A 72,089-nucleotide genomic window follows, 5' to 3' on the forward strand; every position below is an offset into this window, starting at 1 on the left:
ATGAAGTTTACAGTTCATAGGTTCATAGGTTCATAGGTTGGTACTAGGCTATCAGCCCTAGGGCCTATACAAGCCTAGCCATAACAATTCCCTGGCTATTTCTTCCCACACTATTTACTTCCCTGGACCCCTGTCTAGCAGGGTGACTGACGTGATCCCCGGGGTGAATTTCCTTTCTCCCATCCAATCGGCAAGGTTCCTTTTGAAGAGGACCAAAGAGGCACGCTGCTTGACATGTATGGGCAATCTATTCCAGAGTCTGGGGAGTCTCTGGGTCAGGAACCTATCCCTCCAGCATGTTTTGTTTGTTGTAATGACAAGGTTTAGATCCCTGGAGCGTGTGGCTCTGAGGGATTGGGATTTCTTTAAGTGTAGCATGTCCAACAGCTCTGGGTTTGACATGGCCTTGTATGTTAAGCAAAGATTGCCTCTGAGTAGACGATATGCAACAGAGTATAGCTGGAGTTTTTTAAGGTGGTCAGCGTAGGGCATCTGCTTTAGGCCTGTGATTCTTTTAGTGAGGTATTTCTGTGGCCTTTCCAGTTGTTGTAGATGTCTTGAGAGGTACATACCAAACGGGGCATTGTATTCTATAATGGGTCTAATGAGGGATGAGTACAGTGGGACAATGACTTCCTTTTTTTTGGATGAAAAGCCCTTAGTGATGAGGTGTGCCACATAGAAGGATTTCCTGACTGTTGTGGCGATGTGGTTATCGAAGGTGAGACCACTGTCCACCTGTGTCCCTAAGTCTCTTATCAAACTTTCGGTGTTTAGTGTACTGCCACCTAAATGGTAATTCATGGATACATGTTTTTTCCCAAAGGGGATAACTATACATTTCTTGGCATTGAGCTTTTGCCCATGGCTCTGGCACCAAGCATCTGTTTCTGTAAGGCCCTTTTGTAGAGTATCCACATCATTTGGGGATTCAGTAATGGCTCCCAGTTTGCAGTCATCTGCAAACTTTGTTATCCAGAGTCTCTTAGTGTTGGCCTGTACTTCAGAGAAGTAGATGCCAAACAAGAGCGGTCCCAGGACTGAACCCTGAGGTACTCCACTTGTCACTTGTCTGGAGCTGGATTTGGAGTCGGCTACTTTTACAGTGTGGGTTCTATCAGTTAGCCAGTTAGCAACCCATTGGGTGACGTAGGGATTAATGCCCAGCTTAGTAAGTTTATCTATGATTCCAGAGTGGGGGATGGTGTCAAAGGCCTTGGCAAGGTCTAGATAGGCTGTCTGGACTACCTTACCCTTGTCCATGGCTCTGGAGACTGATTCGAAGAAGTCAATCAAGTTCAGGAGACAAGATCGGCCCTTCACGAACCCAAACTGGGTGGGGTCCAGTGTTTGAAGGTTGCCAATGTCTTTGTTTATAAATTCCATGATAATACGCTCCATGGCCTTGCAGATAAGGCTTGTCAGACTGATGGGACGGTAGTTCTGGGATCCAAGGTGGATCCCCCCTTCTGGAGTGGGATAACTGTAGCTGTGAGCCACTCAGTGGGCACGAAACCTGAGGTGAGGCTATGATTAAACATGACACTTAGGTGAGGTGCCGTTCATATTGTAGTTCATGTAGTACACAGCCCGGGATGTCATCTGGTCCCATAGATGCTGTATTCTTAGCTTTGGAGAGTGTGTTTTTTACCTGTGTGGCTGTTATTACTGGAATTTGGCAATCTTCCGGTATTGAGATGGGCCATTTAGGGGGTGAGAGGGGGGTGAAGTTGGCACTGAATCGATCTGCCAGGATATTGGCAATATCCTTGGGATCAGTATATTTAATGGCATTCTGTTTTAGCTCAGAGCAGATCTGAGCATTGCCATTTAGATTCTTGACTTAGTTATAGAATGCCTTGTTGTTGTCTTTGGAATCTTTGGCAATTTTATTTTCGTAACTAGCTTTGGAGGATTTTATGAGGGATCTCAGTTTCTTACTGAGGCTGGTAAGGAAGTTTTTTGCATCCTGGGATTTTCCTCTTTTCTGCAGCAGTTTCTTCCTTTTGTTGTAAAGTTTGTTAATGGCAGGGGACTACCAGATTGGCTTTTTTTTTTTGGATGAGAGCATCTTGGTTCTATTTGGGATGGCACGATTTATGCATGAGTGGATGTGCTCACACAGTGCCTTAGTGTAGGATTCAGCAGTTGAACTTCCAGCTCCCGTCTGCATGGGTGTCATGAAGTTTGTCACTTCTGACTTGAGTAGCATGAAGTTGGCTTTGGAGAAGTTTTTTATGGAGGTTTCCTTACTGGGGGGTGGGGGTGGGATGTGGATGTTAAGGGTGATTAGCTTATGGTCAGATGTGACTAACAAGGGGGTGACCATAGGTGTGGAGCATCAATTTCCCATGTTGGTAATGACCAGGTCTAGGATATTGGAGCCCCTGGTGGGACTATGGATTAGTTGATCCAGGGCATTGGAATTTATGAATTCCAAGAACTGTTGGGCAAAGGTGTTGGTACATGAGTAGCTTTCCCAGTTAATGGCAGGGTAGTTAAAATCACCCAGTATTAGGGTGTTTGGTTCTATCTTAATATTTTCCAGTATGTTTAGAAAGGTGTAGTGAGAATATTGGGGTATGATGGGGGATCTGTAGCAAGCTACAATTTGGATTGCAGTCTTACCTAGTGTTAGTTGCACCTGGAGAATTTCAGACACATTGTGTTGGGCAACTAGCCTGGTGGTGTGAATATTCTTGGTGAATATTGACACTCCTCCACCTTTAGTGTTTCGGTCCTGCTTTGGTGACCGAAAAGTGTGGTAAGAGTTGTAGCCTGGTATTGCAGGGGTGCTCTCTGGAGCCTTGAACCAGGTCTCAGTTACTGCACAGATATTGATGTTTTCCATTTTTAGAAGTGCCTCGAGAAAGTGCATTTTGAAGTTCGTCAACAATTTCTTGAAGTGTAAAAATGTTTTACAAATTGTGAAAAGTACAACAAACAGGATTTGCACTTTAATTTCTGTAGAGTTGAAATAAGATACAAAATCCCATCTTAGATGATAACAGAAGCTCTCCACTTATACAATGGAGGGAAAGGATGACTTTCTGCTATCTGCCACCATGGCTTTCATAGAAGCATATTGCATACAGCTAAAGCACCAGATTGCTTAAGCCATCAGACTGTTTCCCTATGTTTCCAACATTAACATTAACTGTTCAAATGAAAAATTAGAAAATACAAGCTAAGGGGAAAATATTTGATTGATTACATTGTACATAGATTTGAAAGGCAAGGTGGGAAACCTTATTGACATACCATGATATCATAAATAAATTATTTGCTGTTCCTTGACTAATTTTGCATTCCTCCAAGCAATATGTTTGAAACTTTCCCCTTGTTCTGTCATGTGACTTATACCACCTCATGACTGGAATACCTCAACAGAGATTTTACAATACCAAGCCATGGTGGTGCAGCGGTAGCATTGTCGCCTCACAGCAAGAGGTTCTCCTGTTTGATTTTCAGCTGGAGCACCTTCTGTGTGGAATCTGCATGTCCTGTCTACAGTTGAGTGGTGTTCCAAAGACATGCATGAATGGGTGTGCCTTTGTTGAAGGTTGGGCATCGGGCTGGCACTTTGGCACCATAAAAATCTACTGCCAATCATTAGCAGAATGGAATCCCACTGGGAAAAGCCAAAACAAGAATATGTTATCATACAGATATGACAATGTTGTTATACTGAAAGGTTAGACTAATTGTATGGTGTTTTTTGCACAAGTTTGTAGTGTATTGCATCTCCATTTTCAAAATGTGTGTGCTATAATTTTTTTGTATTAATCAACTTCACTAGCATAAGCACTATGGCTTTAATTGTTTAAAAGGTATCTGGGCTTTGAGCAGAGCTCCTGGCTCCAGAGGGAGCATGCATTATATTGTGTGACTGAGCAGATGTTAACCAGCAATCTCATATTTACTGGAGGTAGTGTAGATTGTCCTACATGAGAGTGGCCACTGGTGGAGACCAAAAGGCAAACACCATGTGGTATGAGCATGTGTATATGTGTATATGTGTTTGTCACATATAAGGTGCTGAAATTCTTCTGTACTACAGTCCTCCCCTGAAAAGCAGTTTCAAAATTAATTTCTGTACTGGTCTTAAGCAATGCCAGTACAGAAATGAATACTAAAAGTGCACTACTGATTGGTTGGTATCTCTTTATAATGCACTCTAACACCTCGTGGAGAGGGAGAGCAGCTACCCCCTTCACCCATCCTATCTGAACTACATCTTACTGGTAATGGATTATATCAGCCTTGTGCTTGCCCCTTATTCCTAAAAACCTGGTAGAAGGTGTGGTCAATATAAGGATTATTCCCCCTTGGAAATTTGGAACCCCCCCTTGGAAAGGTGGGACAGAATGTGCTGATGTGTGACACTCTGCTGAGTGGCATTGTGGAATATCTGGGTCATGTAGACAAGCTAGTGGAGAAATAAATATTTTTGGTTTCAGACACTGATATAAAATATAAACAGTGGGGTTTGGAATACATGGAAGCAGAAGTAAAGATCACTCATTTCCTCTTTTTCCTGTCTCCACCTGACCAGCACCATCTTGAATGACTCTGCAGAGTCCCTGTGCATGATACACTCTAGTAGTTCTCTGCATAGGTCTAAAAACCCTTTTGAAAAAAAAAACTTTTGCAGATCTATGAAGTAATCAGTCCCCACAATCTATTGCTGGAGAGCCCCCTCCTCTTCTCTATTTCCTTACTGCTGATGATCCCCTTTACAGTGCCATGTCCTACCCTGTACACCCATCTCCTCATTCCCTTTGTCTTCTAACGAGAAGATCTCAAGTTCCAGAAGAATCTGATCATTTCCTTTCCTCCATCCCATTCCCCATTTTGCTGCGTTTTTTCTGAACTACTTGCACCGGACAACTGTAACATTTTTACTGAGCACTAGTGATAAGGAAAGGAAGAGTATATGTAGAAAATGGAACAGTGCTGCGCAACTGATGCATCAAAATCAGACACTCTGTCCTTGAAAGAACTATATAAAAAGGAACACCACTCAACAGACACATGCTCATGTAAAGTCCATCCATCAGTATGGGTTAAACTGGGACTGCTGTGTGAAAACTTTGAAATTTAGCAGCTTTGATTACACAGTTTACCTGGATCTTTGAAAGTGATGTTTTGATCATAAGGTTTAGAGCAATGCAAATTTAAAGGTCAAGTTGGTACACTTACAAATTATTTGTACACAGTTAGTAAGCACAGATTTTAGAACCTTATCACTCCACAGCAGCAGCAGCAGCAAGGCCTTACCTATTTCCACCATTTTTCCATGTTACCCATTCCTTGTCCTCTTTTTCTGCTACACTGTTATAATAATGTGTTTTGGAAATGAAATGGATAGCTATACAACATCACTGAAAATACAGTGCTGTGTAAGTGACTATTTGCAAAACTCGTCCATTTGGAAATTTATTTCATATTAAAATATTAGGCATTATACCTGAATGGTCTGAATACAGCTATGTATGTGGCATACATGCTGGTTTAAAATAAGACTATTTTTGTTAATGTTGAATAACATGTTTATTTATATCGCACATTTGTAGTTTTAAGATTTTATTATAATTGGATAACTGCACTCTAAGCTATTTAAAGAATTGCTTATGAGTGCCTCTTGACTTGACAAGATGAGATGTTTGCCAAGGTATCAGAAGTGTTATCACATACCAGCAGGTGTGTCACATAATAAAGGCTTCAAAGCTTAAGTGCATTCTTATGTTTTTTCTTAAGTGCTCCTAACAGAGTCTGATGATTGAACTGTTTTCCGCTGAACAATATGTGAGTTGCATTTGGTAGAAGTAAAACACTTTCAAGGAAAAGCTGGGTAATCTAAAGGCATCATTTGACTACACTACTATGTGCAGCCGTGCATTAAAATAGAGGCATCAATAGAAAGGATAAGAAAACCAGCCATACCAACTGCCTGATCTGTATATACTGAGTTAATACACAGACCAATTTCTATATTTTACAGTATAATGTATTCTTCCTGGTTTAGTTACATGTGTATACCAATATGTCAACTTACAAGTTATGCAATTTTCTGTTAATGAAATTTAAAAAGATCAGTTGTGATTACATGCTGCAGATGGAAGATATAACTTGCAATTGTTTTTTTTACTTCACTTACAGTTATGTGACCCGTTCCTTTGTGTTCGATCCATGTAGCTCATGTTGAACACAGAATGGAGCACTTTGATTGGAACTCTGCACCTGTCAGAGAAGAGCTGTGAGCAGACAGTATATGCATACACTTTATTACTCTTTGTGCTAAGGATTTTCCCATCACTGTAAAACTGAACTGATATCATATGGCAGTCTTTATATAATTACACAGGAGTACAGAATATCAGTGTGCAGTAAGCAAACATAAGCTAAAGCAATGCACTTGTCTGCTGAAATCAGTAGTTAAAATAGATCTTTGTTAACAGTTTAACAGATCAGGATAGAGATGAGGCTTAACAATGTTACACTGCATGTAATTGCCCCAATTCCTTGCCATTTAAAGCAAGTCACAACTCAAGGCGAAAGTGCTTTATTTTGCTTGCTTTGCATTCCACATTTTCCTTTAGTCCAGTGACTTAAAATTAATTTGCATCTTGTTGAAAGCTATCCAAGAATGAAAGAGTATTCTTCAATGAAGTTTAGTATGCATGGTTTTCTCACTTTAACCCAGGTCTAATATTATCCTTACATTTCTTATTGAGATACATTTTGTGAAGTCGAGTCTTTGTTTCTAAGCTCTTTTAATTGCCTTCTGAGCAGTGCAGATAGGTTTCCCATTCATTGTGACAGCTGTATCGACTGTTAACTTTTCCACTTGTGTCTGAGTTTAAAAAAATCCAATAAATTATGTCAGCTCTCACTCAGCTGTTTACAGTGAGCAAATATGAACTGCAGCTCAGTAAACTGGAACATAATACATGTGCTTGGATATACAAGAGGGGAGATAAAGAAGAAGAATTGTTGGTTATAAAGCAGAAGTTGTTTATGGTAGTTACTTACCTGAAAGACTAACATTTTGCATTTTCCTGGAGGACTATTATGAGCTGTATAATCAGGCTGGGTTCACAAAGAGATGAGACGAGCATTTCACATTTTGGCATGATATAGCAGAACATATTTGATTAGGATGATTATGCTGTGGTACCTTTGTAGAACAATGGTAATTTTGGTATGGGTTATTACAACATGAAAGGGTGTGTGGGGATAAATTTATTTGCTGGGAGGCAGCATATTTATTTGAGTTTGACTTACTGAAGATGAAGGCTTTAACCATGTGTGCCTTGAGTGGGAGACATTTAGCTTTAGAGAAGGTAGTGCAGTGATATTCAATGTCTGTAAAATCATGACAGCATATTATTGTTTATTTATTTATTTGTTGAATGTGTGATCATAAGAAGAAGTTCATTTTCTAGTTGTGGTAACAGAATTTTAGAATTCCTACTACTATGGCTATTTGCACTGCGTGGAATAAAGGGATAGGTAGTTAATGTTCTACCCTCTTGAAGAAGACTTTCTTAATATTATGTGTTGTTTGCTTAATTCAAAATGTGAAGGATATTGTAGGGACTAGTCATATGCCAAAGTATTTAAAGTAGAGATTTGCTTTTTTTCCCCCAGATGTGTCAGTGGTGGCCTAGCCAGCAGGAATTTGCTAAAGAAATGACTAAGACCCAAATATCAGTGAAATATCCAAAATAAGATGAAAAGGTGCAGAAGTAATAAGCAAAGATGAAGAAGAGGAAGAAAAAGCAAGTTTATACCAACAGATATTTTAAAACTTGTTAGTTTAAAATGTCAGTTTGAAAAAGCCTTGGTGAATTGGTCACATCAACTAATGCTGCCATAAATGGGCATGAGTATTTGATGGTGCTAAGTAGCTTGAGAATCCAGCTTACTGTGACCTACACCATGCTAATATTGGGAGATGTCAATGTAACCCTATTGGCCAGTGCGTACCTGCCATAAAGCCCAGCAGAACTGGTGCAATATGTTATTGGATATCTGGTGTCCAGTTGCCCAGTCTAGTTTAACTGGGATAGATTTGTTGAGCAAAAGCTACAAGTTAATCCAGTCAACTGTCCAAAAATGAAATAAGGATTGCTACACTTAATATAGGTTAATTGACATTATGCAGCTTGGATGTGGACATCAAGATGGTAAGGAGGAGTAGATTAGACCTCTTCTATATCCAGGAGACAATAAAGGAAGGCAATGCAGCAAAGTCACTTGGTTAGGGATCCAGATTCTATTACTCAAGGTGAGGACAGACTATCAATGTGTGCGAACTGTGATGAGAATATGCATATTGAAAAGACAGGGAAGTCTTTACAGCTAGTAAAAATGCAAATACAAATAAAGACATGTGAAAAGGCGAGGCAAAAAGCTTTTATCACTCTTTAAAACAAAACAGTTCTCATTTAACATAAACACCCAATTTAAATGAATTAAAAGACAAAGACTACTAACAAAGTTCACTGTCTAACGCTACCACAACAAAATTGAATTAAATACGATTAAAAAACAATAACAACAAACACACAATTTAAACACACAATTGTATACAAATGCCATAATAACATAAAACAAGCTGTAAATCATACAAAAGCACAATTGTCAGCATGTATAATTGAAGGACAACAATCATGCAAACAAATACTAAACACAATAATTCATATTCATTCAACACATGCTATACCCCTCGCGATCTTTGTTATTTCTACTGCATTCACAAACATTTAATAATATAATATATAAACCAACAAATATCAACTACCTAATCTCATTTTCGTGAATTCTTACAAATTTACTGCGTAAATGATACAATAATACTATAATTGTTTCATATGCAGTACATGCGACATATGCATAAATCAACTATAACACTTTAACAAACAATATGTCAAATGATATAGTCAAATGACTTCGCTGAATTATTCTGTTTTATGTTCCCTAAGCTTGATTTATATCTCAATGCAACAACTATAATAAAGACTCCGATCTCTTCATAACCTAATAAGGATGTATCTAACGTGACTCAATTCAACAACAGTATATGTCATGGACCATTTAATCATTTATATACCTGGTCACGTAATCAGTTCACGATTAAAACTTTCCAGTACTTTCTGTGGAATCCTTGAAACTTTATATACCTGGTCTCTCAACAGACTCTATGTTAAAAATTCAGATACATAAAACAGATCTTATCGGAACTAGATGTTTAGTCGAATGCAAGCAGAAATTCTTTGCGTTGTGTTGTTTTGTCGAATGCAAGTTGGACACCTGCGTTGCTACAAAGTTGGCTGATGGATGCAATTAATTTTTTTAATGTTTTTCATTTTCATCTGTGAATGATTTTGCTTGTTAAAAGATGGGTTCTAACTTGTTGATAATGTTTTATCTTGATAACAAGGTACACTCTATAATTATCAACATAAAATGAATGATGATTAATTTCAACCCACAACCGTATCTGTACAAAGAATGAATTCATATCAATGAAGTATGAAGTGCCAAAGTACATATACATAAGGAAGATACAATATAAGGGGTGAAAAGTTGGGACATATAAGAAATAGTGAAAATATTTGAAAGCATTGACTACAAAAGTCTGTCAGTGAATCTAAATAATAATAGGTAAGTCTAAACTTAAAGAAACATATTTATAGATGGTTAAAAACATATTCCTATTATACTGTCATTGGACTAGTAAATTATAATTTACTTTAGCTTTAAAACATATACAGATGGTCTTAAAAATCAATCAAAAATTCATGGACAACTAAAATGTCAAACCTATAAATCTATATGGTTATGAAACAAATGAAAAAACAACATGACACTAATTTAATGTATTTAACATGATGAATATAAATTTAGATATAAATGAAAAAAAATCAACATTTACAGCCTGGTCTCTGATCTGTGTTATTGAATTTATTGAATATCTAATATGTAAAAAAAAAATCATTGCCCTAACATCAGAATTTCATCCCTATCTCATCATCGTAACCTTCTTCTCTTCAAAACTTCTTACTTTGTACCAAAAAAACTTATCATGAATCTCATCATCTATCATCCTTCGATCCATCTGGGGTTTTCCTCTTAAAGGTCAGTAAGGTCTTCAATGTCTGATATCTCTCCTAAATGATCCAAAGTCTGATAATTTGAAAAGTTGATTTTCAAAGCAATTGTCTTCATATCCTTCAAAAATGCATTGGATAACCATGAACTAAAAATCAAATTGTTGTTCAAACTCTTTATATGTTCCGCTAGGGCTCTGTCTGTTTTCTATTTTAATTTCTGTGGTATATATGTTCCCTAACCATATCCTTATAGGATCTGCTTGCTCACCTAGTTTAGTTTCATGCTATGTAAATTGTAAATTATATTATATTGCTGCCTGTTTTTTTATCTTGTATTCCCTGAAATTGGTTTTTGCATTAGTTCTGGTGATTTTTGTTTTTCGTTTTAATAGTTTCTGAAAAGTGTCTTTGGGTTTATATATTTGCAATGTTTGCTTGTTTTTAAATTAAAAAGTGTCTTTCTTGGTACCGTGTGGTATTATTAAGTTGCATTTATCTTTAGGTGAATTTCCCTTATTTGTAGCCTATCCATGCCTTTTCTATATTCAATTCACTAAAATCAACCTTAATATCTCCCTCTGATTTCGTGTGGATAAATTCATTCTATCTTTCATTCCTTTTGACTGAATTAGAAAGTTTAGCAAAAGTTGATTTTGTTAGTTGCTTCACTATGATTATCTCCTGTTCCTATTTCTTTTGTTTTTTAGTGCTTAATAGTAAAGTTTTTTTCTTATTTTTAGTGTCTGTTATTTCTTTTTGTTTTTTGTGAATTCAAAATCTGTACTCTCATGAATTGTCCTTTAGGACATTTTGTCAAATGTCCAGGGTGCATGCTTTGTCTGTGTAATATATTATTTCTTTGGCACCCTTTCCTTGGATAGTTGTATTAATCATACCATTTTCCATGGCACCCTTCTTCCTTGCAGGTGGTAGGCTCCTACCTTGTATTTACCTGTAAACTTCACCATCTAATCACTTAGTGAGTAGTGTTGTCCAAATATGTTTAAAAAGTGTTTAAGGAGGGTTCAATCAATGATGAGAAAAAAAAATCTTGAAAAATAATAAATAGGCAATACATACCAAAATTTTCTTTGAAAGAAGTTGTTGAACAAGCCATCCCAGTTGAATCTAAGGGGTTGTATGTATTTAGCACGTGCCCCATTGCGTAGCTACTTATGTTGGCGCCCATCCTTGCAAGGGTAAATGACTCTCTAAATGATCTCAAAATTTGAAATGAGTACTTGAAAAAAAGCAATGCTATAAGATCTACCTTCCTATCTGAGATATCTTGTATTTCATTCAGAAGGCTGAAAAATTGTCAGTCTTATTGTATTACTCTGAGTCATTAGGAATAATCTACTATAAAGTTCTAACTACTAAAAAGAAGTGTTGATGTTTTGTGAGTATTCCTTTTAAAAAAAAATTTAAAAGTTTTATAAAAAATATTTTATTTTATTTTTATTTTTAATTTAATATTTTATTAAAAGATGGAAAGGGAACAGGACCCAACCCAAAAGTCAATGTCAACAGGTCTTCTTAACCTGTCCCAATGGGTCTCTTTATGTCTCTATGCTATCCTTTATGAACCTTGGGAAGTCCCTGTATAATCGGGTACGTGGGTTCTCTACTCATATACTCTTATAGTTTTGTGTTTCATCTTTTGACAAATCTTCTAAGGTGTTATAAACACTGAATACCATATCAGTGACAGTCAGTTAGTTGGTTGGTTAAGTTCTAGTGTCTCTCATCATCTCCAATCATCTGAAAGCATCTGCAGCATAATGTGTAAAATCCATATAGGGCCACCTTTATCCCTTAGTCTTATTATAATAGAGTCTTCATCATCTTTCAGTTGCAATGTGCTTCCTTTTGTCTATAATTTAAGTTCGTCCATGTTTGGTTGGGTGACTTCTCTATTAGCACTTGTATATATCGTTCCACAATATTCCCAAAAACACTAAAGTTGGATTAAGTTGTGGAACATATGTACTGTTCGGGCGTAGTTTGTCATATTCTGAGCTGTTATCACAATGTCCAAAGTCTAATCTTTACAGCTAGTGTCAGGCACATGGTAATCAGACTCCATGTAACAATATAAAGTAGTATTCATAATTTCAACCAATGACCCACAGCAGAGTTGTGGTGGCAAGACAACGAGTGCATTCGGACAACTGTTGCAGCACCTACTGGATAAATCAGGACAAATAAGTTGGTATTTAAAATGGAGGACTGGAATGCTCATATTGGGACAGACAGAACAGGATTTGTGAATTGCCTGGGTTTGCATGGGTAGGGCAAGGGGAATGAAGAAGGAGAGGCCATTCCAGACATCTGTCTGGCAAATGGTTTCATGGTTGTCAACATACCAGAACAGTCAGAAGAATACATACAAGAGTTGTTATCATGTAGCGTTGGTAATCTTCGTTTTAGTAAGAAAAGTGCATTGGGGTAGAATCAGAGATTGCAAAGTCTTCCACAGTAAAACTGTTAGCTCCTGGCATGAACCATCAGTGGTAAACATCAGTTACAAGCAGCAGTCAGAATGTAGGCTGGAAGATCTGGAACTTGACTGGAGCAAAAGCACAGGTGTTGTAGATAATATCTAGGGCTCTTGCACGTCAGGAAAGAGAGGAAATTGGAAGAGTTTGGGAAAAATAGATATGTCTCAGTAAGCATGTGTGAAATCTGTAGAACAAATTTCTCTAGCCAAGCCAGTATGGAAATAAGACATGTAAGATAAGCTAATGATAGAATTCAGATATCCAGAAAATTATAAAATAAAAAGACAAATGCAGGAAGAAGTGGGAGCTACAAAAGATGGACCAGGCTAAGAAGAAATATTGGCTGTTGTAAAAAAGCAGCTAAGAGAGCAGTCACAATGGCAAAGAACATGGAATCAGAGGAACTATGCCACATTCTGTAAAGCAGATAAGCAGATGGCACAAAGAATCAGTTTGCAAAGCAAAAATAAAATTATAAAGACGATAGACATCAAACACTATTTTTAAGGAATACCAGCATAAATATATTAAACAGCCCAGAAGTCATCAGAGGCAGATGTAAGCACTACATCCAATAGCTTCTGAATGAAGAAAACCATAGAGAAGGTATACTGTGCCATGGACAGCCTACGATAAGAGAGAAAGGAGAACCCACCTTAGAAGAAGTAACACCAGCATTAAGGAAAACAAAATCAGGGAAACTAGTAATGTCATACAAAGTCATGGCAGATATGATCAAGATGTTAGATAAGTTTGTGAAGAAACATTTCCTGATAGTACTCATTTTAGAAGAGAATTGAGTATCACAGATGACTGGGATGCCCTATTCAGATCTTGGCACATATTGCTATAAATGTTTTTTGTAACTGTGAATAGAGCTGTAATAATACTGAATGCCTTAAGGGAGTCATGTTGCTGATCACAATGAAATCCTTGGTTGTGTTTGTTGCCTAGGACAAAGATTTGTCTATATGACATATTTTAAAATGCTTTACTTGGGGGACATAAACTGGTAAAGTTGCTTTAGGGGAGTTAATCTTTGGCAAAGGAATCATTATGGTATTTTTATAGGTTCATAAGTTCTTATCATATAAAGTCACTGTTCAATCTCAGCCTTGCTACAGGATATGTACCCAAGGAATGGCGTACAGCAACAGTGGTCCCGCTCCACAAAGGTGGTGCCACAATGGACCCAGGAAACTATCACGCTATAAGCATGACTAGTCTGGTCTGCAAAGCTATGGAGCGTATCATCATGGAACTCATAAATAAGGACATTGGTAACCTCCAGACACTGGATCCCACCCAATCCGGCTTTGTTAAGGGCAGATCTTGCCTCTTGAACCTGGTCGACTTCTTTGAAACAGTTACCAAGGCCATAGATGAAGGGAAGGTAGTCCACACGGCCTACCTGGACCTCGCAAAAGCCTTTGACACACTCGAGCATCATAAATAAGCTCACCAGCTTAAATATCAACCCCTATGTCACAAGATGGGTTGAAAACTGGCTCATGGATAGAACCCATATGGTCAGTATTGCAGATGCCATGTCAGACTCCAAACCAGTTACAAGTGGTGTCCCACAAGGCTCAGTCCTGGGGCCTCTCTTGTTCAGTATTTATTTCTCTGAGGTACAGGCTAATATGGGAGGTCTATGGCTGACCAAGTTCACAGATGACTGCAAGCTGGGCGCCATAATCGACTCTCCGGCTAACACAAGCATCCTCCAAAAGGGTCTCACAAAGATGGATAACTGGTGCCAGAGCCATGGCCTTAAGCTAAATGCCAAAAAGTGCATAGTCATCCCCTTTGGGAAAAACAAAGTGCCCACAAATTACCACATAGGTGGTAATCCATTAAGTACGGAAGAAATAATTAGGGATTTGGGGACCCAAGTAGATAGAAACCTCTCTTTTGACAATCACATTGCCAGAGTGGTTAGAAAGACCTTCTATATAGCCCACCTTATCACAAAAGGGCTCACATCTAGAACAAGAGGTCATTGTGCCCCTCTACTCATCACTCATCAGGCCCATAGTTGAATACAATGCCCCATTTGGGATGTAATTTACCCGACACCTGCAGCAACTGGAAAGGCCTCAAAAGTACCAAACTAAGAGGATCAAGGGACTCAGATGCCCTATGCAGTTTGGCTAAAGAAACTCCAGCTCTACTCAGTTGCTTACCGCCTACTCAGAGGTGATCTATGCCTGACGTATAAAGCCATGTCCAACCTAGAATTAATGGACATGCTCCATCTCAGGAAATCCAAATCCCTTAGAGCTACATGCTCCAGGGACTTAAACCTCAGCACAGAAATAAATAGGACATGCTGGAGGGACAGATTCATATCCCAGAGGCTGCCCTCACTCTGGAGCAGAATCCCAGTCCATGTTAGGCAGAGCCCCTCACTGACCCTCTTCAAGAGAAATGTTGACGAGTGGATGGGAGATTGTAAGTTCACCCCTGGGATCTCTTCTGTGTCCCTGCTAGACAGGGGCACAGTAAACTAACCTTAAAAGGGCTATCTTCTGTGACCTACTCTACAGAGGCACAGTAAACTGATCTAAAAGGGTGGAAAAAGCCTCTGGCTAGGCTTGTAAATGCCCCAGGGCAGATAGTCTAGTATAAACCTATGAACCTATAAACCTATGAATGTCTGTCAGCTTAACCATATCACTTTTTACTGACAGGAGTCCAACAATCTACCACATTAAGTGGATTTTCCAAGCATTCTACACATCAGACTGGTTTCAAGGCTTGTTATGGAAGTACTCTGCCTTATAGATAAGAACAAGCTGTAACAAAAATGGGGAATACATTGCTTCAAGTACCTTTTGATCCAATTGGTGATGCTGCTCTGGTAGTACAGGTGCACATCTCTTGACTGGCTATTTGTTTTACCACTTGTTATATTTAGGTGAAGGAGTTCAAAGATGACTGAGTCATTCATTACATTGAAATATAAACACAGCTCACTCCTCAGGAATCCAAATGAAAGTAAATGGAGACAAAGAGCTTTTAATCAGAGTAGATATGGATACTGAGCCAAGTGATCACTTTTCTATGGAAACACTCAAGTTTCTGGAGTTGGTTTAGGTGCTTATTAAGGTACTCTCCAAAGAGTAGTATTGTATTAAATGATGGACATAATAAGGGAGGAATAAAGTGTGGCTATAACATCTTTGTACCTTTAAGAGATACCACAAAGTATAAGCTGTGCAAAGTAGAAGGATTTTCTAACCATCACAGAGACATGGTAGTCAAAGTCATAGTCTGCTGTCAATAAAGGTACCAACGTCCATAATGACTGTGACAGATTTAAGTGGAACATTATCTATTAGGAAAATCACAAAAGCACAAAATACACTGTTAAAAACAATAAAACAGAGCGGACCACTAACTGAAGGACTCCACTTTAATCAAAGTTTGGCGCTTTCATCAGAACAGTCTCCAACTTCTTCAGAACACCAACATACAACAGTGACATGTTTAAATAGGTACATCACAGTCACATGATACTAAAACCACTCCCATCTGTATAATTTAAAAATACAGTCTTCCAAAAAAACATGTTTTTGCATTATTTAAAACCTTGCTTGTTACAAAAAACAAATGTGTATAAAAACACATACATACTGTATAAACAAAAATAGAAAAAACATTCAGCCTTTAGTTTCAAAACACTGCTGATCGAGGCAGACTCATTTAAAGACTCGGTAAAGGAAGGTGAAGAAATGTGTACACCCAGATAGGGGGTTGTTAAATTTTGTCAGAAGTTGAACTGCCAGAGCAATAATGTCGTGTATCTTGTTGAGTGTCAACAATGTTTGTCATTTTACATTGGTAAGACCAAGAATAAATTTAAACGTATGATCTATCAGCACCAATACGACATAAACTAAAATAATGAAAGAAATTCCCCAGGATTCACTAATCCTCTGTGTAAGACTAGATTAGTCTTACATGGAAACGCCAGTCTAAGAGTAAGTCGGCAGCGCACCATGCATATTAATGAGGACACACTACCTCAACTCTAAGGCTAACACAGAGCATGCACGAGTGCAGGGGGCATGTCGGACTGCCGAGCAGTCCAACGATCCATGCCCCTGCAAGTCTCTCAATCGGGAAATGTCAACCTACATGAGTGAGTCCGCTCAAATGTGTACATACCCAACACTACACTCCCCCATATTCTAAACCCCTGTACAATTATAAAATGTAAAACTTTATTTTTTTTTTTTTATTCTCGATATAGCTGCCCATATTTGCGCGTGTTTGCATGGGTTTGCCCATTGCTTAGCTACAGATAGCAGTTTAGACATCGAAGAGGATAATAAAACACTTATATGCAAATTAAGCAAAATAGCGATAGCATTGTGGTAGAGCCTTCGCACAAAGAGGAGGTATTCCCGGTTCGATTCCCACCACTCCCCTTTCTATTTTCTGTTGGAAATCTGTATGTAAAAATAATTCTTGACATTTATCTTTTAAATTTTAGTAAAAAGCATTGAAATGGCCTATGTAGTAGTGAATACATTATATATATATATATATATATATATATATATATATATATATATATATATATATATAAGAAAGTGAAATGGTTGTGCATACTGATGGATGCATAAGTAACGTATCTTAAGCAATGTGAAGCACTGCTAAGCAAAGTTTACCAGTATTAAGCATATTTAAATATAATTGCCCATAGCTAAGCACTTCTTTAACTAGCACAATAGCTTTGCGTGGAGCTGCACATCGTGCAAACAAGCGCAAACAGAAGATAACCAGCGCAATGTTGGGCAACGTAGACCAACGTAGAGCAACATCAGGCAAAGTTGAGCAAAGTCGGTAAAACACAGCCACACCTCCTAACCGGTCTGGCCAGAAGTAAAATAAAAAGCAATGAAAGGCCTTGAACCTGGGATACTGTGCACCATAATCACAGTACTGAACCACTAAGCCATGACAGCTTTTCATAAGCATGCACTTTCAACACACACATACATATCAATGGAAGTTTACCCATTGCTAAGCAGGTGTGCCTTCATTTGAGTTTTTTCAAAACTGGCCAATCACAAATAAGTGCAGGAAATGATGCATATTTAAGCTCCATAGGTGGGAATACTTGCCATAACTGGTTGTAGCTCCCATCTGCAGGCAGCAATGGCCGGTGCTGGAGAGGGCTCTTGTTTTTCAGCACAACATTGGGGCATTGAGGAGTCAAAAGTAATGGTTTGGCTCCTTGTCCATAATCATGAGGATAGTCTCCTGCAGGGCCAGAACTGGGGCACCCAATACAAATCGGAAGCCTGGGACCATCTAGCTCGTGAACTCACCAGTGCCACAGGTGTCCCTCGGACTGGTGAGCAGGTCAGAAACCACCACGCAGACCTGACGAGATGCAAGGCGGGTCAACTGGACCAGTGGATCCAGGAGGCCCGTGAGATGGAAAATGCCCCACTACTGAGTAAGTAGCCATGGAATTAAGTATGCAAGAATTGCTATTCTAGTCTATACTATGGATAGGTATGTCTCAATATCACTTCAATGACTTCACAGCTGCAGTTGTCCGTGCTGCGAATCAGCAAGCCTATGCAGACAGGCTGATAAGGCTATGCCACCAGGCAGGTTAGTAATTATTCAGCTTGTACTGTTATGTAAAATAAATGAGACAGCCTGAAGAAAGTGTTTTAACACAATAAATAAAGGTATAATAATTCTCTAATAATTATTCTGCATGTACTGTTATATAAAATAAATGAGAGAGTCTCTAGAAAAGTGTTATAAGTCTTTAATAATGGCATAATTCCTAGAATGTGTCTGTGTCATTCTCTTTGATATGTTGTTGTACTTTTGCATTATAGAAATAGTACTGTTGTATTAAGCTCTGTTAACACACAGTTGGGTAGGCCCATATAAAGAGGATGAAGGGAGTGCCAGTAGCTTTTAAGCATATTTACAGTCCTCAACTGTTGGTTCATGCCCAGCATGTACAGGTTAATCTGGCACATGAGTAGCTTGGTATTGTGTTCCCCGGAAATGTCATTGTGCTGGCAGAAATTTAGGGAGCTGTTAACATATAACTGATAATTTCACCTAAACATATCTAGATAAGTATAGGAAAGTAGAGCTGTCAGTGTACCATCTCAGCAGTAGTGTGTCTGAGCAACTCACAAAATATGTAGCAGTAACATCTGCATCCCGGACAGTTTGTATGTCAGATACAGCCCATGTATATAAAGATCTAGCAAAACCCATTTCCCAATTTAAGGACAATTGGGTAGTGTAATAATACATGTAAGGGACATATAACTGCAGTAAATAGGAATGCAGTGTAAACTAGAAGGATATATAAGTTGTTAATGGAGCTATCATTTTCCACCCTACTGTATGTGCATAAAAAATGCAATTCCACACCTCAATGGGTATGTCTAATCTCAAAACATTTGTTGGGACATATGTCCTATTGGTTTATAAATATCTGCATTTATTTTGACGCATGTGCCCTGTTCAAATACCACAATATTGGTGGCCTGTTGCCATCAATTAAACCTGCATGGTGTTGTAATGTCCACTGTTGTTCTATATATGCATGTGTCATGCTTGCTGTTCAACTGTTGGAACTGTGGTGTATTGGGTTAATGGGAATACTTCTGCATGCTGTTATAACTAATTGGGAATGCTGTTGACTATTACAAACCCATATTTTCATTAAATCCTCCTAAACATAGAACGTATGGGAAGGCCGGTCCCAGCGGACCCATCTGTCCTACCTCAGCTGGCGATAGCACCTGGCACCAGCAAGTCCGGTACCCAGCCTGGGACGTCCTCCTCTGTTGGCCCTGTGCCACCTCCGGGTGGAAGCACTGCAGGGGGATGGGGCTTGTCCCCCTGTCCAAGTGTGGGTGGAGGAGGGCCACCTATCACCCTCCGAATGGTCCAGACTGTAGTGCGTAGGGAGCTCGAGCGTTCTGTTGCTGATCCTCTATGACAGCTTGAGGCACGAGGGGCTCAACTCATGGGTGAGCCTGCACCTCCTACACAGCTCCCAGCACAGCCACCCTTTGGGCTGTGAAGGTGCAGTGGTGACTGCCCATGGGTGGGGATCTCAGTTCCACTGTTGCCATCTGTGGGCTCATGAGCTTGCGATTTCCAAACATCCTTCCCTGTCAATAGTGTTCACCCACCACATGTGTCATATTCTGCCCCTGTATGCATCTTGTTTGTCTTGTCTGTTTACCTCCCCAAATATACCTACATCCCCTACCCCACATTCCACTCTCACCTGAAAAAAAAGAGCAATCTGCTCCCAAAAAAAAATTACGCCCCATACATAGCTACCCATTTTGCACACATGTCCGCTGGACACATAAACTGATATTTAATTGGCAGTACAACATACTTTGTTGTCCTCACCCCTCTGTCAGGAGTGGAAGGTTTCATATTTCCCTCCAAATTTATTGCATATGCACAGCTGTTGCTGTTAAAGAAATGGGCAGCTATTGACCTTCCCTACACCCATCCTGCACATCCCGAGCTGTTTTCCCTACTGTCTTTCCCTCTTTGTGCCCCTTTTTCACCACTTTCCTATCTCCCCATTTTCTTTTCTTTCAAAGAAATGAGTGTAGGGGTAGCGGGAGTAAGCACTATTAAGCAGTAGTTAGTGGGTTTGCGTGAGTGTGCGCTTGTGTGGGCTTAGCTAAGCATTGTTAAGCATCACTAAGCATCGCGCAAGCCAGCGCAAACCCGCTTACAACTGCTTAAAAGTGCCTTAGTCACTCTGTATTTCAGGGCCCTTGTTCTGCTCAGCAGCAAAATAAAACACCTCTGTCAGTCTTGAACCCCAGACCTTGGACACACTAGTCTGCATGAAGTACCACTAAGCCACAGTAGACATACAGCAAGTTGGTGCTGAAATAAATATATCATGCATCAGAATGAGTGAATGTAAAGAAAAAATAGGAATGCCATAACATAAATCTTGTTCTGTGGATCTTTACCAGCAGTTGTTGTGGAATTGCATTACATGTCTGTGAAAAGAGAACCAGCCATTCTAGCAGGAAATAATGTTATAGCAGCACTTTACAACCCCCACACAGTATCATAGCAGGACAAACACTGGCATATCTGATTAGGGCAGAGGCCATACTTCTCAACTATGACTAATTTTCTGGGATGTCCCTGATTTTGAACAAATTTTAGCTGTGTCCCTCTGAATCCCTCTGAAAAGTACTGACGTTAGGCAGAAAGTTGGGGAATTACACTTAATGAATAATAACAATAAGTAAGAGTTAGACACTGCTTGTACTTCAGAAAAGGTGTATTACTCCATATGCTCTGGATCTCTCAAAGTCTCAACATAATGTCTCTAATATTTTAAAGGTGTACCTCACTTTTACCTACTTTTCCCTGAGTCTGTTCAAATATGTACCTGAGTGTTTCAGAGGCCTGGCAGAGGCAGAAACACACATGCATATCAGCTTTTCTGTTGTTACATACTGTGCAAATAGTTTTGGAAGGAGTTCCAGAAGCATACCATTATGTAGAAGTACAACACTGAAATACCAAAGGATGTAGCCATGTACTGGTAGCAACCAACTGTGACAATGCCATTGTTCCAGTGCTGAAAAGACCGGTGTGGTGCACAGACAAAGAATAACAGGCTAACCTCTGTCTACCATCTGGATAGGTCCACATTTGGGAGCTATGCAGACAGACTGCTTTCCTAGATAAACTAACAGGTACACAGCAACCCTCTAAGTCCAGCAAGATAAAATTCACACAATAATGCATAATGCTCTCTGTACCTCTGCACCCCTACCCAAATGTACAATATACCTGTGTGTTCAGGGTCTACCAAGGATGTAGATAGACATACTCAGTACTGAAATGTGTCCAGTTTTCTTGAGCAGCCTGTGCTAATGTCAACACTAAAAAAGCACAAACTGTTCAGAAATGAGTAAATTAATATTCACAGTATAGCAGTTCACAAACAGTTCATGTGCAAAAGAATACATCTCAATAACTACTTTTGTATGGCAGTTAATTGTATAATTAGAAAAAAAAGTACATACTCCCATGTATCTTGTGTTAGCATTTGGAGGGGTGAGTACAACTCTACACTGACAAGTGCATACTGAAAGCAGCAACATTCAGGTCTGAGTACAACATTCAAATCACTGGCTACACACCTGGCTTCAAATATAAGAACTATACCAACCTTCTGACTTAAACAACGATTTCCACAGCAAACAAACATGATCCCAATTTTGGAAAGCTGAAAGGGCTACGCCTACCTGAGTTAGCAATTTATAGCATTGGGTTGCTATGACAGTGATTACTGCAATTACCACAAAGCAGGCTGCATGCAATTAGCAAATGGTGGCCACCAATTGGTGCAGAGGCCATCACATGCACATGTGCAAATACCTATAAAAGCAGGCTGTAATTGCTGCCTGCAAACTCAATCACTCTATTGCAGAGACTGAGTGAGAGAGAGACAGAGAGAGAGACAGTGAAAAGTAAAAGGAAAACGGAAAATAAATAATACCAACTCATGCAAAGGAAAGGTATGTAACAGATATGTATTTACTGGCATGTAGTAGATGTTTTTGAAGAGTACTCTACATAATGTGAACCATTCATATGTCGCAGCAGTACATATCTATGCACAGATGTCCTGCTTAACTACTGCCATGGACATTTCAGTGTGTAGCTATGTGCAGTGGGACATAACTGAAATATGTAGCTCAGCATTAAATGTCAAACATCTGATCCATGTTATCTGTGTTCTGTCTAGTAGAGCAGACAATGGCTGTTTGGGGGATTAGCGCAAACATTTATATAAACATGGTTGTGACAGAGTAACACATGCATGATAGTCATATTAAAGTTTAGCTTAGCATTGGCAACTGCTGTACCAGGCTAGCATGCTAATCTAGCATTTGTAGCTATATATACCCCTCTAATGTTACTGTGTGTTCACATGTGACATCTGTTCATGTTGCAGCAAGGCCCAACAGTTCAGCTGTAAGGTCCAGGGACTTACAATAGTGTGGGCCTTGTGTGTGTATGGCACACACATAAGGAGAGATATATATGTGTCATATATATTAACATCTGTATATGTGCATAGAGCAAGGGATATATTGCAACTGTTTGTGAAGGGAGGACATATATATATATATATGTTGGTGAAGGTTGTTATGTGCATATTTGTATATAGGTTTTAGTGTGTGACAAACAAGACAGCATACAGTGTTGGTATATGACATGTGGTGGCTAAACACTGTGTGTGTTTTGTTCAGTTTGCAATGTTGCAGCCAGTGAGGCCTGCTAAAGCTACCTGGGCGGAGAACACTTTCATTGTATTTCTCACAAGACTGTGTAATATTATTACATTACTGTATACCTCACATCCTTTGTATAACTGATATTCCCACCATGAAAGGTGGACTGTATATGTGCCTATATGTATATGTATATGTACACCAATGGATGTGTATATGTATATGTATGTATATATATATCTATTTATATATATATGTATATATATATATATATATATATATATATATATATATATATATATATATATATATATATATATATATATATATATATATAAAGAGAGAGAGAGTCATATATAGTCATACACGCCCATATCTACTTGTTGCAGTAGATTCTATGTAAAGTTGACTGAGTGTGATGGTCAATGTGTTGGTGAATGTGTCAAAGATGTGTATTTATGGGATAGCTTAGTGGGAAACTGTTTCTGTCATGGTATTATGTGTCCTTGCTTTGATCCCAGCAAAAGCTGTGTATGCTGTTGCTAGGCAGATAAAGCACTATGGCATACAGTCTGATGTAGTCCCTTGGTGTTAACTGGGGTGTATCATTGGAGGCTAGAGCACTACATGTATGCTTATTGATTGGTACTGATGTTGAATCCAAATCCTATATGAACTGTGGTACTACTTGAAGCTGTAGGCCTAAACAGCAAAGTATGGTGTATGTCCACATTGCTTGGAACCACTGTTTTGTGTGGTCCCTGTAGTCCTCACAGATTACATTCCTCAGGCTTAAGGTTTTTTAAGTACTGACACACAGTACTGTATTGTACACACATAAAGCTTATCTGGGTTGCCATACCTTTGTGTCTTGCAATTATGTCTGATGTGTGCGTGGGTATGCCTGTAACATGTCCTCTGTCATATGTGTGTTACAAGATATAACTGCGTATCTAGCAACATTGATAGTTTACTACAGCAGTATGCCACCTATATCCACAATTGTGCGCATATTTTGGCCACGGGTTTGTCATCAACAAGTTGTGTGGTATAATGATAATACTGTAACTGGACTTTACAAACATTGCGATGGATGACATATTTCTTTATGCATTCGCTTGATCTATACCTTCTGTTGCTAGGTGGTGCATTGTGTCGCATACAGTGTGCCATGTACTGTTGTATAGTCTTATATAGTGATTTTATTTTGTTGCTGTGCAGAACATGGTTTGTTATATAGAGCGTGCCAGGCACTTTCAAGCAGTTGTGGGGTGAGCACTGATAAGTGGTATTGAAAGTGTTTAATCTCAGTCAGCTAATAGGTTGCTATATATGGCAGTTCAGTGATATGTGTATTGTATAATGTTAAGTGTGCCATATGACTTGCTCAGACATATTTTTTCTTTGTCTTCCAGGGATCATGGCCCACCATTGTAATCCCAGCTACAGTACTGCTGAGGATGACATTATTACCAGCTGTCTGATTCAGCACTACAGCCTACTATTCTCGAGAACCAGCCAAGACCAGCGTGAGCATTCTGCACTGTGGCAAGATGTTGTCCGGAGGGTAAATAACATAGGCATGCATAACTGGACATATGAGCAGGTACGCCATCACTGCAGTGATTTACTGAGACATGTCCGTCAGCATGCTTCTGATGTCCATAGACAACAGCTTGCAACAGGTGGTGAGGTTAACATCCATCACCCCCTCACCAGAGTGGAGGAGCTGCTCCTGAGCCTGGTGGCACCTGCCCAACAATAACAACAGAAGACATTTACCTTGATGGAGGTTGGGGCCACCCAGCAAGAACACATGGAGCGTGCAGGTAACATGTCATATCTGTAGACTACTGTTACCTCTATTGGTTGATCGTGCATATGTGAGATGTGTACTGTGTAGTTAGAAGATGTGGAGCCTGTTGTTGTGCAATACTGATAATTTGGAACATAAACTGTAGGCCTGTGAATGTAAACTATTGTACTACTGTAAGATTGCAAACCCACAGTAGCAATGCCACAGTTGTCGACACTGACAAACTGTCTCATATCCATGTAGGTCCCTCTGGTGTGACAGCAAGGCAGCGGAAACATGCTGATGAGTGTGTTCTACATTTATTATTGCAAATAAAAAGTGCATGTTATAGTTAAGGTGTAGGCCATGTACACATGTAACACACGTACGCATAATGCATGCTGTGCATGTTTGCTGTGAGACTACGCACATCTCAGTAATGTGATTAGCTGCCTCAAGCACATGCAATACACAGACCATCTCAAACAAATGTGGCTACACTGTAGTGACCATTGGATAGGCAGAGTCTATACGCATGCACACAACATACACAACTATGTCATACACAGAACATGTTCACATGCTACACATGAAGTATTCACAAACCCTCTGTAAAGTCACACTCCAGTATCCCAAATGTCATCCACACAGCACACATAATATACCTGAGGGGTAGAGGCTTATCATGGGGCAGTGAAACACACTGCAACACACAACACATTCATGTTAGGCAATGCTCCTTTTTGGCCTCCTTACAAACCCATGTAACAACTGGCTGTGAAATGGTGAATGTAGTCATGGTAGTGCATTTCTGGTACAGTATGATAGGTGCAGGTTTGGGACACATTTGTAGCCTTGAGTGACCACATGATGCTTCATGATGATGGCTTATGGTACTACATCCCATCCAGTTATTGTAACCACAGTACTACACATAGCTTTCATTGCTATACACCTCAATGTTGTGCATGTGTAAATATATGCACCTATAAATAATATGCATACCAATCACCATTTGCACAACCGACACATATATGTCCTGTAATGCTATTGAGTTGCTAGGTCATATGACACACATTGGGTATATGTGATGTTTTAATATGCATTTGTGTTTTAGCATGCCATGTCATGGATGACACTGGCATGTCCACAATATGATCTACACTCACCATAACTACTGTACATTGGCTATGTGGACCAATGGTATACCATCAGTTATACATGCACCACTGATCTTGTGTGTATACACATCATGCATGAGCTGAAACTGCATCCACAATTATTTGCTAAAGACACAGAGGCTCTAATCAGAATTGGATATCTATGTGGCACACAGATACACATCCAGCCATGGTATGTATACCTGTGAGTGATGGTGCACAGTACATTAAAGAGTTTTAATACTTGCTCAGCAATGTTGTGTCCATGTATACATTGCGTTCCAGGGGGAGGCCAATCACCGAACAACAAAACATATGCATCAAAGCCATGTATACTGTTAGTAACACGGGCTGTCTACACTCACACTGCATGCTGTTGAGCAACACATGTCCTGCATGCTGACATGTGTGATATGACAGTCTGGCTTGTGATACTGTACCCCACTATCAACTGCTATTGAGTATGTTCTGAGATTGCTGGTGGTGTGTGTGTAAGTGTGTGTGTGTGTGTGTCTGCTTTAATGAGGAGTGTATTTGTGTGCATGTGTGCATGTGTGCATGTGTTCATGTGTTCATGTGTGCATGTGTGCATGTGCGCATGTGTTCTGACATCATGTACAGGTCTTAAAGTGTGTTTCCTGTTTTACTCTCACAGGTGCTGAGGTTGGGCTGGTTCAGTGCAGCAGGGAACCTGATGTCACTGACACAAATAGTGATAATGAGGATAGGTGTGTGAGGCACAGGCATGTTTGTCAGGGTCTGTTATTTGGCCACCAATTGACAGTACACAAGTCTTCACCCCATCCATGCACACAGTCATACTGCCTGTACATCCATCATCACCAACGCCCTTAGCAGAGGGACAGTGTACAGTCGGCAATGGCCAGGACAGTGTGGTATCTATGGCACATGCATCAGGACACAGCAGCCATAGCCAGATGTCTGGAATGGTACCACATAGGCAGATGTCCAGGGGTTCTCATCAGAGCAATGCTGGTCATCAGGCCACTGGCAGACGTGCCACAACTCTTACAACCATACGCATGTTCGAGGCTGTCATGGAGGCACAGGCACATATGGAGCGGTACACCAGACAAGGACTAAGGGCACAGAGGGCTCATAACACCTCTGTAAATGACAGTATCCATGAACTAGCAGGTGCCATATGTAATTACACTGAGGTCATTGATAGACGTTATGGTCAGACATTAGATGTCCTCCACAATGTCATGTCCATGCATCAGGACAGTGTGGGACGGTTGGGAAGTCGACGTATGCCAGCAACATCATCAGCTGGCAGTCGCCGTGGATGTCCATCAAGTCATACCCACTCCCGTAGTGCCAGTACCAGCCCCAGCAATGTTGGGGGGGCTGTCCATAGACTGTCCTACAAGACCATTTGCACGTGGCTCTGGCCAGTCCCAGCAGGGACCTGGATCCAGTGGACATATGTCAACCTCTGAGGATAGTACCCAGTCTGGATTAGTACCTGATACTGTCTGTAGCACCCCTGCCAGACACAGGTTCTGTATCCATGGCCAGAGACGACCTGTAAAGCCTGCCAGGTACAGTCTGTAGCTGTCCCACAAATCCCCATATATGGCAGCCACATGGTGGAACTGTGTGCATGCAGACACACACACATAAACCAGACACCTAGGGCAAACACATACCCACACACATTACATCCACATTGGCCCATAACAGTAATCTTGGCCCTCACACACACACTCACACACAAATGTCGATTGTATGGCTCAATGTAGGCCTCTGGCAAACCAACAACACACCCTGTGCATATGATGAAACCTGTGCCATCTCCTGTCATCTGTAACATTGATGCAGGGACAGGCTAACATGGTGCTGATGCACAGGGTGACTTTATAACAGAATAGCAATGTTAGCATGTTGTCAGCAGTAAAGTGTAATGATATTCTTGAAGGTGTAGCTGAGCAGGCATGATGCATTAAAGCTATAATTATCAATGTAGTATTGTTTACACCAGTGTTTATTCCAATTGTGTATTGTCTGCCCATTTGCCACTTGGCTGATGTGTGTAGTTTTGTCAGCATGTGTTAGAGAGTGGACAGTAAGTGTGGGATGTGTGCAGCACAGATTTGTAGGTTTACATTTGTGAACATGGTTGAGGTGCACTGTCTGCATGTACGTAAATATTGGACACATGGGCAGGGTGACATGCCCTGTATTAGTGTTAACACTCCATAGTTTCTATTGGTGGCCAGTATGCATTGTACTACACACATTTTGGAACTTGAGTACACGTGTGTGTATGACACGGTTTGACACTGTGCTGTGGGTGATACTGTTGTTACTATCTGTCATTGATTTGCATTCTGGCAGTATACATAACCTCAACAGCCTGACCATAAACAATTGTTGGATGATGTCTTGACAACTGACACACAGATGTAGGACACACAGTAACATTTGCAGCCTTAAAATGTACTATTCTATGCCAGTAACCAGTGGTATTCACTTGCACTCAGTCCTGGAACAACTCCTGTTTGACATATAGCTTTCTTTGGTACAAGAAAACACAGTAGGGATATGTCTGGCCACATTTGGCAATGCATACTGTGGGCTATAATGCATTCTCCAGATGACACACACATCCTCCAAAAGGGTATCATACAGACAGATTCCTGGTGTCAAACCCATGCTGTAAAACTATAAGCCAAATAAAGCATAGTCATCCACTTTTCAAAACATAGTATCCCCAGAGTACCACATAGGTAGTAGCACCCAAAATGTTGAACAGGTACCGATGTATACATAGAGCCATGTGTTATGTCATCTCTCCTTTGATAATCACATTTCCAAAGGGTTTTGGAAATCCCTCTGTGGATCACGTAAGCAATAAGGGGCCTGTATGCATATCCACAAAGGTTGTTGCACACCTATAATAACTAGCCATCTTTGACAGACCTTGCTGCTTTTAAACAGGTTTCAGATATACCTCAGGCATAAACCCTCACTCACACTATTCAATAGAAACCATAATGAGTGTATGTGAAACGGATGACGTAGGCCAGGGATCACTGCAGTGGCTAGGCTTGTCACAAACATACAGATGTGACCTAAGGTCTGGAAAGTGGCAGCACACTCTGTCAAAGATAACAGATGTATTCATGGAGAAAGCAGGGTTCCCAACTATGAAATAATTGAGGTCACATGTATGCATATGTATTTGCCACACAGCTACCTGACGTGTAATGCACATAATGTTGTCATTGTGATATGTCATACAGTAGTAAAAGCAAAACCCACATCACATTGACTCACACATGTAGCACACACGCAGTCACTAAGTGCAGGATTCAAATCCCTACTTAACTACTTTACGATACGAGAGCAGTACGCATTAACACAACGCGCTATACACATCACTGGTAGTTCTTTTTTCCACAGGTATATTTGTAGGATGGTGACATCATCAGACTTGACAAAGATGAGTATACCACTTTTAAAGTGTTTCAGTAGTCTTCAAAAAGGCTGTTCCTCTCCAAAGAGACACACACACACTGTCAGATAGTTGGCAAATGTAGGATTCAACCCCCTACCTAACTACTTGATGATACTACAGCAGGAGGCATTAACATGACACACTATACCCATTACTGGGAGTTTTGTTTTCCACGGGTATATTTGTAGGATGGTGACATCACCAGACTTGACAAAGAGGAGTATACCACTTTTAAGTTGTTTCAGTAGTCTTCAAAAAGGCTGCTCCCCTCCAAGGAAACACACAGTCTCTTATACAGTTGGCAAGTGGAGGATTCAAACCCCTACCTAACTACTTTAAGATACTAGAGCAGTACGCATTAACACAACATACTATACACATTACTGAGAGCTTTCTTTTCCACAGGTATATTTGTAGGATGGTGACATCATCAGACTTGACAAAGATGAATATACCACTTTTAAGGTGTTTTAGTAGTCTCCAAAAAGGCTGCGCTTCTCCAAGGACACACACACATACTCTCATACAGTTGTCAAATGCAGGATTCAAACTCCTACCTAACTACTTTATGATACTACAGCAGTAACCATTTACACGATGCACTATACACACTACTGGGAGCTTTTCTTTCCACAGGTATATTTGTAGGATGGTGACATCATCAGACTAGACAAAGTGGGTTACATTAGGTGACATTAGGTGGGCTACATAGAAAGACTTTCTAAACACTTTGGCAATGTGATTATCAAAGGAAAGTTTACTATCTACCTGGGTCCCCAGGGCCATAATTACATTCTCCGTACATACTGGATTGCCACCTATGTGGTAATTTGTGTGCACTTTGTTTTATCCAAAGGGGATGACTATGCATTTTTTGGCATTCTGCTTGAGGGCATTGTTTTGACACCAGGTATCTCTCTCTGTAAGACACTTCTGGAGAATGTCTGTGTCAGCCGTAGAGTCAATTATGGACCACAGTTTACAGGCAGCTGCAAACTTGTTCAGCCATACTCTTCCCGTGCTTGCCTGTACCTCTGAGCAGTATCTACTGAACAGGTGGGGTCCCAGGACGAAGACCTGTGGGATGCCATTTTTGACTGGTTTAGAGTTGGACATTGCACCTGCAACTCTGAACATGTGTGTCTGATCTGTGAGCCACCCATCCTCTGACATAGTTGTTAATGTTCAAGCTGGTAAGCTTGTCCATGATTCCAGAGTGGGGAATGATGTCAAAGGCCTTAGTGAGGTCCAGGTGGGCTGTGTGGACTACTTTCACCTCCGTCTGTGTCCTTGGTAACTGTTTCAAAGAAGTCAACTAGGTTTAGGAGGCAGGATCTGCCTTTAACAAAGCCAAGTTGGGTAGAGTCCAGTCCCTGGAGGTTCCCAATGTCTCTGTTTATGGGTTCCATGATAATTTGCTCCATAGCTTTGCAGACCAGGCTGAGTAGGCCTATAGGGCAATAGTTTCCAGGTTCTGTTGTGGCACCAACTTTGTGGAGCTGGATGACTGTTGCTGTATGCCATTCTTTGGGTACATAGCCTGTGGTAAGGTTGAGTCTGGACAGTGAATGTAGGTGAGGGTGTAGTTCCTTTTGGGGCTGGTGTAAGACGCAACATGGGACACCATCCAGTCCCATTGATGCTGTGTTCTTAGCTTTGGAGAGGGCTGTTTTTACCTGCATGTCCATGAAGTATGGGGCTCTGCATTCTTCTGGGATGGACACAGGCCCTTTTGGGGGTGATGGGGGATGGGAGTTTGCACTGAACTTGTCCGCCAGGATGTGGGCAATGTCAGTTGGTTCAGTGTAATTTTTGCCATTTTGCAGTAGCTGACAGCATATTTGAGAGCTGCCACCTAAATGTTTGGTATAGCTAATGAAGGTTTTGTGGTTGTTATTCTTACATTCCTTGGCAATTTGCCTTTAGAAACTGGCCTTGGATTATTTTATGAGCGATCATTGTTTCTTACTAATAATGATCAGTGATGCCTTTCCTTTTGTGAAGTTTGCTCTATCATGTGTTCGTTTCCTCCTTCTGTTGTATAGCTTATCTATGGGAAAAGACCACCAGATTGGTTTCTTATTTCTGGAGGAGTGCATCTTGGTTTTATTTGGGATGTCTTAATCCATGTATCCCAGTAGATGCTCATAGAATGCACTTGTAAATAATTCTGCAGATTGTATAGCATTATCCTATAGCAAGGGGTCTTTGGAACTTTCCACTTTGGTCTTGAGAAGTGTGCAGTTTGCTTTTGAAAATTTCTTCACAGTGGTTTCCTTGACTGGGGGGGGGATGTGGATGTCCAGTGTAATTACTTTATGATCTGATATTACCAGCTAGGGGTTTATCTCTGTTGTGGAACACTGGCACCCAATGTTGGTGATGATCAGGTCCAGTATGTTGTCACCTCTAGTGGGCATGGTGACCAGCTGTTCCAGGGTGTTTGAGTTTTTAAACTAAATGAAGCATTGGGCAAAGGACGTTGTACACGAGTAATTATCCCAGTCAATGTTTGAGTAGTTGTAATCTCCTCATATAATGGTGTTTGGTAGGACCTTTATATTTTCCAATGTTCTCAGGAATACTGAGTGAGGTTCCTGAGACAAGGTAGGTGATCTGTAGCAGACTACAATCTGATAATCAGCTTTGCCCAATGTTAGTTGCACTTGCATGGTCTCCAAGTCCTCATGCTGTGCCACTAACCTGAAGGTGTGGGTATCCATAAGGTAAATGGATACACCTCTTCCTTTTGTATTTCCCTCTGGGTTTTGGGGCCAAAGATCAGAGGGATTGTGAGTGTTTTACGTGGAGCATGTCCAACAGCTCTGTGTTTGACATAGCTTTGTATGTTAGGCAGAGATCACCTCTGAGTAGGCGATATGCGAGAGAGTACAACTGGAGCATTTTGAGACGGTCTGTGTATGGCATGTATTTCAGGCTGCTAATGCTCTTTGTGAGGTATTTCTGCAGGCTTTCCAGTTGTTGTAGATGTCTTGTGAGGTACATAGCAAAAGGGGCATTGTACTCTATTATGGATCTAGTGAGTGATGAGTAGAGGGGAACAATGCCCTCTTTTATTCTGCACGAGACACCTTTTTTTTTGATGAGCTGTGCCATGTAGAAGGATTTCCTGACTACTGTGGGGATGTGATTATCACAGGTGTGTCCACTGTCCACCTGTGACCCAAGGTCTCTTATCACACTTTCAGTGTTAAGTATACTACCGCCTATGTTGTAGTTCATGGCTACAGAGTTTTTACCAAAGGGGAAGACAATGCACTTTTTGGCATTGAGCTTGAGGCCATGGCTTTGGCACCAGGCATCTGTCTCAGTGAGGCCCTTTTGTAGGATGTCCACATCTTTAGTAGTTTCAATTATGGCTGCTAGTTTGCAGTCATCTGGAAACTTCATTAGCCACCGACCTTCCATGTAAAGTTTACTTCAGGGAAGTAGATTCCAAACCGGACAAGACCCAGGACTGAACCCTGTGGTACTGCACTTGTCACTGGTCCAAAGTCGTACTTGGAGTCTGCTACTTTCACAGTGTGTGTTCTGTCAATGAGCCAGTTGGCAACCCATCTTGTGACATAGCAATTTATACCTAGTTTAGTGGGTTTATCTATAATTCCAGAGTGGGGGATGGTGTTGAAAGCCGTGGCAAGATCTACACAGGCTGTGTGAACCACCTTACCCTTGTCTATGGTTCTGGTGACTGCTTCAATGACATCTATCAGGTTTAGGAGACATGATCTGCCTTTTACAAACCCAACATGGTTGTGATCCAGAGTTTGGAGATTCCCAATATCTTTTTTTATAAGTTATATGACGATACATTCCATGGCCTTGCAGATCAGGCTCATCAGGCTAATGGGGCGCTAGTTCCTGGAGTCCGTGGTAGCTCCCCCATTGTGTAGTGGGATAACTGTCACTCTGCACCATTCAGCAGGCACAATGCCTGAGGTGAGGCTATGACTGAACATGGTACGTAGGTGTGGTGCCTGTCCGTTCTGTAGTTTGTGTCGAACACAGCCTGGGATGTTATCTGGTCCCATGGATGTTATGTTCCTGGCTTTGGAGAGTGTTTTTTACCTGTGCAGCCATGATGACAGCAACTTTGCAGTCTTCTGTTATAGAGATGTGCTCTTTCATGGGTGAGAGGGGGGTAAAGTTAGCACTGATCCTATCTACCAGGATGTTGGCAATATCAGTTGGGTCTGTATATTTAGTGCCATTGAGCTGTAACTTAGAGCAGATCTGAGTGTTGCCATTGAGATTCTTGACATAGCTATAGAATGCTTTGTGGTTGTCTTTAGAATCAGTGTCGATTTTATTTTCATAACTAGCTTTGGAGGGTTTTATCAGGGATCACAGCTTATTACTGATGCTGACCATGGAGCCTCTCCCCTCATGGGATTTTACCCTCTTTTGCAACAGTTTCTTCCTTCTGTTGTGCAATTTCTTTACGGCAGGGGAACACCAGATTGGCTTCCTTTTCTTGGAGGATAGTGTCTTGGTTCTGTTTGGGATAGTATGATGCATGCAGTCATGTAAATGCTTATAAGGTGCAATTGTGAAGGATTCAGTAGTCATAACTGTATTGTCCATCTGCATGGATGATCTGCAGTTCAGCACTTCTGTCTTAAGAAGCATGAAGTTGGATTTGGAGACATTTTTTAACATGGTTTCCTTAATGGGGGTGTGGGTCCAGAATGTGTATATGTAGGGTAATTAGCTTATGGTCAGATGGGACCAATGAGGCGCTGACTTCAGATGTGGAACACCGGTCATGCAGGACAAACCAAACCCCGTAACCAACACAAATAACCACAAAGTGAGCTAAATGCTACTCATTGCCAGAAGTCTCAGCCTCCAGATGCACACACTTGAGGCACTTCTCATTATGTAGACTATTGATATCTGTGCAGTAATAGAAACCTAGTTCAAGTCTCCAGACATCACACCAGCACTACCAGGATACTACTCATTCCATACCTTCCAGCATCAGAACCTGAATCATAGCACATAGGGTGAGGATGTATCTGTATTCATCAAGGATACCTACACCTCTCTCTAAATGCTCTCTACAGGATATGTACCCATAGAATATTGCACAGCAACGTTCTTCACACTCCACAGGGGTGGGGCCACAAAACCCCTTGGCTTTCATGCTCTATGAGCCTGCTGAGTGTGTTCTGCAAGGCAATGGAGCCAATCATAATGGAAGTCAACAATACAGAGATTGGGAACCTTCACACAGTTGAGCACACCCAGTTTGGCTTTGTGAAATGCAGACCACGCCTCCTGAACTGGGAGGATTTCTTTGACAGTTACCCAGGCTGCAGATTATTGAAATGAGCTCAACACAGCCTACCTATACCTTGCTAAGGCCTTTGATACCATTCTCACCAACCTGGCCATGAATCCATACATCACAAGATGGATTGCAAACTGGTTCACAGATAGATCCCACACTGGCTACATATCAGACTCTACACTGCTAACGACTGGTGTCCCCCAGGGTTCAGTTCTGGGGTCCCTCCTGTTTGGTATAGACTTCGCAAATGTACATGCCAACACAGGAGGGTTGCGGTTGACTAAGTTTGCTGAGATCTGTAAAGTGTTTGTCATAATAGATTCCCCGGAAGACAGACATATTCTCCAGAAGGGACTCTATGAGACAGATGTGTGGTGTCAGAATCATGGCCTCAAGCTCATCGTGGAGGAATGCATAGCGATCCTCTTTGTTGAAAACAAAATACCCACAAACTACCACATAGGTGTTACCCCCTTAAAATGACAAGGTGATAAGTGATCTGGGGACACAAGTAGATAGTCATCTTTCCTTTAACAACCATGTTGCTAAAGTGATTGAGAGATCCTATATGGCCCACCTGATCAACAAAGTGTTTGCATCAGGATCCAAAGAGGTAATGTTGGCACTCTACTCTTACATCATCAGAACCATCATTGAGTACAGTGCACCATTTTGGATGTACTCGACATAGGATATCCAGCAGCTGTAGAGACCACATAGGTACCTCACCAAGAGGATTGCTGGCCTCAAACAGTTGTGTTATGCAACACAACTGGTAAAACTAAATCTGTTCTTCTTTGCGTACCGCCTGCTCAGCGGCACACTCTGCCTAACATAAAGAGCCATGTCCAACACATAACTGTTGAATATGCTCCATCTACAGATAACAAAATTGAGTCACCCTACACATTCCAGAGATATGAACCTCATCAGAACGATGAATACAACATGCTGGTGGGATAGAGTACCATCCCATACACTTGCCTTACTGTGGAACAGAGTCCCAATGTACATCAGATAGAACCCCTCGCTGACACTCTTCAACTGGAACCTTGATGAGTGGATGGGAAGCAGACAATTCATGCCAAGTATCACATCAGCAGCCCCACTAGAAAGGGGCTTAGTGTACTAAGTATTAGAACTAGGCCTTGGGGGACTACCCAGTGGTGTGGTGAAAGCTGCACAACTTGCGTAGGCTGATATATGCCTTCGTGGAGATAGTCTACTACATACCTATGAACCTATGTGACAGGTACATATCTACAGATAGTAGATGTATACTTCATTGTACAGTCATGTTGTACAGCAGGCACTTGGACCACATACACTGTAATGCTTACAGATACTGGTGGCTGTTATGTACAGTGGTAGAGATGTGCACCTCATGTCTTTCATGCCATTGGGATGTGTGCTGGTTGGGACAGTCCTGGATGGCTCCCTGTCATGGTCACCCTCTTACACACATCTCTGCCCATCCATCTTTGGCTTATTATACTGTGTTCCCCCTACACACACATATATCTATATATATATATATATATATATATATATATATATATATATATATATATATAGGTAGGTAACAGACTATCTGCCTGAAGGCATATATTAGTATGGCCAGAGTGTGCAGCTATTACCACCCATGGAGTTAGTTCCCTAGGCCTCTGTGTAGTAGAGCTGATGAAGTGATCCATGGTGCAACAGTTCAGTTTCACATACACTGATCAAGGCTCATCTGGAAGAGTGTCAGTGAGAGACTCGGCTTAATGTCGGTTGGGAGCCTGTTCCAAAGCAAGGGAAGTCTGTGAGTTATTAATGTATCCCTCCAACATGTTCTATTTAATGTTGTGATGATGATATCCCTAGAGCATGTGGTACAGTGAGCTTGGGTTTACTTCAGATAGTGCAAGTACATCAGTTCTGCATTGGACATGGACCTGTCTTTTGGGCAGAGATCTCTTGAGTAGACAATATGCAACAGAGTACAGATTGAGTTAAATTCTGTCTTGTTGTATGGGGCAACTGTTTGAGGCCAGTAATCCTCTTGTTGAGGTACTTCAGTGGTCTTTCCAGCTGCTGAAGGTGCCTAGTCAGATTCATCGTAAGTGTGTTGTGGTACTCTCTGACGGGTCTGATGACTGATGAGTAGAGGGAACCTCCTTTGACCTACATGCAAAGACCTTGGCAGTCTGTGGGAACACATAGCATGATTTTCTGACCACTTTGTGAATGTGTTTCTGGAAGTAGAGATGACTATCCACATGTGCCCATAGAGCCCTTATTATCACCTCCATATTTAGGGTGCTGGCACCTATGTGGTATTTGTATGACTGTAACTCGAGGCCATAATTTTGACACCACATCTGTCTGACTGAGACCTTTTTTAAGGATATCTCTGTTGTCCCAAACATCGATTATGACAACTATTTTGCAGTCATCCACAAACTTTGCTAAACATAGCCCTTGTGTGTTTGACTGCATTTCTGAAAAGTATACACCAGACAGGAGTGGTCCCAGGACTGAGCCATGGGGGACAGCAGTTGTTGCCAGCTTGAACAGGAGACCACAATTCTTACCTTGTGGGATCTATATGTGTGAGCAGCCCGGATGGTGAGCCTAGATGACGACTTTCTTAGGGAATGTGATTTACTTAAGAACATGTTCCTACATAGAGGCTATCCGCTTAACTTATTAGACAACTTAGTCAATGAGGTCACCAATAAAAGATCCAGTGGGTTTTATAAACCTATACTGAATATCAGTAGTTCTGGGTTGGCCGAGTCTAGGTTAGAATGTATAGGTGGAAGTACTCCTATTCATAATAATAACACTAGATTAATTCTTACATACTGTCCGAGTAGTAGGTTTATTATGGACATCATTACTAAGAACTGGAACTTGTTCCGTTCCAACCTTGCAATTATGAACAAACTGGGAGTTAAACCTGAGGTTACATACAGAAGGGGTAAAAATATGAAAATGTTGTTGGAACAACCTGAGCGGCAGAGTACCCGTACTCCCGGTATGTTCAAATGTCAAAATTGCAATCAATGTCGTTACATTCTTGAATCAAACCGATTTGACATTGATAATATTAAATATGACATTAGATGCAGATGCACTTGCAACTCTAAAATGGTGGTCTATGTGGCATTATGCCAAAAATGCACAGGTTTTTATGTAGGTAAAACCGAGCGTAGATTAAAAGATCGGATCTACGAACATCAATATTCAATTAACAAAGCAAAAGATGAAAATGCTCTTGCTAAACATATCATCCAGCATAAAGACCACCATTTTAAGTATATGGTTATAGAACAAATGCAAGACACTATTAGAGGAGCCCCTGTACACCTATTACTAGAGGCATCTGAATTGCGATGGCAAATTAGATTAAATGCCTATGCTCTACCAGGTCTCAATGAAGGCTGCTCTATTAGTAGCCTTCTTAAACTTAAGAATCTGGTTAGATAGTGTGTTCTTTTGCCCTTATGAGTTTGTAACACACTATTACTGTTTTGTGATTTGCACTTGTTCACACTAGGTAGTGGCTAGTGTCCATTTAGACGATAGGCTAACGACTGGTTGATTTTATGATTGTTTAGTTTAATTTTAATACAACGTGAGTGATTTAATTCAAGTTTTGTGAGCATGCGTTTTAACTTTAAATTTTACTCATGGTTCAAGGTGTGCCTGATTGGTTAATGAACTTTTGACTCAATACTGCTGTATATTTAAGCTGCTGTTTTGTTAAATGTACTTTGTAATACTTTTTGTCTGAGGAAGTCTGTGTATACCACAGACGAAAAGCGCTTCATTAAATTCAACTCTATTTTCCTGTGACTTCTGTGGTACATTTGTGTGTTGCCCTATTGCTGTGATTCCTGATACTATTTCCTGGTTTGTGCTGTTTAGTACTTGGATCTATATGTGCCCTAGTTGGCAATCCATCAGATGACATACATATTTATGCACAGGTTGTTGATTTTGTGGATACGACATGTGTCTGGGATGTTGGAAAAGGGCTTTTCAAGGTCTATGTGGGACATGTGTAGCTCATTTCATTGATGTATGTCCTGGGTGACTGCCTTGAAAACAATCTAGCAGGTTTGGGAACCATAATCTGCCCCTGACCAAACCAAAATTGGTAGGGTTGGGTGTTTGTAGGCTCCCAATAGCTCTGTTTATGAATTCCATCATGATGGACTCCATGGCCTTGCAGATCAGGCTGAATAGGCTTATAAGACAATAGTTCCCATGGTCTGTTGTGCACTGACACTTGTGGAGTGTGCCAAACATTGCTGTAACACATTCAACAATTTCATATCCTTTACAGAGGGTGAGTCTCAACAGACTGTTCAGGTGCAGAGTCTGTTTGTTTTGGAGTTCACATATGACACAGCTAGGGAAACCATGTCATCCCATAGATGCCATGTTTATAGGTATGGAAAGTGCTGTTTAACCATTGTATATGTGATTTCTGAGTTTTCACAATCTCCAGGTATGATAATGGGCCATTTTGTCAGTGAGAGGGGGGGGGGTAAATATGTATGAACCTGTCTGACAAGATGTTGGCAATGTCAGTCATATACATGTATTCATTTACAGTTTGCATTGACTCAGAACATATATGCGTTTACATTGATATTTATGACATAGCGAAAAAACTTCATGGTTCTCTATGAGCTCTTTGACAATATTTTTGCCAGAACATGGATTGGATAACGTCAGGAGTGCTCATTGTTTATTGATGATACTGATCGGAGATTTAGTGATCTTCTTTGAATTTTCACTTTCTTTGAACAACTTAAGTACTTGTAGCACATAGTTTGATTATGCCAGGAGTCCAATATATTATATGGGTCTGTTTTCATATAACTGTGTGCGCAAGGCAGGATTGGTGAATAGTGACACGTTTTTGGGGTAAGAACTGCAACTGCCAGATATGTGTGGCCCACTGCTGTACTCAGACATGGCCTAAGTGTGTGAGCATGCCCAGTATGACCTTTCAGTATGTTGCTGACTGACATTTGCTAAATTTTTTTAAGTGTGTAAGAATGCCCAGTATGGACATATATACTATAAGTGTGCGAAAACTCAAGCTGTTTTTTTACTTCAGGGCTCACCTTTGTGTTGTACATCAACAGGAAGCACACTGTGCCTGCAGGGCTTCCAAGAGTCACTTTACATATACTTATCAACATTTCTACATACAGGGGGGACAGCTATTATTTGTACATTTCTACCTGGGGGCATACTTGATTGTTACTGTGGGTGTACATAGGATGAGGGGTTCACCTGACACTTATACACATTTGCAAGGCCTGCACTGCTATGTCAGGTACTCCATTTCAGTCTGTACTGTTGCCTATCATACTGGCTTGAGGCATACTACTGTAGTACAGATCTTAGCTTCCAATTTCACTTATATTAGTTTGTGACTTCATAGCCTACCCAACCCACATCACACTGCCTGGCCTGCTGTTATCTGTCTGCATAGGTCTGGGGGGAAATTACTCATAAGCCTCTTCACAGGCATGATACAGCATTTGTTTGTGTTTGCGTTAGTCTACAATTGTCCTGCTGTGGCTGTGCCAGTGAATTGCTGTCATGGCTTAATGGTTCAGTACTGTGACTATAGTGCACAGTATCCTGAGTTCAAGCCCTGTCACTGCTTTTTATTTTCCTGCTATGCAGACCTGACTGGTTAAGGAACAGTAAAGCAGGTGTGAGTGTGCTTACCCGACTTTGCGCGACTTTGCCTGACTTTGCCCAACATTGCCCAATATTGCTCAACGTTGCTCAACGTTGCCCGACGTTTCGCTAGTTCAGGCAGTGCACAGCTCCACGCAATTGTGCTTAAATATGCTAAATAGTGGTAAAATGTGCTTAGCACTGCTTTATATTGCTTAAAATAGAGCAATCATGTCTCAGGTGGTGCTGCAGGGCTGCCTATGTTGGATGCACATAGTGCACTCCCTATACATGTTTGAAAACAGGTAGTGTCAAGTTAAGCATCCCTTTTATTGTATGTGCTAGTCAGAGAGAGGTGCCATTTCCAGGGTTCCTACTGAGTCAGTGTATGTGCTATGCATTGCCTCTTTGCCAAGGCCAAGGCATACTGGGCACACCTCCTTCTGCCTACTGGGGAAGGCTCAGGTTGTTCCTCCTCTGAGTCATGCTGTGCCTGTGCAGGCCTTGGCAATGGTGGGGGGCTGTTTGGCCCTACCCCATGCTGTTCCTGCTGCAGCTGTTTTGCAGGATCATATTGTGTAGCATGGCACATACCATGACAATTCGGGTACATGTAGTTGGTGAGTACTGCAAGGCTCCACCAGATGTGTCCAGGCACTGGGACCATGACTTGAGTATCCCAAACACACGCTCAGTAATGTTTCTTGTTTGTGTGTGTGCCTCATTATGGAGTTCTTGTTTGGGTGTGTGTGCATTTCTGATGGGTGTCATCAGCCATGGCTCCAGTGTGTATCCAGCATCCCCCACTAGGTGACAGTCAGGCATGTCCCCACTGGCAAATCTCTGGTACAGCTGCGTCAGATGTGGGAATCGTTATAGCTTCCAGGGCAGCCAGCACACACATTCATTATTATGCCCTGGGCATCGCACATGACCTGGCAGTTGATGGAGAGGAAGCCCTTGCGGTTGATATAGACCCTACCCCACTCACCTGGTGGTGCTTTGATATGTATGTGCGTGCAGTGCATTGCACCCACTACCTCAGGGTATTCTGCTATTTGGTGGAAAAGACGCATATTTCTGGCTAACGCCTCACTGGAATTGGTTAAATATACGTGCTCACCGACATGTGCTGACATGGCATCCAGGAACTGGTGCAGTGCCCTGGATGCTGATGCCTGTGAAACCCCATCATATCACCAGTTGGTCTCTGGAAGGTACCTGTAGCTAGTATTCGTAGGCCAACGCATACCTTGGTATCCACTGGGATGGGTTCCCCTCTGTTGGTTCTGTGTGTGAGGCATGGCCAGCACAGCTCAACAATTTGCTGCAGGAGGTCTCTGTCCACTCTATAGTGCTCCACTATTTCTAGCTCATGTAGCCCCTGGTAGGTTACCCTGGGTCTGTACACTCTTCTCCGTTTCCTCACTGTGGGTTGCAAAGCAGCATTCGCAACATCACCACCCTCAGCATCTTGCACATGTTGGTTTATGATAGCAATAGCAGCCCCTAACATTTTGTCTGACTTAAGCTTTTTAAGTTTTCACTCTTTGTATACTGCAGTGTTGCAGAATTTTTGGGAAAAAACAGGGTAGACTGCTGTTTGCAGAGTTTAAAGTGCTGGGCTGGGCTAGTCTACTGCCTGTGTAATTGGCTGATTCTGATATATTTCACCTGGCAGCTCTGCTAGTTCTCCTTGGTTAACTTCCTACTACTTCTTTTCCTTCCTTTGCCCTTTCTGTTTCCACAAGGGGCAGCGCTGCGCAAATAAGCGCACGCAAGCGCACATGCTCGCACATGGTGTAAGCACGTTTGCACAAAATTTCAGATGTAGCCATGGCATACACCATGGTTTCTTGTTTTCAGGTAGGAGAACTGTAGACACGCCTCTTGCAATCCTGAGTAACTCAGGGAAAACCCAAGCCACTGTGCTCCAGTCAGCTTACAGTCTTTCAGACATACCCCCCTCATGATGTCACCTATCTTCTACTCTACTACTCCCCTACTCCTACACTTACACTCTAGGGACATGGCTCACATGCCAGGGAAAATTGGGATTCACTATCCTTATCCTCATTTTCATAGGGTTGCCTACTAATGTTTGGGTACATCTCTCACACTGAGCTTCCCCCCCTTAGCAACCACTACTCAGTGGCCATGTTGTTTTCAGCCTGCCATTCACCTGCATGGCAGAACAAGCTTTTTAGTGAAAATGCCCATTTTTGGCTATTTTTCAATTGTTATCATTTTATTTAAAGCGCAGCACGTTTGCGCAGCGCTGTGCTATGCTTAAACATTGGTGATCAGAGGGAAAAAAAATGGATTTTAAGGATTTACAACATTTGCAAATGCCAATGGCCTTATATTTGGCCATTGGCATGCTTCATCAACTAGATGCATCCTTTATTTGGAGCTGTCATAGCTCCGTTTAGCTATTTGCAGAACGGTACTCCGTTACCAACAGAGTACATTTCTGCAAATAACACTACTCTTCCACGGACAGGTTAGTGTTTCCTGGATCACAAATTTACCTCATTTGCATAGCTTTCAGCAGCAAATGAGGTAATTTGCATACCATAACACTGTCCATGCAAGAGTAGCTTTAGAAGCTCTCATGCACGCCCCTGCCGGCTATTGCTGGATCGCTCGGCAGACATATTGGCTGTCTGCCATCTTACACTACTCTTAGACTCCATGCAAGCCTTCATAAATCCAGCCCATGGTCTTGCAAAACATGTGAGAAAAAATCCCATACATTTTTTTAAATACACTTGTATAGAAAAGGTGGGTTTTGATCAAAGGGGTGGACCTCACGAGTAGCTCCTAGAATATAAGGAGTTGATCTGGTAACTCAGGAGTAATGTACTGGAGCCTCCTGGGCTAAATGAGTCTGCCTCAATCAGCATTGTTTTAGAACTAAAGGCTGAATATTTTCTTTCTTAGATTTGTGTTTATGAGCTTTTTTAGTTATCACAATGCTGCTATTTTTGTTCATAAAGTATGTATGGGTTTTTATACACATATTTTATCAAAGTGTTTTTTGTAATAAGTAAGGTTTTGAACTATGTAAAAACATGCTATTTTTGGAAGACTGCATTTTTAAAGTGTACAGATGGGAGTGGTTTTAGTATCATGTGACTGTGATGTACCTATTTAAACATTTCACTGTTGCATGTTCGTGTTCTGAAGAAGTTGGAAACTGTTCTGATGAAAGCACTAAACTTTTATTATAGTGGAGTTCTGCAGTTCATGGTCTGCTCTGTTTTATTGTTTTTTATCAGTGGAACATTATCTATATGATAAGTGGAAGCAATGTGAGATTTACTAAAATAAACTATACTTCATTTTTTGACATTGAAGATAAACCGGTGATTAGCACACCAAATGAGGTTTGGTAACAAACCAAGTTGTCCTGGGACGAATGGGGTTAGGCTGATATATTAATGGGAGTTAAGTGGGTTGGGAAGGTAAAAGGGTTAAATGGAGGGAGGGATGATTGGGAGGAAATGAGATAAGGGTAGGGGAGGGGCTTAAGAAGGGATGAGTGGGAGGAAATTAGGTAAGGGTGTGGAAGGGGCTTAAGGGGTTTAGGCAAGTGTAGCTGAGTAAGTAATCACATTTTGGCATGAACTTGCTAAGGGCAGGGTACACCCATGATGACCTGTAGCTATGTCAGGAGAAAGGTAGTCCTCTGGGTGCTGGTTGGTGGCAGGTGGTCTGTAGGTATGTATTTCTGTATTTATTTCTCTTGGGGTGGAATCAAGAGTAGGGGACGGTTGGTATGTTTTTGTTGTTTATCAGATTTAGGGCAGAGTTCATGATTACTCCATTTAGCACTTTATATTGTAATCTGCATTGGGTTTTGGAATAATCGAATGCCAATAGATAAATGAATAACATGTGTTTAATAGGCATAGTAATAGCAGTAGTTACTGCTTCTTTTGTGTGGGTTGGTAATGGCCGGTTCTTGGGGGAGGCAGTTTTGATGACAGGCTATGCAATGTTATGGTGTCCGTGGGGTTTTTCATTTGTTGGTGGTTTAGTGTTTTTTTGGGTAGTGCATCCTGTTAGCAGGACTTGTGAGCTAAGATTTCTTTGCCGTAGTTTGCAGTAGCAGGAGTTAAACGCATGCACAATGGCAGCAAGTGATCTCTGTGGCAGTTATACACGGGAAATTCGGGTTGATAAGGGTCCAATACTCTTTTCAAATGTGTAATGGCTAGTTGTATTGTTAACCAACGGTGCTCAATAATTGGCCGTTGGATGCGTTTTGCCTGAAATGTTTGTAAGCTTGAACATTTATGCAGGCACATGATCTTATGAAAGCAATATGCACTACTAGTGTAGATACATTCAGATATGACTGTTTTCTCTACTGTGAATGCTTATATGCATTAGTGAGTATGGATGAATACACAGACTGTTGAGGAAAGGGTTTTCTGTGGCTGGCCTGTCCTCGAGGAGTACTGTTTTTCTGTATCGGTAGCTTCCGTTGTGGTGGTGTAAATGGTAGCAGCTTTTGTGTCTTGTATTAGGATGAGCCTGGAGTGTCCATTACAGGCTTTCACGGGTGATGATGCATCTGGGGTAATGGCTTATGCTTAGCGCATGCGCATTTGCCATTGTCTAAAAGACTGAGAAGTATTGTATTTTAATTTCCTTTCAACTATACAGATTTTGCAGAATGCTGGAGTTGGGTTGAGATTTTGGCCCACTCCTTGTTTTCTACTGGCTCAGTTGGACTAACCTGCCCACAAATGTAACCTGCTCATGAATGTTAAAAAAAAAAAAAAAAAAAAAAAAAAAAAAAGCACATAGACTGTATACTAATGGTGGTACGGGAAGGGCGGCAGCAAATTCTGGTACTTTGGCAATGTTCTAGGTTTATGACAGCAATATTTAAAATGAGTCCCTATTTGTTGCTTTGTCTAGTGATGGCTTGCATGGTTAACTCATCAAATGATGAATCTGCAGGCTTGATGAGGGTCACTTGCTCTGCACAGGCTTATAGCTTCAGTTCCTGACGGGGTAAGGTGTCTGGCCACAGGGCGTGGATGAGTGGCGTTCCTTATAATTTTGTGGGCTTCATGAATGAGTTCAGTTGTAGTGTGTACAGGTCGAAGCTGTGAGGGGGAGTGTCAGGTAGTAGGTGAGAAGACTGACCTGCTGGGGTACAGACATTTGGGTGGCTGCTTGGATGCCCTGATGCAGGTTGATGCATATGTTCTAGTGATGACTTTTCCTGAGACACCCCATCAGAGGCCAAGTGGCATGGAGATGCAGACTTAATACCATTCTGAATATCTATGCTAACACAAACCTGTTCTATCAACCTGTTAAATTTATGGGGGTTTTGAAACACTACCGCTATAATTTGGAATAGGTGGTTATAAGGTGAAGCTTTCACTTTACATCTTAGTACTTACTTACTTTTGTCCTTTTCTTTGTAGATGGTGGTGTGATGAGTACCAGTTGTGGCACTACACAGTGAGTTCACAGATTATCGAAGTAGTGGTGAGCGAGGAAGCTACACATGGGGAGCACAAGTGGCCAACAGTTACTGGCAGAAGTGGGGAACAGCAGAGTGGACATCAGTCGGTGACCTGCAGGAAGTGGGTCAGAGGTGGAAGTGCAGGTAACCAAGGCTGTCTCCACTGATAGAATGGTGCTTAAAGATGTTCAAGTGGGGGAGTGTGAGGTAAGTAACAGTTCCTGGCCTGATGGACATTGTTAGATGTAACTGATAATTTTGTTTTAGGGGTCTGAGGGTTCTTGCAGGTGGGGTGGATGGGCAGCTTTAATGAAGTTACTAGGTTAATGGTGTTAGGGCTTTTAAGTTGGTTATTTGGCAATGTTTCAGTATGACTATTGTGTAGTTTCTATTTGAAAGATAAGAATCCTGTGGGGGAAGGCTGGGTTGAGGTGTGGTAACAGCACGGTAACAAGTTTACTTTATTCTTTACTTAGTTATATTGCAGGGGTTATTTTGGAAAAGGTGTTCTGTCAAGGAGCAGACCAGTGTACAGTGTTTCAGACCAAATATTGGCAGAAAAATGGAGGGATAGGAATTATATGGACTTGGCAGTAATTACCTCTGCCATATGGGGATTTTGGAAAGATGCTGCTATAATTTGGAATCAGTGGGTATAAGGTGGAGCCTTCTGTTTACATATTACAGGATTTACTTTGTCCTTTTCTTTGTAGATGTGGTATGCTGAGTACCAGTGGTGGCGATAAGCATTGAATTTGCAGATGATGGAAGCAGTGGCGAGTGAGGAGGTTACACATGGGGAGCACTAGTGGGCAACAGTTACTGATGGAAATTTCTGAGGTGCAGAAGGCATCATGTGGTGGCTTGAAAAGGTGTGTTGAAAGATAAAGAAGTGCAGAGTTGCAGCACCTGGCTACCAGAGGGATCTCGACTCGACAGGCAAGAGAGGAGGCTGCAGCAAACAGGGGTTAAGAATGGTTTGGTAATGAGTGAATCGGGGGTGTTTATGACTAGGCAGGTTTGCTGAGCATAGGCGAGTTTTCAGGAAGTAAGTCAAGGAGTGTTAGTTTTCTGCCATCTAAGGTAGGACATTAAGGTTTTGGAGTTAGAGTTTTCCCCTATGGTAATGGAGTTGTTACACATCCAGAACTGGGTAGTTGGTCGGCTAAGGTGATATGCTACCATTGATAGGGTCCTAGGTGTGAGACTTGCTACTAGTTGTTTCACTGTGTGACGAGTTCAAAGGGTTATAGTTTGTGGTTTTGGTTGTCATTCCAAAAAGGTCAAGCCAGGGTTAGTGGCTTGAGGGAAGCAGACTAAAGGAAATGTATTATCTTGGAATGGAGGTTCCGGTGGTACAGTGGGGTCATGGGTAATCCTACTTTATTTAGTTGCATTAAGACGCATTCCAGTGCTAGTAGGTCAAGGTGTGGGGTTGATGACATGGTCCTAAGGTACTTTACATATGGTGGGTACACTGAATGATCTTTGACTTAACCCTTCCCTTTATGGGAGGTTGTTGGTTGGATATTTTGGGTAGAAGGGAGGGGGAACAGCCTGGTCAAGCTGGTTGGCAGAGAAGAGGGACAGGCTTGCTCTCTTCTGTTCCCCCTCCGGTGTGTGGAGGTTTATTCCAAGGATTTTTGGAAAGGAAATGAGCAGCTGGAGGAAATTTGCTGATTAGGTAAACAAACGGAGGTAAGGATGCTGCTTATTTGGTTGGTAATTTGGTAATTTGATAAATGGTTTATTTAGTGAGATGGGACACTGCTTCATAAATAAAGTAAGTGAGCAAAGGTATGGACACTGCTTACTGGGCAGAATGAGCAGGTACGATGTCCTGAATAACATTACAAGGAGGTTTATAAGTAAAATAAGCTAGCAAAGGTATGGACACTGCTTACCTGGCAGGATGAGCAGGTACACTGTCCTGATTAACATTACAAGGATGTTTATGCTGTGTTTAGAATCAACTATACTATGTCCAGTTGTAAATTGGTAATCAAAGTTATGGAAGTTTAATAAAGGTCATCAAATGCCATTCAGTGTGATGTGTTTATTGAAAGGGACCGTGACAAGTATTTGTTTCGCCTAGCCTTTGGTGGAAAATTCAAGTGTCAGAATAGGATTTCATAACTGTCCCCAGTTTGCAAACTACAGCAAAGATAATTAGCCACAACCCATTGAAATCAGCTTTCATGCCAGCAAAGTATATACCAAAGAAATACAGAGGTAGCAAAATGCAGTGAATAATTTGTAGGCAATTGTTTACATCCTTACCTCTAAAACTGTCTTTCACTGAATGAGTCACATGAATCAAAAACTTAAGAAATCTTACACGTCCTGCAATGCTTATAATATATTGTAAATATGTTAATTTAATAAAAATGTTCTTAAAATAATAAATATAAAATGCTTATGATGTGCATTTTTGAAAAAATTGACTTAATATTATACAAGTTTTTACTGATTCTTTCATTTGCATTCATTTTAGTTTTACCAATACAGACGTTATCACAGGAGATGAATATAACACAATAATCTAAAAATGAACTACTAATGAACTATTACAATGAACTCTCCCCATATGATTCAAAATTAGTGGATCTACTAAACTGAACAGCAGCAGCACTAGATGATACCATTATAATCACCTGCATCCCCATCTGTCTGAATATGCAATTTGAGATTATAATTCACATTTTCCTTTTCCAAAATTTCATTTAAATCTTATTCTTTTTTTTTTTCTTTTCAGATTAACTCAGTCTCTCCAATGGAGCTCTTGAAGTCTGCACATTAACTGCCAGTGGGTGAAGCCTATGCTTTTGGATAGAATCAAATTATGTTCTCACATTTCAAACAAACAGTCATATCTCTGGACCTATAGGTGTTACTAAAGAAGTGCAAATGGTAAACCTCGCGCAATCTATTTTTATAGTGGTAGTATTCTTTAGCTTCTAGGTTCTAAACTAGATTTTATAAGTCACATTAAACATAGTAACTATTAAATTTGCAATATTTTGTAAACAACTTACAATAGCTGTACTCAATTTGCATACATATTGTTTATAGAATTTTGTTAATCTGGCTGAGAGTTTTCAAATGATGCTAATCAGTTCGGTCTGTGCTTCTTGGTTGTAGAGATATTTAGAAAACATGACATTTATGACAATATAAATAAATATTATTTGAACAGCAATTAACGTCTCTTTATCTGCACTAGACAGAAGTCAAATGTCAAAACAGTTATATTTGCCATTGAGTAAGCTTTACAATTAAACATTTCCTTAGTTTGTATGTAGCATGGTTTTAAAATTATTAATGCAAATATGAACAATCAATATTTGACACATAGGGGTGTCAGTAGGCATACCTCTCAACTGTCCAGATTTTTACAGACTGTCCAGATTTTTGCCTCATATTTTTGGTCCATTTTTTCATAAAATTGTTTTTCTGGCAAATGAATTAATTATTAAAGCTTACAGTTAGAAAATAATAACAGACATTTGAGTTTTTGACTTCATACCTTCAGAAAATCCATGCTAATGCAAAACCTGCTATTCCATTAATTTTCTAAGTTTGTAAGAGCAATATTTAAACATTGTCCCTATTTTTAAGCCTTTATCCCACTTTTGTTTACGACTTTGTCCAGATTTCTTGCTCTAAGAGGTTGTGAGGTATGTCAGCAAGTACCTACAGTCATCACCTGGCTGTAATGAGCTAAACTACATCTTTCATCTAGCTTCTTGACCACATTAGGATTACAAAATAATAACCAAATAACACTTTTCAGTTATTTTAATAATGCCTATGATATAGTTGCTATCAGCATTATAAGCATACTTCTCAACCGCTTAGCATAAGAAATCTGAACAAAGCTAAACATAATAGAGGGAGGCAAAACCCCAAAATCAGGGACAAATTTTAAATGTCACTCTTAAAAACATAAAGTTGCTAAAATAATAGGATTTGCTTTAGCATGCATTTTCTGAAATAGATTAAGTCTAAAACCCAAATGTATGTCATTATTTAATGATTTCAATTCTCAGTGATTTGCCAGAAAACCACAGATTTTAAGAATGTTAAAAGGTATGATTATATATAAATGCTAAAGCATGCATGTAATTTATGCAGCCATCTTATTGTACATTTTTTATTTTTTTTTTATTTTTCCCCTAACATATTTGTTTATTTTTCAATTGAATTGTACAGGTTATAGGTCACATTAAAGGTGGGAAAAGTTTTGAAATGATTTATTGTGTTGTCATTGGTTTATATCACAAAAACCTGGCATTTTAACAGGGGTGTGTACACTTTTTATATCCACTGTATATGGATTCACTTTCAAAGCTCGAAATATTAAAGATAATGAACTTCAGTACCTCAAGACAGAAATTTCGAAAGTGAAAATCACAAACGACTGAAATTTTTCACGGGCAAGTAAAGACTTGCCCAAACCACAAACTACATACTCTACTACATTAAACCCATGAAGGTGGGGGGAGTATGCTCCCCACCACCTATAACTATATATACCAACTTTGGGATCACATTACAGTGGGGGAAAGGGCATATCTCCCCATGATGGACAAGTGTTTACTTCCCCTGGGATAATTTCCATGGTTTGTGATTTTCAGTTTCTATATTTCCTTCTTGAGATACTGAAATTTGACATTTTCAGCATTTCAAGCTTTGAAAGTAAAGCCACAGCTATCTCTCTCTCTCTCTCTCTATATATATATATATATATATATATATATGTGTGTGTGTATATATATATATATATATATATATATATATATATGGTTCCCATTCAGAAGCCTGAAACATCATAAGCCTGAAAATCAAAATCCTGAAACCAAAAGCCTGAAAATTCAGAATCCTGAAAACTCAAAATCCTGAAAGCCCAAAATCCTGAAAGACCAAAATCCTGAAACTCAAAATCCTGAAAACACAAAATAGACATACTGATGTCATTGTGGCTTTGCTATTGTTAGCCCTGTGGTGTTAGGTCATGCGTTGGGGTCAGGTAAGTGTGCGTTGGTTTTATTTTAGGGTTAGGGCGGTTTAAGTGAGTTAGGGTTAGGGCGCAGGTTAGGCATGTATGCAATAGTGACAAATATTGGGGTTAGGCGGTTTAAGTGAGTTAGGTTTAGGGCGGTCAGGTGAGTGTGCGATAGTGACGGACCTTAGGGTTAGGGTTAGGGTCAGGGTCAGTTGGTAGATATTAGTGTCTTTATAGTGACATATTAGCATTATTTGTGTTTTCAGGATTTTGAGTTTCAGGATTTTGGTCTTTCAGGATTTTGGGCTTTCAGGATTTTGAGTTTTCAGGATTCTGAATTTTCAGGCTTTTGGTTTCAGGATTTTGATTTTCAGGCTTATGATGTTTCAGGCTTCTGAATGGGAACCATATATATATATATATATATACACATAATAATGGAATTATGACATTTATCAACATGTCATAGTTCCAAAACACAAATCATGAAACTGATATGAAATCCTGATATTTCATTTACATCTTAATTCTAAAACCCAAATTAACAAATTGTTAACAAAGTTGAAAGTATTAGATATTTGAATACAACACACCCCCAACTGAAATGCATATCCCTCTACACCTCCCACACCTCCTGTACCTATATATATATATATATATATATATATATATATATATATATATATTTATAAACTTGGAGATTTTGCTACATTGGGAAAGAAAGGTAAAACTGAAACATCAGAGCATGCAATTATAGTCCCCCTGATTCAGCAAGCAGCCGTGCAAGAATAAGTTATTCCTGCATGGCAGGGACCGTTCCTGTTCAGCATGGCAGTGTGCCATGTATATGTATGAAGGCGCACTGCTGTGCTCTTAAACGGACATGGTTCCTTTTATGCATGCAGGGGGTTTGTCTGAGAGCAGAGCTCTCACAATACACATGCCCCCCTGCACTCCAGAATTGCCTTTCGGTAATTTAAAATGTGCGTGAATGCTCATAACACCCCCAACCTGTCAGGATAAAAAATCTGGTCAAAGCCATAAGGGACAATCATCCCTACCAAGGCAAACGTTGATAAAATAACACATGTAGCATAAGCACATAGCGCACACCTCCCAACCTGTCAGAGTAAGGAATGTGGAGAAAGCCAAGGGTTGGTAGGGTGGCCTAATGGTTAAGGTATTAGCCTTACCAACACAAGGTGCAGGATTAAAGTCTCACAAGGGATAATTGGCTAGGCTTAAAATGGCTCACAAGGGCAGTTAGCTTATTACTAATCTATGAACTATGAACAAAAGGGACAATTGTCCCACAAAGCAGAAAGTTGATAGAATAACAGGTTCAGCATTAGCAGGGATATTCTGAAGGGTACAAATAAAAAAACACAACAAATATTTTTTTTTTATAAATGCGATAAAGTGTATGCGTAGCTGCATGGGTGTGTCTTTTGTTTAGCTACGCTTAGTCCACCTAAACAGCACGAGAAGTTAAACAGCAAAAGACATCTGACTTAAGCAGTACTGCAATAGTATAGTGGTTAAGTGTATGTCTTATAAAAAGCCATTCCTGGTTTGATCCCCACTGTAACCAATTTGCTTTTTACATGTGAAAGCAGTACATAAACTTTTGTTTTATAATTAGTTGCTAAATAACATATATTTGTTAACATGAGTACTGTAGTAAGTAAAGGTGTGAGGTGTTAGTTTAATAAAGTTGTGAAAACCCCATATAAACACAAGTGCCCCATACAGTATAGTCACACATGAATAAATGTAATGAAAGCATATTGTGGGATGTCAGGGACAGTAAACAAATTTATAATATGTAATGAATGTTGAATCAATCTCATACAGCTAATAGTCTATAAAATAAAAAAAATAAGCAGGGCTAAGCATTGCACCGCTCTGCTTACTAGGTGTAAGCATTGTGTAAATATGATTGCTAAGCAATAAGTAGCCCAGCTAAGTGGATTTGCCCATTGGCAAGCAGTGCTGAACCTGCCCCATTTAAACACTGACAACCTTAGCTAAGCAGGCTTGCCCCTAGATTAGCTTAGCTCAGCATATTCAAAACCATCCAAAAACTGTAAGGGGCAAGAAATCGGCCATATTTAAACCTTGCAGGCGGGATTACAGCCCGTAACTGGTAGCAGCTTCCCACTGTAGGCAGTATGGCAAGTGTTGGTGAGAGCATGCGCTTCTGGGTGCAGTGCTGGGGAATACAGAAGTCCAAGGTCATGGTAGGACTCCTGATAAATAACCATGATGAGAGACTGCTGCAGGGCCAGCACCAGGGCTCACAATATAAAGCGGACACCTGGGACTGTCTCGCCCTTGATCTCACCAGTGCCACTGGTATCCCTCTGACTGTTGAGCAGGTCTGGCACCACTATGCCAACTTGAAGCAGAGGAAGAGGGAGCTCTTGGATGAGTGGGTCTAAGAAGCAAGGCAGAGAGGTGATGTCCCAACAGTGTGTAAGTATTCATATCAATAACTGTTTACCGAAGTCCAGCCTGTGTATGTGATGGATATGTATGGCTAAATATATCCATATTCACATTACAGCTGCAGCTGAGTGGGCTGTGAATGAGAAAGCCCATACCAGTAGGCTGCAAAGGCTGTGTCACAAGGCTGGTGAGTAACAATCCTGCTTGTAGTAGTCATACCAAATAAATATAAAGTTGTAGAAAGTCACCTAGCAGTATAAAAACTGTGTATGGGTTGTACTGAATAAACCAGACAATATGACAGTAATACTCCCATATAGGTAATATTTCAATAAAACCATAGCTGCCTGGCAATAAAGTTCTAAATCCTGGACTGGTTGTGTTTACTCTGATATTGTATGCCATTTAGTGTAGCAGTATCTGAATAGTAATGTTGTGTTAACCACTGTTACCCACACTGTTTTACATAAAAATATGTCTAGAAATGTCTATATAAAACTGTTGTAAGAACAAGGTTTTATTGTATAACCAAGAGAGACTTAAACAGAAAACACGGAAAGAACTGACAGCAATTTCTAAATAGCTCATGCTGATGAAACTCAAATTGTTATATTGTTAGCACAAACAGCTATGGTTCGAATCCTGAGAGTGGTAGTAAGCTGTATGCATAACACACCTCTCAAATGTACAGATTTTCACAGAATGTCCAGATAATTGTCTCATATTTTTGGCCTGTTCCTCTGTCTCCCTGGAAAATCACTGGGATTATCTCAGAATTGTAGTCACTAAATAATGACATGCATTTGATTTTCAGACCTCAAAATCCTTCAGAAAATGTATATTAAAACAAACCCTGTTACTCTAGCAACTATGTCCCTATTTGTACCCTCATGATGTCAAGCTTTGTCCAGAGTGTGTGCATTAAGAGACTGAGAGGTATGTGCATAATATTAACTAGGAATTTGGTAATATGTGTAGAAACGGTCAGGTAGTGTTAACAAACATTCCCCCCACAGGTCTTTCAGATAAGAAAACTGTGACTGCCTGCCAATGTTGTTCTTCTTTTCCCGGTTAGGGATCGCCACAGCAGAACTCCAGCTACAGTGCCAAGGGGACAGCCTGACACCCAACCTTCAACGAAGGCACGCCCATTCACACATGTCTTTCAAATGCCACTCGACCACGGGGAGGACATGCAGACTCCACACAGAAGGCGCTCCAGCCGAGAATCAAATGGGAGAACCTCTTGCTGTGAGGCAACAATGCTACCGGTGCACCACTGCGACTTCAGTGACTACCTGCCACTAATGTTTTAAATCCTGGACTGGTAGTGTTTACTCTGGTATTTTAAGGCCTGACATGCAGCATTCACCAACATCTGATATCAGAATAGTACAGTTGTATCAACCAATGTTTCTCACACTGTGCTACAAAAAATATGTCTAGGAATGTCTGTATAAGACTGTTGTAATTACAAGGTCAGATTGTACAACCAAGAGAGACTTAGAAAAAAACAGTGAAAGAACAGACACCAGTGTCTAGATAGCTCACTCCGATGAAACAGACATTGTTGTATTTTTAGCAGACACAACCATGATTCGAATCCTGGGAGTGGTAGTAAGCAGTATGTATAATCATACCTCTCAACTGTACAGATTTTCCCAGAATGTCCAGATATTTGGCTCATATTCTTGGCCTGCTCCTTTTTTTTCCTGGCAAATCAGTGGGATGATCTCAGGATTCTAGTCACCAAATAATGACATACATTTGAGTATCAGAATGCAAATTCTTCAGAAAATGTAAATTAAAACAAATCCTGTTACTCTAGCAACTGTCTAAAAGTTTATATATACAAAATATGTCCCTATTTCTACCCTCATGTTGTCAAGCTTTCTCCGGATGTTGTGCATTAAGAGATTGAGAGTTATGTGCATAATTACAACTAGGAATCTGGGAATATGTGTAGAAACAGTCATGCAATGTTAACAAACATTCCCTCCACAGGTCTACCAGGTAAGAGAAGTAGAATTTAGCCATAAGACAGTTGAAGTATAAACTGTGTACAAAAATACCACTGCCTAAACCAAGGCCATAGGGTAATTTAATAATACCTGTAGAGTAATGATTAGAGCAATGATCATTAAATTGTGAGTACTGCAAGGACATCTCTCTCTCCCCACCATATCTGCAACAACAATCTAAACACACAAATCAATGGGTTTGTTTACATCAAACTTTCTGTTGGGACATATGTCCTATTGTTCAATAAATATTGAAATGTGTTTCTATTAATGTTCCATGTTGAAATGCTATCATTGATGGCCTGTTGCTATCAGTGTAACCTGCATGTTGTTGTAATGGTCACTGTGGTTCCATATATGCATGTGTTCTGTTTGCTATGCAACTGTTCCAATCTGGTGTTTTGGGTTAATGGGAATATATATGCATGCTGTAATAACTAATCCTGGATTGTGCTGCCAATTACTAACCCACATATGTTCTAAAACTGCAACATCATAGCACGTTTGGGAAAACCTGCCCAGCGGTCCCACCTCTCCCACCTATTCTGGCCATGGCACTAGGCCCTAGTACATCTGGGACCCACCCTGGGATCTCCTTGTCTGCTGGTCCTGCACCATGTTTGGGTGGAACCATCTCAGGGGATGGGGCTTGTCCAACCCTGGGAGTGGGAACGGAGAGGATACTGTCACCCAAAGTCAGGTCCAGGGATTGGAGTGTAGCGAGCTCCGAAGGGAGTTTGGGGATCTGCTACATCAGCTTGAGGGCCGCATGGCACAATTAGAGGGTCAGCCTGCCTCTCCTGCTCAGCCCTCAGCACAGCCACCTTTATGGCCATGAAGGTGAGTGGTGATTACCCATGGGTGTGGACCTCAATCCCACTGTTTCCATTTGGAGGCTCATGGGCTTCTGATTTCTAAATACCCCTATCCATCCACGATGTTTACCCCCACATGTGTCATATACCCCCTGTATGCTCTCTTGTCTGTCTTGTCTATCTTCCTACCCAATCTATCTCCCCACATATACCTACTATCCTTCCTTAACATCCCACTCTCACCTTAAAAAAAAAGTGCAATCTGTTCCCCAAAAAAAAATTTGCCCCAATCATAGCTGTCCATTTTGCACACGTGTTTACTGGACAGATATAATCTGGTCTAATTGGCCTCACAACACATTCTTGTTGTCCTCACCCCTCTCTCAGGGATTTGAGTGTCCAAATATACCTCCAAATTCAGTATATATGCACAGATGTAGCTGTAGAAGAAATGGACAGCTATGGACCTTTCCTACACCTGTCCTGCACACCGCTAGCTACTTTCCCTATTGTCTTTCCCTCTTTCTGTCCCTTTTTAACCACTTTCCTATCACCCCTTTTTTCTTTTTTTTTAAAGAAATTAGTGCAGGGGTAAGCAGGAGTAAACACTTTTAAGCAGTAGTAAGCAGGATTAAGCCTGATTGTGCGGCACTAAGCAATGCCTACACAGATTAAGCACTTTTCAGGCTAACTGTCTGTAAGCATATTTAACGGGAAGGTAGCATTGCCTACCGCTGCTCAAACCCACGCAAACCCACTTACAACTGCTTAAAAGTGCCTTAATCACTCTGTATCCAACAGCCCTTGTTCTGTCCAGCAACAAAATAATCAGCCCTTGCAAGTCTGAAACCCAGGATCCTGCACATCATAGCCACAGAAAGTTACCACTAAGCCATTTTTGCTGTAGATATGTGTGATGCTTTCTCAAACATATCATGCAGCACAGTCTTTCAACAGTAGGGAAAATGTATATGTATATGTATATGTATAGGTATATACATACATACACACACACACACACATATATATATATATATATATATATATATATATATATATATATATATATATATAGTGCATTCGGACATTGGATCCACACTCTGAACCTCTGACTGCAAAACATTTGACCAAAGGCAGTGTAAATGGGGGTGAAGGGGTCCACAATAGGGATATCTTGTAATTATTGCCATTATCCCTTCCTCCACAGCTCAACTATTCTGACTTGCAACAAAATAACCAGAACTTGCAAGTCTTGAACCCAGGATCCTACACAACATATCCACAACAAGTTACCAGTAAGCCATCTCAGCTGTAAGATATTGGGATGATTTTTCTAACATATCATGCAAACAGTCTACAATAAGGAATGTACAATGTGGAGGCACTAAACATTCTAATGATACATATACACACATATATACGTATACCTACATATATATATATATATATATATATATATATATATATATATATACACACACACACACACACACACATATATATATATATATATATATATATATATATATATATATATATATACATATATATGAAGAGAGTGCATATAGAGGGTGCACGGCATATCAATCAGCCATTATTTCTACAGTTGCCACCTTTTCAAATGGCCATTGTCTGATTCTTTCCTACAAATGAGAATTATTGCATTGCATGAAACATATACCCATACACAATGCAAAGGGCATGACACCACACACATTTTGCATATATTGAAATGGTTATTTGTGTACTATTTCAGTTGTTTATGCCATTTCTTATAGCATTTAGGTGTTTGAAATACATAATAACTGATTAATGCAACTCTCAACGAAAACATATAATACAGTAATCTACAAAACATAACATACTTTGCTGTCTAGGCTAAACCATTCAAGTATACAACAGTGAAAAACACACTTGCCTTGAAGATAAGAATCAATCAACACTTAATTACAGATGTAGTTCAACAGCCTGCAGTTACACTCTGTACTCATCCCCTAGGGGGAAAGTATCAGTTGTCAAAATGTAAATGTATCCATTACATAATGCTTAACTTAAAACATCACTATCACACTGACAAACAGAACTGTGTGCAAGACAGTAAGCCCTAGCCCACCACTGTTCTCATGGTGAAACATATGAAAATGTACAGCCATATACCTTAATGTTTCTTATTACTGATATCCATCACATGTTGTAACAGGCTAAGTTAAAATCATTTAATACCCTTCCCCCATAAAATGTCTTACAAGGGCATATAACAGTGTTCTCCATACACTGACCTCCAGACTGTACAAGGTCACCTGTTTTCTCCAGCTGTAGCCCTCATATATATGGACCCTATCCCACAACGTGTATGGGAGTCCACAACATCACTGGAATGATAGCAGAAATGTCAGCACTAAATAATGATAGACGATTACCTATCAACCTCTTACTGCATGACATCTGGACAAAGCCTGATATAGGTGGTGGACAGAGGCTGAAACACAGGGCCATATTTGAAATATTACTGCTATACACTGTGAAAGTTGTGGGTGTTACAGGATTGGTTGCAACATACCCTTACTCAGGAATATGAAGTCAGAAACACAAATGGATGTTGCCATGTACTGATAGCAATCAACAGACAGAATGTCAGGGACAAGACATGTATGGGGAACAGACAAAACATAACAGCCAATCCTCTGGCCAACATGTTGATAGGCTCACAGTTGAGAGCTATGCAGACAGACTGTATTCCATGCAAAACTACTAGCATGTACACACAAACCCTGTAAAACTAGCAGTATGCAATGCATATAACAGCAGTACTCACACACTGTCCCTAGGTCTGGAACCTTCCACAAGTCCTGTTGTTAGACGTATAGCTACCTGCTGACTGTAACACCACTGCCCACACAGAGAAAGGAAGTCTTCCATACAGGAAAGGTAAAGGAACAATGCTCACATGATGTAGTTATTTATAGTAGTGGGTTGCTATGACATTGGCTATTGGAAGACCTACACAGCTTCCTGCATGCAATTAGCAAGTGGGGAACAGCAATTGGTACAGAGGCCATCACCTGAACATGAGCATCACCTACAAAAGCCATGCTTCAACCTACTCATATAAGCTCAATCTCAGTAGTGGAGAGAGAGTGAGAGAGAGAGAGAGAGAGAAACACACACACCAAAAACAAAAAAAAAAACTCAAATTACAAAACAGGAAGACATCATGTACATAGAAGGAAACTGGAGATAAACCAGGTATGTGCAACATGTAAGCATGTAACTGAATGCAGTAATTAGTCTATAAAAATAGGATAGATGATTATGAAAGATGTATATGTGCCATCAATACCTGCTGTAATGATGTCCTGCTGAGCATACACTATGGACATAGCATCTGGCTCTGTCTGCAGTGGGCCATTCCTGTCAACTGTGCAGATCTGTACAGAATGTCAAAATTTAGCCATCATAGTGTTTGTTCTGTTCCTCCAAACATCTATATTACTCTGGCAAATAGCTGAAGGTGGAAGTCATGAAGTCATGACAGACACGAGTTTCAGACCCCACCACCTTCAGAACAGTCATGGTAATGTGAAATGTATCATGCATAAAATTCATAGGTGTGTAGTAGGCATATCTATGATCTATCTGTATATACCCCCCCCCAATGTTAGGCTTTGTCCACATGTGATGCTCTATGAGGTGGATAGGTTGGGTCACAGCTGAGGAGACTGACACACCCTGGGAAAGGACAGCTTACATATGGCAACCACTAGAGTATCTGTCAAACAGTCATGTCTGTACCACTGCTAGGCCAGTTAATGAGATGTTGCCCATATCCATATGTTACCTGTGAATATTGAGTATTCTACATGTTTGTATTGTAAATCTAGGATACCTATATAGGGCATGAGAATAGTAAAGCACTGTTGCATATGTGTGTGTGTTAAACTGCATGTGATATATTGAATTAATAACATTCAACTGTACAGTGTTCTTCTGGGCAAAGTTCACAGTTGTAGTCACTTACACATATATTTGTGTTATGGCAGCTATATTGATACGTTATCACAATTGACTTCCCTGTTTTGTCACTCAGTGATGTGGCCCAATGACTAGAAGTCCTGGTATAACAGGTTGAGATGTATGATTGAGCTGCAAGACTGTAAATACAGTGTGCCATAATGACACATAACACAAATGTGTACCAGATATCTCCTGAGCATGGATATGTATGCGCATGTTCAGCTGAAAGGCACAAAAGTAATATCATGGGTCACAAGCAGTCCGGAAAATAAGATGTGCATGTTGCACATGTGTGTAATATCACTGTCACTGCATACAACAAAATAAAATATGCACTGCTACTGATTGTTGCATTGCCATGACACTGATATAGATACTACAGTAGTTATGCTCATCACGCAGTAATCAGAGAAGTGTACAACTGTGTTATTACCCACTTTCCATGCCGACCACTAACAGCTATATCAACACCCATATACACTGGATATAAAAGTGTACACACCCCTGTTGGAATGCCAGGTCTGTGTGCTGTATGCCAGTGAGACCACAGGAAGTCATGTCAAAACATTTCTCACCTCAAATTTGACCCATAACCTGTAGAATTCTATTGAAAAAGAAATAAAGCTGTTTCATGGAAGGTGAGCAACCATTGCCAAGTGAAGATGTGATATGACGTTAGAGTACAAAGACAAATTAGTGCTGTAATCATCTCAGCAGGTGTTTACACAACATACCAGTGTAAGGTTGTGCACACACATTCAGCTGGTTTACTGTACTGAGTATTACTTCCCATATGCTGGAGGGACAGATTCATAACCCAGAGACTGCTCATGCTATGGAATAGACTTCCCATACATGACAAGCAGATAACCTCACTGGCCATCTTCAAGAGAAATCTTGATGAGTGGATGGGAAATAGAAAATTCACCACAAGGATCACGTCCGTGGCTTTACTCGACAGAGACACTGGGAACTAAGGTCGGGTGGCACAATGCCAGGGTAATCCCATGGGCTAGGCTTGTAAAGGTTCCAGGGCCATTAGCCTAGTATACTCCTATGAACGTGTATGTTTCCACAGGACAGGTTGTTATGTTCCCTATTGAACTGAGCAGGCTATAGGACACATCAAAAGTGGGGATTGTGTTGACATGTGCTTTTCTGGGGTCATGTTCCAATTGCAAAATTACCATGCATTGTAACAGAGGTGTGTACACTTCATATCCACTGTAGCTATATGGAATCAGCAGTATCTTACCTGTACAACCATCGTCCACCAACGATAGGGTAATCCCCCTTGGTGGATACCACCAAGACACAAAGCACATAATATAGGCTGCTATAGTGGCTGTACAGGGATACATAGGTGCAGACCACAACTTGGAAGCAAGTGCACCTCTATCTGAGCAAGCATGTATGTTCACAGGTGGCCTCCTTTAAGGCTGACTATGACTAGAAATTAGACATATGCAAATCACCAAGGCCAATTGCAACCATGTCTACACATATGTATGCAGTCTCAGAGCCAGTAACACAAGTCAACCTGTACTGGGAGTAAAGCACATCTCATTCACACATGCCATGAATACAGGCAACCTGAATCAGACAGGATAGGCAGGAACAGTGGCAACTTGTCCACAACAGTATTACAAGGGGATATGCACATCACCTACACTCCTGCCCACATCAGTGCTGAGCATGGACATAATGCCGACTGATGGCAACAACAGCAAGTCTCCATGAGCCATGAGAACATCACAGTTTGCCTCCTACATGAACACAGGCATGTGTTCACAGTCCCATCACACACTACAGTCAAACACACTCATGCCACTATCCACACACCATCCACATGGAAGATGGCCACTGTCATCCCTCTACACAGAAATGAATGGTGTGTAGTGGATTATGCCATTAAGTGTCCAACATTGGGGAACTGGACAGGTCAGGGCCAAGAGTGTAATGCAAGATGTACAAGCCATGATAGCTTGCAGTGTTATGGTATAGTCTGAATTATTTGCAAGTAATACCCACTGTTGATGTGCGTATGGACAACTGAATGAGGTCCTCTGACCTTTTTTCCTGTTTATGTCTTCCAGGTACAATGTCCCGGGAATGCCTGCCCACATACACACCTATGGAAAATAATGCTATAATCCAGTTCCTCATAGTCTATCATGCCATCCTCTTCAGGTGCAGGGCCCAGGATCTGCAAGAGAGGACTGTCCTGTGGGACGAGCTCATCCACAGGGAAAATGATGTCACCCTGCACGCTGCACAGATCTGATCTGCCACGCCCATCAGCATGCCACTGCAGTTAGGAGGGACCAGCTAGCCATAGGTGGGGGTCATGCCATTCAGCCCCCACTGACACATGCTGAGGAGTGCCTCGCCAGCCTTGGGTCACCCGCCCACCAGCCAAGCCAGCAAGCTGAAGATAGCATTGTGGAGGTGGGTGCCACCCACACAATGGATGAGGAGTGTGCAGGTAAGGCCCCAGGGCAATTTAGTAGACCACTGTTGCTTAACCATTTTCATCTGTAAAGTATCTACATGCATATGTCAGATAAGATAGTCTTTTGCTGCAGTGTAGTAATGAACAGATGTGCATAATCTCTAGTATTGTGGGTTTGTACTGCTGATGTGCTAAAATGCTGCCCCCACCCTGTACCAATGCCACAGGTATGGCTACAGACATTACGTCTCTCATACAACTATTTAGGTCCCGCTGATATACAACTTGAGCAGCAGCCTGTAGCTGGTGAGTATGGAGTTGTTTTGTTCTGGTTTGCCAATACACCGGCCATGTTATGGCCATGCTATTTGCCATGCACACATTTAACACACCTACCCATAATGCATGCTGTGCATATTCACTTATTGTGGCTGTTAACTGCACTGCATCACAGTGGTCACCATGGTGGCATATCTGAAGGGTATGTAAGAGCCCTGCAATATACCTAACAACCTGTCAGTACAAGATGTGTGGACAGAGATGAACATAATGGTGGGGCGAATGACCTACAGTAGGGACATGTCTGAAACATTACCCTTATAAAGTGGCTAAACCATGTAGACACAACTGCTGCAATGGCAACTGTTCCTGATCTAAACAACAGCAAATTACAATACCACATTCCACACCTTTTACCATGTGTAATGTAATCCTAACATGAGCAATGAATGTATAATATGGAATCCTATGTTAGGACAACAAATATGGGGAATACATACCTTAACAAACACTGGAAGCATATGTGTGCACACACTCAAATAACATTTTGGAAGCAGCTTGTGAGGTACTGACAGCATTCACTCTTCTTGAGTACACACCTTCCATCACGTACAGGGCCTCAATGTCACACCAAGTAATGGTCTGCTGTCCAAGCAGTATGTCCATGACTTTTGCCTAATCTCCTGCAACAGAGACAGCCATGGCTTGCACACATCTTACAAACCATGAAATGGATCCCATATCTGAAATGCAACACTCAGGAGTGGGAAAAGTAGCCTTACCTCACCATTGCATATACCATGGCAAACACTGCAGACAGTCATGTATGTGAGTAGGAAGTATGGGACAACATTAATGTAGAAAATAAACAGATACCCATCCAAAACAGATGACAACACATGTTGCAAACTGGTCATGGAGGCTGCCCAGAAGCATGCAGCAACACTGAGGGACTTGCAGGAATGTCTAGCAAGTACTGCCTGTGCAGTACCTGTGTCGACAATTGCCTGGAATCTGCATAAGTGTGGCCTATAAGTTACAGTAATCAGGCAGAAGAGTTGTTCCACATGAAACATCATCCAGGGCTCTGTAGGTAGCATATGCATAACATCAATCTCCCAAAGGCATGTGTTGCAATGTGTAATGGTGTCATGAGACCAAGGCTGAAACCTACAGACAGTATTCATAAAACTACATGTGGTGCACAAGTAACACCTCACTCCACCTCAGGGCCACCATCCCCATTTTTACCTTGCTGATGCCAGTGTACACCTTTAGGTTTGCTGTTCATTAGCAGGAACTAGGCTGGTAGACATGGCATTCAGAATTTGGAACACTGCAAAATAACACTCATGTGTGGCCCATAGTTGTCAAGGATCTGCAGTAAGGCTGAGGATGGGGTGGGGTGTCATCCTGAAACACAACAGTCAACTGAAGCATACATCCAAAGCTCACTAAGAATGGCTGTATCTGAACACAGTCAATGTCATGAATTGTGCCAGATATAACCCTGACTCTACAACAATAGTGAAGGCACTGTGTGACCTCCAAAGGCTGTGCACATGAGCTGACCTTGCAATCCGGCACAGTTGAGGGACATTTGTAGGGTGGAGTAACCAAATAATACCAAGTGAAGATGGGCCATGCTAGTATACCCCTTCCAGGAATAGTGACTGCTGTAGTTCACTTAAGGGAGGTGCAACAAACCATTGTGTTAAGGGTGTGCACACTTATGCAACCCACATATTGTATGCATCACATTCAGTAACTGCACAACTAACACACTTGTTTGATACTTCATTGGATTGCACAGGCCATATGTCACATATCACATGTGTGTAATGTTAAAATATGCAGTGTTGTGGCCCCATTGTATATCATGGAAGAGGCTGGCATGTCAACAAGGGTGAGTACACTCCTCATATCCACATTAAGCTTTGGAGGTTGTCAGTGTAATCAAATTTTATTGCTCATACATGCACTGCTGATGATGAGATCTGCAAATCAGAGGTCAAGCATTAACTATTGACATCAGTCCTCATATCATCCCAGGTGTGTATCAGACAAAAACATAGGGGCTGTGAGCAACAGAGCAAACATAACTGCCACACATATACACATTCAGCAATGGTGTGTACACCCGTAAGGTATGATGCACAGTACACACCAGTGTGCTGTACAGGTGCACAGCAATACTGTATACATGGGTGCAGTGTGTTCCAGGGGAACTAACACAACTCATGCATCACAGAGATGTATAATGTTGGTAACAAGGATTGAGTATGGTTGAAGTGCATGCTGTTGAGTGCCATATGTCATGCATGTTGACTGTTGGGTAATGAGAGGTCTGTGTAATATCTTTGTGCCACCTCACCTGTAAGTGTTGTGTGTGTGTGTGTGTGTGTGTGTGTGTGTGTGTGTGTGTGTGTGTGTGTGTGTGTGTGTGTGTGTGTGTGTGTGTGTGTGTGTATGTGGAGGTAAACCATAATGTACATGTCTTAAATTACATTCTTTCATTGCCCTTCACAGGTGGCGAGGTGGCGAGGTGGGTCAGGGTCCCTCCTGCAGGCAAACTGATGTTAGTGTCCATGCAGACTCTGACAGTAATGATAGGCATGGTGGGGTACACAGGCAGGGTTGTCAGGGGCTGAAGCCGTGCCATCGGTTGACATCCCACTTTTATCCACCCTATCCCTGCACACAGTCTCAATGCCCATACATACCCCATCACCAGTGGCCATAGATGAGGGAAAGTTGGTGGGTGGTGGCATGGGACAGGAAAGTATGGGTAATATGGCAAGTATGTCTGTACACAGCAGCCATAGCCAGATGACCGATGAGGTACCACACAGGCAGATGTATAGGGGTGCTCATAGGAGGGCTGCTGGCCATCATGCCCCTGGCAAAAGTGCCACAGCAGGTGTCTCCAGATGTATGTTTCAGGCTATCATGGAGTCACAGGCACATTTGGAACATTACACCAGACAGAGTCTTAGGCTCCAGAGGGCTACTCATTCTGCTGTACTTGACAACATCCATAATCTTGCAGATGCACACTGTTATTTTGCAGAGGTCCTAGACAGACGGTTGGGTGAGATGGTGGGAATCCCTGACTATGTGGTGTCTGTGGTAGACCATGTGGTGGGAGTAGGGAGGTGACCATGTGGGCATAGGTCAGCAACACCAACAGGTGGAGATCTACGTGGACTTGCAACAACTCACAGCTGATCCTGTAGTGGGAGTACCAGCACCAGCACTGCAGGGGGTTGCTGTCCACACCACAATGCAGCAGGCCATGTGCACGTGGTCCTGGCTGGTCCCAGCAGGTACACGGATAAAGTTGACAATTATCATCAGGGGAGAGTAACATATCTGGACTTCTGCCTGGTAGTGCCCACTAACCCCCGTGGCAGGCACAGTTCCCATGTCCAAGGCCAGAGACAGTGAACTGTACACCCTACCATATATGGTCTGGAGCTTTCCAACAAACCCCCTGTATAGGGCAGCCACATGGCAGACATGTGCATACATACACACACACACTTCACCAACACAGCTAGAGCACCTCCATACCTACACACACCACATCTGCACAGCCCATTTAATAAATAACTCCCTAACCCACACACATGATGTCAACCAAATGGCTCAGCCTAGGCCTCTGACAAACCTCAATGCACCCTGTGCATATGATGATACCTGTGCCACATTCCTGTCATCCATACCATCGATGCAGGGACATGCATATATGGTTCTGATGCACAGGGTGAATGTCCTAAGATTTAGCAATGTAATGCTGTTTAATGTGTTTTCAGCTAGAACGATTAATGCTTACATGTCAGGGTATGTAGCTATCCAGCCATGATGCATTATAGCTGTTATTAACACTGACTGATTGTGGTCTCCATATTGTATTCTGTTTGTGTTCTAGGTGTCTATGTGTCAGCAGCATGTTGGTCTGCTGTCCTGTACTACAAGGGGTCTAGAACTGTGGTGACACATTGACTGTCTCATATCCAAGGTACAGCTGAACACAGGTAACAGGTCTGTATAACAGTTACTGCATGTGCCACATGGCTGATAGGTCTGAGGGGTGTATACAGGTAAGTGCATGGTGGCTGATGTCAGCAGCTCTTCTACAGTGGACAATTGTAAGTGCACTGGGTGGCACACACCAAATGTCCGTGAATAACACACACACAGAGGCTTTGGTGTTGGTGCAATACACAGTGAATACTGCTCACATGGATGTACTTCATTTTGCAGTGAACTCATCTTGGCCTATGTAATTCCACCCAGACCAAATTGTCAAAACATCACATCAGGAAATAATCAGTTTGCTAGTTTAATGTCATTGATGATGGTACTAGCAGGGTATATGTCCTCTTCCCCAATGTAGTGCAATCCTGGAGTTGGTAAACATAGGTATGCTGGTGTGGGTGGCACAGCCCCCCACATTGGAGGGTGTGGGGTGGTGTAGAACCACACAGTGTGATTAACAACTACTTAACCTGTTAACATAAACTGTACAGTATAACAGCACACTAAGCGGGGGTGGGTACCTACAACAATAACCACAATGTGAGTGGCTGTGGCCACAACAACCACACCCATGTATATATACCAACTCTTGTATCACTGTACAGCTGTACAGTGAGGAAGAGGGCATGTACACATCCATTACTAGTTTTGCTTGAATGTATTTCCACAAGATGATTGTTTTGAAATGTTACCTTTAGCCAGTTAGTTCTTGGACAAATGATCTTCTGGGACATATATTTTCTTCAAACTGAAGTAGATTCCTTCACATACACACACACTTACTTTGCAACACTGAGAGTAGAACCTGTACCTAGGTACTTACTGCTACTAATGTGTTTGGCTTTAATTGCACACACCACAGAACTTTTAAGGTGAGGTGTGTCCTGGTTTCCTGCTAAGTGAAGAACTTCACCAAGCCTTATATAGTATGGTAATGGGGGATGCACTGGGTGTTAATGAACAATACATAGTATGGCATACTGTCATATACACATTGACAAACACATACAGTCATAGACACATTTGACAGACCTGGGTTTCACAGTGCTAACCACCTTGACAGTGAGTCCATTCTGTTACAGAGATTTTGCACACAGCACATACATCATTGGGCTGGGTAGTGTAATCAGTTACCTGTATGGTTGATGGTGAAAACAGTCCTCATACAGTGGACCTTGGGACATGTACTGGGTGTACCATGGTGTAAAGACAGTATACCCAGCACCCACACCCCACATTGGATATTGTACTCACTGAAACCCATAATAATGGTCTGACATAGCCACAATCACAAATTGACCAGGACTGCAATACAACTCCTTGTCTATCTAATCAGTGCTACTACAGGGATATGCATTTATTGCACATGCTACAGGGATAGTAGGGTGAGGGTTTGTCATGGCTCTCCTAATGTCAGCACCATTACTATCCCTTATAATGTATGGCAATGTTTATTGTATTTGGAGAATGTTGGCTCAGAATGCTGTCTCCTACAAATATGCACACTCACACACATACACTTGCCAGGACTCAGAGGGTAACCCACACCTATCGACCCATTTGTAGAAAAGTGCTATGCTGGTACTGGAAGCTCCAGGTAGCCCATAGGGTGAAGAGTGTAACAAGGTATTTAATGTCAATTACATCAACAACCATTTCTAAGTGTGGCAATGGGGGGTGTAGTGAAAAGGCCCCTCAGAGTATTGTCAACTACAAGTTTACAAACACACAGACATTGTTATTCTGAGTAATGCACACTGACATATTTATCAGTACTGGGGTACATAGGTGCAGGTGTTCCTAGGTGTGTACAAGGCTAATGTCCATGGAGAGATGAGAAGAGTAGGGCATGTGGGTACACTGGTATCATGCCACCTGACATTTGTCAGCAGGCCATCTATCAACTGATCCCACTTGAGTGATCCCCAGGTGACAGTTAAATTCAACATCCAATTATCTGTTTTTCTCTTGGAGAGGGCCAGTGAGGTGTTCCAATTGACATGTATGCAACATATATTACATAACATGGCCAGTGTCTGGGTTAGAGACCTGTACCCAAGCAGGTTCTGTTGACTGTGGTAGTCTGGTATCCATGGCATGTGGTGCATACAGGGTGAGATTTCCTAGCTGTGGCATTCATAACACAGCTGGGCAGACATGTCAGTGTCAGTCAATCATAGATTGCCTGCAAGCAGCAAAGATGGATACTAGACATATGTACATCTGTACAGAGGACAGACAGAAATCAGCTAGCCAACAGGCTATGCATTAGGCTGAATGTTTTGACAGATAGATGTCTGACACTGATAGGTATGCCATTACTACATGACAGCAGCCCTCAATGGCATGTCCTAAACACATAGTAGTCTACAGTTAATATCCACATATCAGATCAGTATCCAATAGGAGATACTTAATAACATAAACCTCACACGCCAAGAATACAATAGTACTCAGAGTCCAGCATTACATGCAGGGCTGTATGGTTCCAGTACTACAATTTGCAATCTACTCTTACTTGGAAAAGCACTGTTAAAAGCAGTAATGTAATGATAAGTAATGATACAATACGTGCAAGTGTGACTTTATATAACCTGGGATACTACCCATTTATGAAACACATACAAAGAGAAAAGATTGTTGCACTAGCCATATATACTCAGGTGTCCCATACAATATAGTCACACCCCTTGCTACTGTAATGACAGCACATAGAAGCATGTTATGTACTTGGAATTTATTACAATGTTCATTTGAATGCAATTTTAATAACATGGTTTTTAATAAGTTTTTTTAATGAAACACTAATATGTTAATTATGTATTTTTAACATATGTATGTATTTATAGACCAAACATATATTAAAGTAGGCATTTTTAGAACACACTCTATGTAAGTTATGTTTTAAGGAAAAGGGAATGGTTTGTTATTTTGTTGTTCCTTGCAAAATCTTTGTATTGCCACTAGATGGTGCTAAACAGATTAGTTTTTGCAGAAGTGTTTCTTTCATCAAAGGAAAGTTTCATTTCATTTTTTACTTATTTAGTATTTTTAATTCATTCATGCATTTTACCAAAAATTGAACACAGTTTTAAAAGTGAAGGGTTATTTATAATAAGATTATGTGATTTAGTAATGTATTGGCACACATCTTTAAATTTTTATCATGTAAAACATAAAATGTTAACATTAGGTTAAAAGCACAAAAGCATTTTTTTCACTTTTTCTCAATTACAAGTTGATTGCTTAGCAAAGGTGATTTGTTAATTGAAATAATGTGCTCTATAAAAGGTGTTAGCTTTGGAAGCAGCCCACATCTGATGAAGTAGGAGAAACGAAAATGTACTGTGTATTTGGAGGCATTTATGTGAACTGTTTGTGGCTTGTGGATTAAACTTCTGCTTCCTGTTGCAGCTTCGGTTCTATGCTTTATTGTTTTACCTTCTGGGTCATTATACGTCTAATTTCAATGTACATGGAATTAAATGCACTTATTAAAGATGTCATTGCCCTGCTATTTTATCAGACTGGAATGTGATCACTGGTCACTAGGGCTGAGCTATACTTAGCAGGTGTAAGCATTGCTTAAATGTAAATGCTAAGCACATTTGCACACTGGTAAGTGAAGCCTACACAGTGTAAGCAGCTATTCATTTAAATGTACGTTAGCACCGCTTACCATCGTACAAACCTGCTTACAACTGCTTAAAAGTGCCTCAGTAACTCTGTATCCAACAGCCCTTGTTCTGCCCAGCAACAAAATAACCATCCTTTGCAGGTCTTGAACCCAAGACCCTGTATACTATAGTCACAGCAGTTAACTACTAAGCCATCTGAGCTGTGAAGATGTCTGTTGCTTTTTTCAAATATATCAATCAGTACACATACTGAATAGTAGTGAAAAACTGCTGTGACTACTACAATTTTGTAGTAAATGTAAGTGAAAATAGTGTTGAATCAGTCATATTTTTATATCTAAATATACACATATCAAATAAATATGGTGGGATACATCTGGGAAGGTATATACAACACTCATGTTTACACACATTATATATATATGTATGTATATATAACATATGCCCATAACATGTAGTGGAGTCATACCTCAGCACCATAAGTCACAACCTCTTAGTGCAAGGGAATGTAATGTAAATATTGCAGGTATAAATGTGGAATGTTGCTACTGTAACAGGGGTTGTGTCAACAGACATGTTGTGTAGGAACCCACTTCTGATACTGACATGTATGCCATCAGTTACTGACAGACATTATAAAATCATCATGAAGTACCATACAAATCACAGTAATGATCATGTGGAATACAGCAGAAATATGACCAATAAACATGGGCAGTCTGAAACAATCTGGTCAGTCCAGAGGTATACACAGAACTCCTTAGTGCAAGACGTGTGGACCAAGCCTGACAAAGGGGATGTTTACAGCCATGAAAATGGGTATATCACAGAAATACTGGAATAGATAAGCTCACACAGCTGATGCATTCAACCTCTCCTGTCCGTCCTAACACATATTAACCAGGGGAGCAGAGGTCCCATGCCCACATACTTCTCACTAGTTAGTGACATACATCTTCACAGCATCCCACTGCTCTTTCAGAAATACACAACACATATGGTAGACAGGCAATAGTACATCTGACAAATATCTGGACATAGCATTACATTAGGTAAATACACTGAGCTGCTAGGCATGTCACAAAGCACTGTGTAAACTATAGGCAGACTGCCACAACACTGACCCAGGTTTCCTATGGGGGAATACACATGTACATACAAATATAGCAGGTACTACAGGCATGTAACAACATGGAGTAACAGACACCAGTGTGAAAGTGCATACCCACAACCAATCTCAACACAGTCACAGTCACATTATGGTAAACCTAATTAATAGTACAGTATATGGACTGTGTGAACAAAACCATCCTCATATTTGCCACTAGCACACTAACCCTACATATACTGTCCAGATTCACAGTGCAGTCTAATGCCTGACTGTGGTATGGGACATGTCTCAGTCTGGTCCTACAAAGATATACGCTGATAGGGTACCAGAAACTGGAGCAGCATGCAAAATCAGATAGAAAGGACCAAGAACACTGACATCTACCACAGTCTGTACACAGGCCAAGTAAC

This window comes from Protopterus annectens, chromosome 4.part0 (assembly GCF_019279795.1).
Source record: "Protopterus annectens isolate FY-2018-M chromosome 4.part0, PAN1.0, whole genome shotgun sequence".
NCBI lineage: Eukaryota > Metazoa > Chordata > Ceratodontiformes > Protopteridae > Protopterus > Protopterus annectens.